This window comes from Perognathus longimembris, chromosome 13 (genome assembly GCF_023159225.1).
Source record: "Perognathus longimembris pacificus isolate PPM17 chromosome 13, ASM2315922v1, whole genome shotgun sequence".
Taxonomy (NCBI): Eukaryota; Metazoa; Chordata; class Mammalia; order Rodentia; family Heteromyidae; genus Perognathus; species Perognathus longimembris.
In genome coordinates, this window is record NC_063173.1 from 13,521,674 (window position 1) to 13,593,762 (window position 72,089).

Genomic DNA, 72,089 nt, shown 5'->3' on the forward strand with positions numbered 1-72,089 from the left:
CATCTCCTATGTGCAGATCCTCCGTGCTGTCTTTCGCCTTCCTTCCAGGGATGCCCGACTCAAGTCTCTCAGCACCTGTGGCTCCCACGTCTGTGTCATACTGGCCTTCTACACACCTGCATTCTTCTCCTTCATGACCCACCGGTTTGGCAGAAATGTTCCTCAATACATCCATATTCTTCTTGCCAACTTTTATGTTGTTATCCCACCTGCTCTCAACCCAGTAATTTATGGTGTCAGAACTAAGCAGATCAGAGAGAAGGTAGTTAGGGTTTTTAGAAATAATTAACGGAATTTGAATGTCAGAGATTACAAAGCTGGAGAATAAAAAAGACAAACCTTACTAACTACTTTCGTGGCAGCATTATATTATCTGTGAGTCCACTGTAAACTTGATTCAGATTTTTCTATTATATTAGTAAGTAAAATAAGCCCTCAAATCACAATTAGCAGTGCACACGAGCTCAGTTCCAAATGCATACCAAAAGTGGTCCAAAAGAACATGAAGTTGTTGAAATTGCGTAGCATAATAATAAGAGGCAGCAGTGTAAAAAACATGTCATCAACCATATATAGTTTGTGTTAACTCCCTCAATAATCCTGCCACTGTTAAGTAACTACTTTTATTGCAGAGACAACTGAGGCAGTGACGAAGTGCTGCATGTTGTAGAGAGTAGTTGGTCCCTTTAGGGCGATGAGTAGATAGATACAGGTAAGACTTTCAATCCGAAGAGATGTAAGTTTCACACATGTCCAGGTTAGCTGCCCAAACTGAACACATTTTTTTTCTTCAGATGAAATTGTGATTGCTTCAGCAACATGTGCAGAAACTCTGAAAATACATACGTTGTGTTCCATTTGTGTGTATTGTATTTCAGGCTAGTATCTCATTCTCATGACATGATACAGAGTGACAATATATGTGGAAGATTGGATGGGGGGAGAGAAGAGGAATAATTTCAGCAATCTTATTAAATTAATTTTTATAGTTGATGAAGTCTAGCAACAAGGAAAAGTGATAATGTTCAGTAAGTTTAAAAAAAAAACAACATTTACACACAGTACCAATTTGCTTCATATTCTCCTTGACAGTATTGTTTAGAAATACATCTGAATAATACTATGTAAATGTGTGAGTAAATATATAATATAGTATACACATACATTGGTAGAATTGGCCACTGGAGATGTATTTGGACAAATACAAATGTCCAAAAAGAAATGCACGTAACATAAGTATTACACATTAATGTTAACATTATCTTAGAATGGGGACAGATGGTTTTAATTTGGGACAACAGTGAGGATTGAGCTCAGAGCGCCACATAAGTGCTTTGCCACTTATGCCACATCAGTCCCTTTTGCCTCATCTTTTTAAAAAAAAATGTTTTTTTTTCCCAGATAAGTTCTTTTCTAACTTTATTTTGACAAGTTTTCTATTTTCACCTCTAGAGTAGCTCACATTACAGGCCTGAAGCAGAAATCTGGACAAGGGGCTGGGAATAGTGATAAAGTGTTTACCTCTCATACAAGAATCCCTGGGTTCAATTCTGCAGTACCACATATATAGAAAAAACAGAAGTAGCATTGTGGCTCAAGTGGTAGAGTGTTAGCCTTGAGCAAAAGAAGCTCAAGAGCAGTGCCCAGGCCCTGAGCTCAAGCCCCAGGACTGGCAGAAAACAAAAAAGAAATCCGGACAGGGATTTTAATATGATAATAGATATTGTTACTATTTATCACCCGATTAAATTAAAATATACTACCTAATTATGTTAAAAAACCATGGAATCAATTATATTGTAACTTATGCATATGAATTGTCAGTATAAATTACTTAATAATAGCATGAATAATTCTCTCCTCAAACAAGATAATGCTAAGAATTCTCAAATTCTATATGATTTATGAAGCATGTAAGCATCATGAATCAAGAAAGAATATTTTTAAATAGAACTCAATTCTTTTAGTGTACAAGCTTTAAAAAGTATGCTTGATTCTTTGTGTGTTTCACTCTTCATGATAAGGCAAATTTCAGAATTTAGGCAGTTATGTATATTCATAAAACTGGTCTATAACAGAATTGAAATAAATTATTTGGTTCCAGGGGGAAATTTCTGTCAGCTCTCTGCTATGGAGTAATATAAACACAGACTATCAAATCAATGATCAGATGTTAAGAATACTTCCAGAGGCAACATAATCTTCTATAACTCAAAGAAACGAACATAGTTATTAATCCAGAAAAGTGAATGAGACTAATATGTTTGGGTAAAAAAAAGGTCTATTCCAAGTAGAGGTGATAATGATTCAACTAATTAGAGTAAACTAATGGCTCCACATGGCTTGATTCAAGTTCTCAGAGTCCCTGAACAGCTGATGTAGGTGCCTTCTGGGGACGCACCTGCTATGCATAAAGTATCCCTCCAGTGAAGCACACATTAATCCCGGGCTGATGTCCACCTTAACACTTGGATGAGAAGCAGGATATTGTCCCTGTGAAGGTCATATTTTACATTTGTGGGTATGGCTCACCAAAGGACCAGTCAGGTGGAGAAGCCAGTAACACTGGACACTGAGGAAAGTTTCTGAAAGTCACATCAGGTAGTAGTAGCCACAGATGAATGGCAGATTAAAGGGCCAGTCTCATAGCATAGCAAGGGAGCACCCAGAGATGCATGGTGACTATGAAAGCTGTGTGTAATCTTTTATCATCATGTATACTTTCCTGATCTCTTGGGAAGAGTTACTGTAGCTGCTCTCTGGAAAGCCTCGGGAAAGACATTTGCACTTTGGGCTGCAAAATCAGGTTGCCACTACTGTCCTGTTCAACAATATAAATCAAATGATTTGTAAATTTCTCCCATAAAGGGAGGTTTTGCAGAGTGCATTTCAGTGAATAAATTCTAGAAGCTTTACCATTTTCTTCCAACTAAATATATAACTTGTATCTGGAATATTTTGCCATTATTTTAGATAGACTCTAAACTTATTTTGATAGGAAACTTGACTTAACTCCATGTTGGTATTCAGTTCACTTGGTTTCTTTCTTTGACAATGAAATTCTTATCTATAATAGTAGCATAATATGGCATTCATTTACAAATCAGGCATTAGTATCCCCAAACCATATCCATGGGTAAGAATAATGTCAAATTGTACAATGTAATGTGAATCAATAAATTTTGCTGGAAACTTCCTGCATACTATCTTCCAAAGGAGCCATGTGATATAGGTACTAACTGCCACTGATAAATGAAATAAGATTCAGGTAATGAGTTCTCTAAGGCCATTAGTAAGAGGGAGATTCAAAACAAAACGATGTTTTCAGGGCAATGTCCGTGAATATCAAGTGAACTGATTTCCAATCACGTATGGAAGAGAGATGAGTTTTGTTAATTTACAGCAAGAATCCATGGGTGAATTAGATATTACGAGGATATATTATTTCTTAAATAATGTAAATTAAGACCTCTTCCAGCAAATCCACATGTGTGAAAATTTTACAAAAAGCAGGATGGAGTAAAGAGATTGTTGGCTCACCTGTTAGGCCAATATCTCCCAGTGAATAATGAATGCCAAGAGAACTGTCTTGAGATCTTCTGGTTTCAAATCTATTCAGAGGCACTTAAAATGAATTATATTCTGTTCATTTGCACTTTAAATTTTAGGTGTAGGATGTTGTTATTTTTATCTATGCCAAATATGTCTTGTCCCAGAATTATTGTTATGGGAATACTGAAAAAGATGATTGTCCCTTTGTCATAGCAGAAGTACAAATAGATATGAAGGAGAGTAACAGAGAGTTCAGATAAAAGGAAAGGATCAGGAATGAAAAGGAGATTGTAGGACTGGGAATTTGGCTTAGTGGTAGAGTGCTTGCCTTGCATGCATGAATCCCTGGGTTTGATTCCTCAGCATCACATAAACAGAAAAATCCAGAAGTGGTGCTGTGGCTCAAGTGGTAGATGCAAAAAGAAGCCAGGGACAGTGCTCAGGCCCTGTGTCCAAGAGCCAGGACTGGCAAAAAAACAACAAAAAAAAGAAATTGTACCCAAACAGATACCAAAAATGACAGTTCATGTATATGGAAATCTCATAAAGGAAGGGATTGGGCTAATAAGGAGGGCAAAAAAAGGTTTAATACTGTCTAACTAGATTATTTGCAACTGTGAAAGTAGAACAATAAAATCTGTTGAAAATGTTTGGGGAAGAAAATAAGGGGCACAGGGACAAGGAAAGGAGTGAGTCATTGGAATACATCGTAAATACGTACGGAAAGGTAAAAATAAAATTTCCTTTATAATGTAAGATAACAAAAACTCCAGAAATTATTACAAAATATTTGCTCTTATAATTGTCTATTTACTTTATGCCTTTAAAATGTGATTTTGAAATGTGATAATAACTTAGTATTTTGATTTTTATTGAGATACATTATTCTCTTCAGCAAAAATTATCCATGTCTAAAGTAAACTCCCAAATTCAAAATTTTCTTATATCAAATTATATTCTGCCTTAAATTATAAATGGTAATGATGGAACTTATTTTGAGTAACATTGATATTTTACTTTAAAAATTTATATCTTATATCATTTTTATGGAGAGTTTGAAACATATCTGAGCAAAACAGAAAAACAATACAACTTACTACTCACTTTCAGTAAGCACAAATCTACACTTTTTCTTCAGGTATAAATTTTATTTTTTAAAGATAAGATTTGCATATACTTATGCACAAATCATACTTTTCATTTTTGACAAAGGTATACACTGATGTATTCTGTACCACTATAAAGATAAGGGCTATTTTTTATTGCCTTAAGCATCCATTTTTCCTTTATCCTGTTGTTCCCTGGCCCTTTTCATATCTGGCAGTAATTGTTGTTTTGTAACTAGTGGCAACATTGACTCAGATGAATGAATTTAGAGTCATTTATGCTTCGAATAATATATAATGGACCCACTTTTATTACTGATTGGAAATCCATCATGCAAGTATTCCAGGATTGATTTGTCTGTACATTTGTTGATGAGCATTTGTGTTGTTCCCTCTTGCTAGTAATTATAAATAAGGCTGGCATAAGCCTATTTGTGCAAGTTTTCATGTTCACGTATGCATTCATTTGTCTTGAGTAAGTATATCAGTGCTCATTTGTGTGTAATAATGGGTAGGTTACATTAATAAACTTTAACTCATAAGAAACAGCTACTCTCCTCCTCCAAACTGCTATTTTCATTTCACACTGTCTATAGGAGATGTTATTACTTTATCAAGAGCAGGCATTATCATGCCTTTTAATTTGAGTGATTTTAGCAGATATGCAGTAAAATGGCATTATGTGATTAATATACAATTCCTGACATTTCATGATTTTTGAGAATTTTAATGTCATATTTTCTTGGTCAAGTGTCAGTTTAAATTTTTTGTATTACTTAAAAATTTTTCTGTTGTAAAGGTGATATACAAAGAGGTTATAGTTAAATAAGTCAGGTATTCAGTACATTTTTAACAGTGTTTTTTATTTAATCATTTATGACATTGTGATTTTTTCTCAAATTTTAAAATAAATTGTTATTTATAGAGGTGTGTGTGTTGTGTGCGTGTGTGCGTGTGTGTGCGTGTGTGTGTGTACTGGGGCTTGAACTCAGGGCCTTTGAGCTCCCACTTGGCTGTTTTGCTCAAGGCTAGTGTTCTGTCACTTGAACCATACCTCAACTTTCAGTTTTTCTGGTGGTTAATGGAGATAAAACCCTCACAGACTTTCTCTCTGAGGCCAGCTCCAAACTGTGATCCTCAGATCTTAGACTCTCAAGTAGGATTACAAATGTGAATCACTGGCACTGGGCAAAAGTATGGATTCTTAGATCTGAAATTAAATGGTTAGCTCTAAATTTCACCTAAAAGTTTATGTAATATATGAACAAGAAAGTTTATTTCTTTGTTCTAGTATTGGTTTCTTCTTACTAATATTTCTTGATATTCTAGACTGAATAGAAATATCAGTGCAAACCAGATGGAATTGTTGTAGTCCCGGTCTTATGGGAAAATCTTGGAAATATATCAGTTCAGAATATTACCTTTTATGTTTGTCAAATTGATCATAGTTCATTTTTTTTCTGGTTCAATGTTTATGATTTTAATTTTTAAAGAAAGTCATGCCTAGCTGTGAAACAACTAGATATTTTACTACCTCTGTAAAATTATTGTTTTATATTAATTATGTAATAAATTCCAAAGTTATACTATAACGCCAGTAATGTGCTAATAATAGAGTTATCGAAGAAAGTATAAGACCAATCTTTTAAGAGATACATATGATCACATTGCTATCAAGACAACTAGAAATCAGGGACAATGAATAGCAGGTGGACTCTTGAGTGCATATCTTTATGACTATCACTTCCTAAAATCCATTCTGTCTCTAACTCCTCACTTCTTATTTATTTATTTTTCAGGAAAAAAAATTCAGGAGATTTTACTTGACTATCTACTCAACACAGGAACCAAGGTAACTTGAAGAGGTGCAAAACTGGTGGTTAAAGGAAGGATTCTCATGTGATTCATGACATTGCATACCCACCCGAAACTTCTACAATTCTCATGCAATATTAAGTAAGAGAGTCACTAATTTCAATATCTTGAAGTTATTTAGCCAATAATTACCTGCCAGTTTGCTCCTAAGAACTTATTTGGCATATCATTATGTCTAATTTTAGTCAATCACCATATCTTATTGTCTTCTGTCTCTCCAGAAATACTGAAGACGACAGTAAAGTGTCTTCCAAGAAGTCCTCCAAGTATGTCTTCTGCCAATATCACTGCTTCCTATCCCTCTGCCTTCCTTCTGCTGGGTGTTCCTGGTCTGGAAGCTTTCCATATCTGGATTGCTTTTCCTTTCTTCATTGTTTATCTGATAGCACTTGTGGGGAATTTCACCATCCTGTGTGTGATCAAGACAGAGCCGAGTCTTCATCAGCCTATGTTCTACTTTCTTGCACTTCTCTCTTTTATTGATCTAGGCCTCTCTACTTCTACCATTCCCAAGATGCTGGGTATCTTCTGGCTCAACCTTAGGGAGATAAGCTTTGAAGGCTGCCTCATCCAGATGTTCTTTATCCACACCTACACTGGTATGGAATCTGTTGTACTCTTGGCCATGGCAATTGACCGCTTTGTGGCCATCTGTTACCCACTGAGATATACCACCATCCTCACCAACAGAGTGGTGGCCATCATGGCCTCTGTTGTAGTAGGGAGACCAGTGCTTCTTGTCATCCCCTTCTGCCCTCTTCTCAAAAGATTGCCCTTCTGTGGACACTATATAATCCCTCATACCTACTGTGAGCACATGGGAATTGCTCGTCTGGCCTGTGCCAGCATAAGAATCAATATCATCTATGGCTTGTTTACCATTGCTGCCCTGATCTTTGATTTGATTCTCATTGCACTCTCTTACGTTCAGATCCTACAAGCTGTCTTCCGCCTTCCTTCCAGGGACGCCCGGCTCAAGGCCCTCAGCACCTGTGGTTCCCATGTCTGCGTCATCTTAGCTTTTTACACACCAGCATTTTTCTCCTTCATGACTCACCGGTTTGGTAGAAATATTCCTCGCTATATCCACATCCTTCTGGCTAATCTGTATGTGGTTGTTCCTCCCTGTTTAAATCCAGTCATTTATGGGGTCAGGACAAAACAAATTCGAGAAGGAGTTATGAGAGTATTTGTAAAGAAAAGGTAATTCAAATATATTCAGAAGTTTATAAACATTTTCCAGGCATTCTCCAGTTTGTTTTTCAGGGTTTCCATAACTTGAGTAAGGTAGAGGGTCACTTAGATGTTACTCTGGCCACTAATAGCATCTACCAACTCTCATTAGTCTCTCCTTTATATAATCTGCTTTGAATCTCAAGATTCTTCAGTGAGGGGGGCAACGATGTTTATCACATTATTTAGTACAAATATAAAGGAAGATTTGAATGGTTTTTGTTCCTTCAGGCCTTGACCCATGAAGTGATATTTTCTTACTCAACTTCCAACTATTTGTCTGTTAGTACCACTATCATTTAAGTGTTATTCCTCACTTTCACAGTCATGGCAATCTGCAAGCTAACTGTATACCCCCACATCTGTTTCTGAAACAAACTCATGATCTATGTCTAGTTCTAGAATGGTAACTAAACAAGAGGAAAGCATTATGTGAAAATAAAAGGTTTCTATACTTAGCTATAAAATGGTTATTGAATTTTAGGTAGATTGAATTCAATATTTATGAAACATGACCATCTATCATGACCAAATAGTATTTATCTCACAAGTTCAAGGGTAGTCATTGCCTCATAGTATGAATGTATTTTACCACATTATAAGATTATGTTAGTAAATGTGGGAAAAAATTCATGTAGTCTCATTAAAATAGTGAAACCAGAAAGAGATGGGAGGACAAAAACTGAAGGAAGACAGGAGAACTATCTAAACCAGATATAATGCATGTATCAAAACTAGACAGCTTTCTTTATACTTAATGTTTGTACAAAGTTTAATAGCTATGGTCCAAATTTAATATCAGAACATGTTTCATCACATCAATGAAAATTTTATTGGCTTTCTTCCCTTTCTGTTCCATTTCCAACTTTTTATAATGCTACCTGGGATTGTCTTTCAAATACATCTATCTTATGCATATACTTGCCTCTAAAATTAAGGTTATTATGTCCAAAGTGTACTGTCTTTTTCTACTAGGTATTTCAGGATATCTGGCAAAGGAAAAAAACAACCTGTCACGTGGATATAGATGATTGAATGATAGGAGGAACAGTCATGAGAAAAATTTTTAAAAAATTAGAATTTTATAGTTTAAGTAACCATCTGTGTTATAGAAGATACTTTGTCTTCTACAATATCTTTTTTGGCGATTTCTATAAAATAAGAAACTGAATTATCCATTAATTAGTAATAGAACTAGTTATTATTTCTGGTACGTGTGCGTGCACGCCTACACACACACACACACATACATAATAAATATCACATGGCGTAGAGAGAAGAAGTCAGAAAATTAACTGAAACTGGCTTGAGGGGATGTTCTTGGATTCTGAAAGTTATTAATATATTCTTTTGAATGATGGTTATCCAGTAGTAGTTTCATGTCAAATCTTATCATACTTAATAGGTTGTTACACTTTTATGGGAATTTGAGTTGTTTTCATTTTATGCTAGTATGCAAAGATCTGTTGTAAATATTAATGTAAAATCCCTATTATAGAATCATATGCTTGTTTCTCTCAAGTAAATACCAAATAGTAGAATTGCTTGGAAATAAAGTAGGCACTCATTTCTTTGCATGGCAGCTTTCAATATAGTACAAACATGAAACTATATTAATATGACTTGTGAGAAAAACAAACTTTACTCTCAAGACCTAAATTCTCCATTAAGTGCAATAGAAAAAATTCTATGGGAAAAGGAGATAAAACTATCTTAATGATGACACTTGAATTATGCATGTAGGGAATGAGAGAGCAGGAGTTACCTCACAGATCTTGAGGAACTGAGAAACTCTCAAATACTAATACATTTCTGAAGAAAATGAAAAAAAAATTAAAAGACGATCATTGATAGTACCTGAAAATATTCTCTTTATTACATGTCAAGCCAATTCAGTATAGATCATGAGCCTGGACCTATGGTTATGAAGCTAGACAGAGCTCAGAATAAAGAGAAACTAAATACAGACCAATCAATGATGGTCTTTCACAAGGCAGTTCAACCACATTTTGTGAAAAAATGAAGTTTCTGTGAAAATTATGTTTTCTTTTTGTGGATTTTTGTATAGATAAAATTTTTCATGTGTAATTTTGATCCAAAATGCTACTGTCACCTGGGAGAGGGAGGAAGTATGGTAGCTGCATATTGCAGTCAGTGAATTGCTGGTCTTTGCTGGTAATAATAAAATGAAGAGCTTTTTAAAAATACCCTCCCATTGCTGGAATGGAAAGCATATAGTGGATCACAAATTATAATCCTTGTTATCTGAGGGTTGAATGTAGGTCATTTATGGATCTGTTCACACAGTTTCACTGAAGTCCTCTGCCACCTCCATCACAAGACAAATGAGGTTATGCTGAACTATGGGATGCCTCCCAATTCACAGTTAACCAGGAACACATTGTCTCTGGGAAAAAATGTGTTGAAATTTAATCCAAAGTAAACATTAGTGCTTGCAGGTTTAGCTCAGGGGTAGAATGCTTGCTTAGCAATGCAAAGCCCTGATTTTGACCCCCAGTACCACAAAGAAAATAAAAAACTTAAAAATACTGCGCTGTAGGGAGTCTTAAACTTGGTAACAGTGTTAATTGCTAAATTAAATTGGAAGAAATTACTGACTACCTAAAATACATACAAAAAAAATCCCTATATGCAGCTTTCAGAAAATTTCTCATCCTGTATTTAAGATTCAAGTGATCATTCTTGGCTCAAAAACAGTATTTCTGATTTGCATTTTTCTAATCCTCACTTTTTTCGTAAAATAACATTTGGTCAAACAGGTAGCTTTATACCTTACAATGTAATTTTATTATGAATTGTGCCAAAATAAAAATTCATCAATGGCCTAAGTATACTCAACTCTGTTTGGATGTAGACTCTCAGTTTTCTGGCTTAGTCAATTTGTAATGGTGCTCATCTTAGATTTTATTTTGTGTGGGGAGATGATATTGCATTTCAAGCAAAATGGTTCATGAAAATAAACATGTATTCACTGTATTGCCAAGATCAACAAAAATGTAAATTCAGGCATATTTACATGATTATTAAAAAACTCATACCAGGTGAATAATATCAAAATGTATTACATCTATGGATGAAGATGACACAATAAAATCTACTGAAAACAGGAATAATAGAGGGCAAGGAGCACAAGGAAGAGAGAGCAATAGAATGGTTGATCTGATTAACATACAAAAAATGGAAGCATGAACTACCACAATGCAATTCTTTTGCACAATTAACATATATGTTTGGAGACGGGTGCCAGCAAGATGAGAGAGGTCAAATGGAGTGGCTGAATGCGTATGCATAAGTCCAATTACTCCATATACATGCATAAAAACAGAACAATAGAGCCTGGTGGAATTGTTTAATTGTTTTAAGCAGAGAGGAAGGGGGAACACATAGGACAAATCACTCTATGTACATATACTCTAAATACAAGGGGTAGGCATATGTTGAAGTACTGGATATACATGCATGAAAACAGAACAATAAGCCTGTTGAAATTGTTGTGACAAGAGAGTAATGGGCAGGGAGTTAAAAGGAGGGTGTTGTTGGAGTGAGGTTGGTCAATTTATACTGTATGTATATATGGAAATGTCACAATGAAACCCTTCTTGTACAATTAATATATACTAATGAAATCATAAAATGCTAATAAAATAATAAAAAATCAAACCCTAAAGTCATAATGCAACTTAAAAGTGCATTGGCCTGTAGGAATGACATATATTAAATAATTTTAGTAACAAGGGTAGCAACAGTGAATTCATAAGAACAAGTCTCTTCTACTTCAGTTAGACAGTATTGACAGATGAGAGAGTGTAAAAAATAAAATCTACTCTCTATTTCTATAGCTTAGGAAATCTCCAGTTCTTGATGTTTCTCCTACACAGCTCACCTTGTTCTGAATGTGACTCAACAGCAGTTTGTTTGCTAGTTTTCATTCCTGGGAGATTCTTTTTTTCCTAGAAATCAGAGATTTTTCTGCCCCTGGATACCAGGCAAGTCCTGCCTACTCTTGGTGAAGAAGCCTGGGGCGGGGCAGCTTAATGGCAGTCTCTAGGGGTAGCAAGAGGATAATGATGCTGATATTAGCTCAAGCTTTAAGGCATGCATGGTGGTGACTGTCTCAGTAGTGTCCCTCCAAGCAAGTTGGTACACCAAGCATACTTACATGCAGGACCTGCCCTCAGTTCCCACGGTAAGTTTCTTGTACAAATTTACAGCTAGAAATGATGACTTTATTTTCAGAGGAAAATAAAGATATTATTTGTCTATAATGTATCATTGTCCATGGTTTTGGTTTATTTTTATAAAAAGAATGAATTGTAATTTGTCTGTGGTTCTTTATTTCTCCCTCTCACCATATCTCACAATATGTTATATGAATGATCAGAAAAAGATCTATTCTGTAAATTATGACAATTACACCACACTAAATGAGAGTGCTGGTTCTCAGTTTACAGTGGAATGAATCATGGGTAAAATCTATAAATGGTACGTAGGTATCAAATATAATAGCAAATGGATCTTTCTGAAGTTTGCATTTTAGCCATTTGCTGAAAACTGCATAAATGTGTGACCTTGTTAAAGATATTATCATCAAATGGGCTAGGGTGAATGCAACAAATATTTATTCCTCTCAGCTATTACAGAATATTGAATGATTAAATTAATTAAAATTACAAAAGTACTGTTATTAAAAAAACTTTATTTTATTGTAAAGATGATGTATGGAGGGGTTACACTTGCATAAGTAAGGTAACGATTACGCTTCTTTTCAGTGTTAATCCCCACCTCATTTTCTCTGCTTTTCCACTCTTTTACTTTCCTCCCTTAGTTGTATAGTTCATTCCCAACATAATAACTAGTGAGCATTGCTGTTACATTGTTTCACACTTTATCCCAACATTTCTAAAATTCCCTTTCCCTTTCTCAAATCTGATAAACTTATATACCAGACATTGGGTACTGAAATCAGAAGCAGTGACCCCAGGGAATAAACCAGAGAAGAAAAAACAAGAAAGATGAAAGAAATAATGGCAAACAGTACACTAAAAAAGAAGAAGAAGAAAACAACAAGAATAACAACAAAGCTTTTGTTTCCATGTTGTGGAGATAATTTCTATCAGCATCATTTTATATGGTCATATGTACGTAGCTGTTGTGTTATTGAGAATCACTGCTAGGACTAAGCTAAGCATATATTAATTATTACAAATGAGGGAAACTATGGAGCCTATATTTCTGTGGGTCTGACTTCACCTAAAATGGTATTTTCCAGCTTATAATGTCTCTTTCACTTTCAGCCACAATAATCTCTGAAAAACTCCCACTCATAATTAATTTAAAACTTGCACATCTATACTATCATGTCTCTCTTCCTCTGTCCCAAAGATACCATGTTGATAACAAAGGAAATTATTTTTTCAAAAATAATGTTCATTGCTTTAATCAATATTTATGATTCTTTTCCTCACATGTGGTTCATTAGTATTGTTGAAGAGTAATAAGCAAAAAGATTTCAATGTTCTTGTTTTGTTACAAGCAAGTATTAGTGAAAAAATTATTTTGTACTACTACAAATGTGTACTTTAAGAAGAAGAATCATAAAACTGGCATTTTTCACAAAACTGTCATTCAGAGAAAATGAAACAGAGATTTCTATTATTATTCACAAAACATGTCCCTATGCCAGGTATATAGATATGGCCAAATCAGAGGACACATCTCTTAATGGAAGAGACTGGGGTCTGCTTTTAGGTAAGGAGTACTGGAAAAGCACAAAATGGCTCTGAAAAATCACAGAATGATGAATAAAATTGACTACTGGAATCTCAATGAACTGAGATCCCTTGGAAAGGGACATGAGCATTATGTTGAAAGGATCTACAAAACTCAATCCTCAGCTAATAGTATATTCTCTAAAGTTATTGAGAGGAAACAATTAGAGTGTTAATCATAGAAATTAGCGTCTACAAGTTTCCCTGAATCTCAAGGAATCTGGTGTACCCACTGCCTTACATATGAAACTGTAACCCCTCTGTACCTCACTTTGACAATAAAGAAGAAAACATTATTTCTTAATTTTTCATTATTTTCTTTGAGTAGTTGTTCAGAGGACTTGACATTTAACAAAGCAGTTTATAAGTGCAATATATCTTGATCAATGTCATTCCTTTCAACATTTGTACCTCTCTCTCCCAACCCACATTTCCCATCACTCTTTAAATTTGTAGGCTATCCACTGGATTCTTCTCTGCATTTTCCCTTGATTTTTAACATCTGGGAACTGGGAAAACTCTCTCTCTCTCTCTCTCTCTCTCTCTCTTTAAAATAAGTCTAAGCCTAACCAGGTTTTGCTTTTGATATTTATCATGTTATATTTGCTTAAACAATAAACATTATTTTGAAAAATAATTTCCTTTATTAAAATCTTGGGGTGTTTGGGGGTAGAGAATGAGAGAAATGACGACATAGATCTACAAGATTTTAATACCTCGATAATGTTTCTTGATTTTGATAACTCTATGGGTTTTTTTTTTCCTTTTGGCCAATCCTGGGGCTTGAATTCAGGGCTAGAGCACTGTCCCTGGCTTCTTTTTGCTCAAGGCTGGCACTCTACCACTTGAGCCACAGCTCCACTTCTGGCTTTTTTTTTTTTTCTATATATGTGGTGCAAGGAATCAAACCCAGGGCTTCATGTATATGAGGAAAGCATTCTACCACCAGGCCATATTCCCAGCAGATCTTTATGATTCTTTTTACAGCCTTTCTTTTCCACTCAGCAAATCTCCTCTGATTCATATTCACTTAGACAACCAACTTCTCCTGGCTGCGTGTAACAGAACACTGGTCTGTCCTATTTGGAATATTCTGGCCACACTCCCGTACAACACATTAAACTTTGAATGATAGACAATATGTTTCGCTGACAGTGACTGCAAGATTCACAATGGAATGACATTAATGACTGAGAACTTTTCAGTTACCACCCGACTTCTCTTCCACAGGCATCACATTGTGTGGGAAGGAGACAGAACAAAAAGTGCAATGAAACCCAACAACGTGTCCTATTTGAACCCCAGCACTGTTCTTTTGATTGGCATTCCCGGGCTAGAACATGTTCAGTTTTGGATTGGGTTTCCCTTTTTTGCCATGTGCCTTGTGGCTGTTTTGGGAAATACCATTTTACTGATCATCATCCCCGCAGAACGGAGTTTGCACCAGCCCATGTACCTCTTCCTGGCTGTGTTGGCAGCCACTGACATAGGCCTTTGTGCGGCCATCACTCCCAAGATGTTGGCCATCTTTTGGTTCAGATCTTACTACATGGAGTTCGATGCCTGCCTCGCCCAGCTGTTTTTCATTCACACATTGCAATGCATGGAGTCTGGCATTTTATTAGCAATGGCCTATGACCGTTACATTGCCATTTGCAATCCTCTGAGGCACAGTTCCATCCTCACACCTTCCATCCTGGGTCACATGATAGTGGTGGTGGCAATCCGAGCCGTTGTGCTGGTTGGTCTGCTACCCATTCTGATTAAAAGACTGCATGCTTTCCATTCTGTTCTTATTGCCCACTCTTACTGTGAGCACATGGCTGTGGTTAAGTTGGCTGCAGAAGATGTCCAAGTCAATAAAATATGTGGTCTTTTTGTGGGTTTTAGCATACTTGGATTTGATATGATTTGTATCCTTATATCCTACGTCCTAATTTTTCAGGCTGTCTTTCGACTACAGCAAAAAGAGGCACGGCTCAAAGCATTCAACACGTGCACAGCTCATATTTTTGTTTTCCTTGAGTTTTATATTCTTGCTTTTTTCTCCTTCTTCAGCCACCGTTTTGGACATGTTCCCCCCTCAACACACATTCTCCTGTCTACCATTTACCTCCTTCTTCCACCTGCACTCAATCCTATTGTCTACGGTGTAAAAAACATGGTGATTCGTAAGCGTGTGGCACAGATTTTCCTTATGAATCATGGATCCTAGCATTTGTCTAGCAAATGCTTATGGCTATGAAAATGATTGTTGTTTCTTTTTTCCTCGAGAAAATTAATACACTCTATGTTTACACTCTATGTACTCATTATGTTTGACATGATCACTCTGTAGCATAAAATTATTTAAGTAAAGATTACATGGCTAAGAGTATAACTCAGTGGTGTAGCACATACTTAGTACATAATGAAGCCTTCTTGGTTTGATGCCATCAAAAACAACAGCAGTGAAAAATTACATTGAAATACAAAGTATTCAAGTAAAACCTGACATTTCTACTTTTGGTGAATTGATCATTAATCTAATTTTTATCATTGTTAAAATTCTCTTTGCAATTTGTTTCTAATTGTTTTTGACTCCTTAAACTTTGTTTTAGGCTAATTGTTCAGAATAGGTATATTTTCTTCAGTTGATTTATTGTAATGATGGAATCTACCATAAAACATGTGTTTTATAATTTTACATTATCTCTCACTCAAAGTATAAGATGCATTTTAATTATGATTTTTTTTTTTGGCCAGTCCTGGGCCTTGGACTCAGGGCCTGAGCACTGTCCCTGGCTTCTTCCCGCTCAATGCTAGCACTCTCCCACTTGAGCCACAGCGCCGCTTCTGGCCGTTTTCTGTATATGTGGTGCTGGGGAATCGAACCTAGGGCCTCGGGTATCCAAGGCAGGCACTCTTGCCACTAGGCTATATCCCCAGCCCTAATTATGAGTTTTGTGTCGACTCATAACACCCAGACATACATTGCTAGATATCAACATATTTAAGAATTTTAATGTACTTTTTAGTTAATTCTAAATTAATTTTATTACTCCTGGAGAATGTTTCTCCTTTCAGAAGTTGAAAATTTGTTATTGTTTTTAGCTCTATATGCATATGTGCTTTGTACCTTTGAAATTAAGGCAAGTTCATTATTGGACTCTTGTGTTACTCTTTCTATTTCCACGTGTATGTGTATTTATCTATAAATATTTGTGTATATACATATGTATGTGCTCATATAAATTTATTTTCTAGTTGTATCTAAAAGAATAAGGAAAGGAGAAGAAATTAATATATTGAAACATGAAACTGAAAATTAAATAACTGGAGTTATTTAAAAATAAACAAATTATAGAGGATAAAGTGTAAACCATTATTGAGAGAAGCATTAAAAGAAAGAAGAAATTTTGATGATACAAAGGATTAATATTTTTCAATTTCTGCCACAAATGTTATTGAAATTTTATTGTAGAATATGTTTAACTTGTAACCACTTTTAATAATACCATGTTCACAGTATTAACTCTGCTTCTCCATGAATATTAGAGAGCTTTCTATCCTTCTAATGCCTCTTATGTCTACTTTCTTCAGTATTTTAGTTGTCATTGTATTGATTTTACATGTTGTCTGTTAGATTTATTCCTAGGTTAATAAAGTTTTTTGGTGCCACCGTCCTTGGGAACATTTATTTTTTCTGATCTCTTTTTTAGTGTGTTTATTTGATATAGAGAAAGGTTACTCATTTTGTTTACCTTTTATCTTGATTCTTGAATGAAAGAATTTATTTCACATCTTAGATTTTTCTGGAAGAGATTTTATGATTTTTTTAAAGTAGAAAGTCAGAGCTTTTTCATATAGAGATAATGTCTTTGATTTCTGTTTGTATCACTTTTCTGACTTTCCTTTTCTCTAAGATTTCAAGTTTATATGAATAAGAGTGTAGAAAGTAGACAGCCTGCTTTCTACTTTCTGATTTTAAGGGAATGTTTTCAATTTATTCGTTAGTTGCTACAATGTTATCTATTGATTCATCATATGCACCTCCCATTTGCAATGTGAGGTGACAGCTCTTGTTCTGAAGATGTTAAAATTGGTGGCCTCTTCTCCCGAGCTTCTGAATCCATCATGTTGCTTAAGATCTTTCTTCTTCATGAAGGATTCTTTTTAACCTGAGATGCCAGCTGAGTCTGGTGTTGTAGGGGGTGACAGCTTTTTGGTGACTTTCCCAATGTCTTTCATCGTTACTGGTCTGCCAGGTTTTCTCTTCTGGAGTCACTTCCGATAACTTCTATTTCCCTTGACCATGGACGCCAGCCTTATGCCTGGGGCCGTCTGCCCGCAAGCCAGCCCTCCCCCACTCAGGTGCGGAGCAGTATAATTCTAGAGAAAGACTAAGTCAAAGCCTAACAAAATGAGCACTAGCAAACGGGTACTTGCAATGAGGTGGTCAAGAGGAGAGAGATAGTGGAATGAAAAGGGAATATGAGTGGAATGCAGGGAAGAATGCATGGTATATGCTACAGAACTGAGAAACCTAAGGGAAGAGGTGGGTGAAAGGGTGAAGATGTTGAAGGGATGACACAGATCAAGATGCATTGTATACATAAACTGCTTTTTAAAATATAATTTATTGTCAAGGTGATGTACAGAGGGGTTACTGTTACATACGTAAGGTAGTGAGTACGGGCATGAAACTGTTAAAAGAGGTAACATTGATCAAGAAGCTCTGAATTCAGAAACTGTTGCGTTGAATAGCAACTCACCTTTGTACAACTTTGTAAAACTACCTAAAGAAAATAAAAATATATTTTAAAAAACCCAAACTCAAAATCATCCCACCAAAAATAAAGAATAATTATTTGAGAAAAGATAGCCTCTTCAACCAATAGTGATGGAAAATGGATATGAAAATCTTGTCAAAGATTCAAATTAGAGATCAGTTTCCATCTTGTATAAAAATCAATTGAAAATGGACCAGAGACCCTTAATTATTTGGTGAAAATTTGAAACTATTATGGTGGACACATGGCAAAAACACCTGACACATAGGTAAAACATTTCAGAGCATAATCATAGGCAAATAGTCTCTAAATATATCTCCAATGCCTCAGGCAATACAGCAAGAATAGCATAGTAATATGCTTAAAAACTTCCTCACAACAAATAAATCACTAATCACTGTGAAGAGACAGGGTATCCAAGGGGAGAGAAATCTTGACTAGCTATTATTCTGACAAGGTATTAACACTCAGAATATATGAAGAACTGAAAAAAATAAATACCCAATGAACAAATGATTCAATTAATAAATTGGGAAATGAGTTGGACAGCCATTTCACAAAAAAGTACACATTTCCAGTAAACATATGAAAATTATCCGACATTTATGGCCATAGGGAAAATGAAAATCAAAACTTCATTGATATTCCATCTCATCCCAGTCAAAATGGTTATCATCCAGAAAATAAATAATCACAGATGCTGCTGGTAAAGATGCAGTGAAAAAGAAACCTAGGTATACAATGAGAGCAAACGGAAATCTATCCAGCCACTCCAGAAAATAGTGTTGAGGTTTTTCCTAAGGCTGAAGTATAAGCACTATAGTGTTCTGGGCAGTAGAGTGAAAGGCATTGAATAGAAAAGACTGCACATCCATGTTTGTAGCTGCAGTATTCATAGTACTATGTTAGGAAATGAGCCTAGGTGTACACTAGCAGATTCTCGGACAAAGAAATTGTCATACAGACATTATTCTGCCATAAAGAAGAACAAGTGATGTAAATCATGGTAGCATGAATATAATAGAGGTGATAATGCTAAGTGAAGGAACAGTCTTATGAAAACCGATATTATTTACTTCCTCTCATGTGGAGAATTTGGATTTCTAAAAATCAAATGAAAGCAGAATGGACTTCCAGGGGAAGGAGGGAACAGTAGGTAGACATGAGGAAGGACAAGAGGGAAGGAGACACGAGAAGGTGAATGGGGTTGCATATAACAGATGTACATGGTATGTGTGCAAATGTCATTGGGACCATATACATATATGGTATATGTAAAATTAAAAAAAAGAAATCATGGGGCCTGGGAATATGGCCTAGTGGTAAAGTGCTCGTCTCGTGTACATGAAGCCCTGAGTTCGATTCCTCAGCACAACATATGTAGAAAAAAGCCGGAAGTGACGCTGTGGCTCAAGGGGTAGAGTGCTAGCCTTGAGCAAAAAGAAGCCAGGGACAGTGCTCAGGCCCTGAGTTCAAGCCCCAGGATTGGCAAAAAACCAAAACCAAACAACAAAAAAAGAAATCATATCACTAAATACAAAGAGAGTAGAATCTTGTGAACAAGTCTGTGCCGATAAAAATCAACAATGTACACAAAATGACCCCAACTCATTAACGACATTACTTTCCAAGTGTGGAAAAGATCTATAAAATCAATCAATATGAAGCAAGTTTCTCACAAATCCAACATACTTTGACTTCAGAATTGTATCCAATATTTAGGCAAATTTGAGTATTGATTTCGAACTATTTTAGATAATTTGAGATGAATAAAAACTTCCAAAAAGAAGTGAATAATAAACCATCTTCAAGTATATGTTACATAGGAAAGAATGTATATCATAATTAATAATGTTAAACTTACTGTTTTTAAAACATATAAGATCTGGGTGCTGGTGGCTAATGTCTATAATCTTAGTTACTCAGGAGGCTGAAATCTGAGTATTGCAGTTTGAGGCCAGCCTGGGCAAGAAAGTCAATGAGACTCTCATTTCCAGTTACCTACCAGAAAACCAAAAGTGGAGCTGTGGCTCAATGTGACAAAGCACTAGCCTTGAGCAAAAGGCTCAGGGGCAGAACTTAGGCCCTGAATTCAAGCCCTGGGACAGACACAAGAAAAACATACATCTATTACTTACAACTAGTAACAAGTTGAAAGGAATCTGGATGAAATTCAAGACAGATTCCTGGAAAAATCATTGACTAATTTCACAGTTAATAGTGAATTTTTTTCCTAAGTTCAGGAGCAATTTAAGAAGTTTGTCAGCCAATTATTTCCACCCATACTTCTTTTACGAATTGAAAGGATGAAATAAGACAAATAGGTAGAAAGAAGAAATATAACCATTTGTATTGCACTTCACATTACTCCTAATTTAGAGTTTATACAAAAAGAAAAGAAAAGTAAAAAGCAAATGGGGCTTGTGGCTCACATCTGTAATCCTCAAGACTCAGGAGATAGATATCAGTAGGTCTGTGGTTCAAGACCAGCCAGTGAAAAGAAGGTAGCAAGATGCCCTCTCAGTTAACATGCCAGGTTAGGTAGGAAGATACTGGTCTGAAAAGAGTGCCAGACAAAAATCAAAACAATACTCAAAAAGTAACAGGCAGGGAGAATGGAGTCATAATATTCAAGGCATAGCATATCCTATGAAACTAAGAAAATCAAGAGGACAGGTAGCTGGGAATATGGCCTAGTGGCAAGAGTGCTTGCCTCTTATACCTCAAGCCCTGGGTTCGGTTCCTCAGCACCACATATACAGAAAATGGCCAGAAGTGGCGCTGTGGCTCAAGAGGTAGAGTGCTAGCCTTGAGCAAAAAGAAGCCAGGGACAGTGCTCAGGCCCTGAGTCCAAGGCCCAGGACTGTCAAAAAAAAAAAAAAAAAAAAAGAGAGAGAGAGGAGAGGTAGTGGAGAATCACAAAGATGACAACCTCAAGATACCTCATGCTAACAGCCTGATTTGCTCCTTTGTACAACTACCAAAAGATAGTAAAAATATTACAATTTAAAATTAATTATAGGGCTGGGGATATGGCCTAGTGGCAAGAGTGCCTGCCTCGGATACACGAGGCCCTAGGTTCAATTCCCCAGCACCACATATACAGAAAACGGCCAGAAGTGGTGCTGTGGCTCAAGTGGCAGAGTGCTAGCCTTGAGCGGGAAGAAGCCAGGGACAGTGCTCAGGCCCTGAGTCCAAGGCCCAAGACTGCCAAAAGAAAAAAAGTAATTATAGCAAAAGAGTTAGACCTGAGGTGGGGGGGGGGGGACTGTCACACAAGAGGCCCTGACTAGTAAGCAAGAGGTCCAGAGTTCAAATCCAGTACTTCTGAAAATAAAGAAGTAAAACAGCAAAGGAGACAATGGTGCATTCTCAACAAGCCTGAGCAACAGGGAAGGTCTGTAGTATCTTGCTAGTGAAGAGGAAAAACAAAACACAAAATATCATTGTTCCTTCTAAAACTGGAAAGTGCTGTAAGATTTTCAAAGAATTTTAGCAATAGTAATGTAGTATTTTGTAGAGCATGTTAAAGTTTAACATTTAGAAATGATTTTCCGGGCTGGGGATATGGCCTAGTGGCAAGAGAGCTTGCCTCATATACATGAGGCCCTGGGTTCGATTCCCCAGCACCACATATACAGAAAACGGCCAGAAGTGGCGCTGTGGCTCAAGTGGCAGAGTGCTATCCTTGAGCAAAAGGAAGCCAGGGACAGTGCTCAGGCCCTGAGTCCAAGGCCCAGGACTGGCCAAAAAAAAAAAAAAAAAAAAAAAGAAATGATTTTCCATTCCATGACTTCTCCTTATTGCAGATTTTCTTTTCCTAAATTAAGTTTCCTTGTTTGCAGGCACATCATGCTCTGGAAGTGACCTGTGATTTGATATTTCCTTGTTCTCAGTACTTGGAAACATAGGTGGTAGGAGGTAAAGTGTGTTTTCTAGCAATAGACCTGCAAGGGAAGGATTTTTTTTTCTACAAATAGAAATAATCCTCAGAGCTGTAACAACCTCTCTAGAGATCAGTCATTACCTGGGATAACTCACATCCTAAAATTTAAATAAAAAGGGGGTAAAGGAAGATGATGAAAGGCACTTAGCTATTAATACCTTCCCAATTTCAAAATCAGTCAGAAAAGCTCTGTTCCAGACAGCTATTTACCTGGGTGAGTTTCTTATTCATGTGTCGATACCAATAAATACCCTAGGATTTTTTTAATATTATAACAAGTTTTTAAGAGGATGAATAAAGACTAGAAAAATCTGAGAAACTCATTAAGAAAGTTTACATTGCCACAACTTTATTCTCTATCAGGATCCCATGTTTTATTTATTTCTTTGTTTGTTTGTTTTTATGAACAGTATGTGAAATGGAGTTGGAAGAAATGTAAAGGTGATTTTGTGCCATCAGATTAATTGACACAGTCTCATTAGTAATAGGAGCAAATGAGGATCAAGTTTTCAGAATCTTTACCTAGTATTGCTTTTTAAAAAGAAATTAAAACAGTAAAAATCAATCTGGGAATACAATGACTACAGTTCAGATCCTAATTCCTGATATCAGGTGCTTTTCTCTGTCAGCTAAATCAGAGACTTAACCATTATTTTTTCCTCCTCTTTGCCCATCTTTATTAATGACATCTTCCTATTCCTTTCTCATTTTCTTCTATTCAGGGACCAATGATTGAAAATTTTCTTCTGATATGATTGTAATAGAAAGCTAAGTTGCCCTTCCTTCCACAAATATAACTTCAAATGCTTTTTGAGAAAACTAGCACTCTTTTGCATGCTTTCCCCATTTAACTAGAAAGACATTAAAGGAAGAAATGCTTTGTTCTCAGATATTGATAGGTTATATAGATATACACACTTTGTCTGCGTTAAACTACTTTAAAGAGGTGGGATTTACTTACTTGTCCAAAGTCTGCACCAGTTTGGACATGGAGTGATGATTTACTTACACCAATGTCCAGTTCTACAAATCTGGCTGAGAAAAGTTTCTCAACTACAGAAATTCTATCCTTGAAGAGAATTTTGAGGCAATTACTTTATTTTGATATTTTCATTTTTGAATGTTTTTATTTTTTTAATGAAAATATATTTTTTTTACCAAAAAAGTTGCATTTTGAAAAGTTTTTAATCAGTTACACACATGCACACACACAATAGCAGGATAAAATTACATTTTTTTACATCCTAAAAAGCTACACACTTAAAAAAAAAAGCAGGCATTTGTATGTTCAAGACAACCAGAATGTTTTGAAGTAATTGTATAATGGAGTTGCCATTCGACAGAGCAGTTAATGAATTCAATACCACCCCTCTTAACATTCTCACCCACCCCTCCTGCCCCACTCCTCTCACTTTTCTGAATTTTTAGCCTATGTATTGATTTCTTTTGCAGTTTAAGAATTTATGTATACAATGCATCTTGATCTGTGTCATCCCTTCAACCTCTTCACCCCCCTTCAGCCCACAGGAAATGGATATATACAAAGGGAGGTAAGGGAAGAGGGGCAGAAGGGTAAACAGAAAGGACTAAAAGGCGGGCAAGAATGCATTGTATATGCGCCCAAATTTGGAAAACAAGGGAAGGATTATTTTTATCTGAAATATAATCAAGAGTAATTTACATGAATATGGTCAAAGAGATATGAAAAGTGAAGTGTCTTCAGTGCATTTTTTGTTGTACATCTCTCAAGAAGGCAGTAATGCTTCTTGACTTCAGAGTTCTTCACCAACTCTGACAAACATCACCTACCAGACATTGCAAACTCACACTTTTCTATAGTGTATGCTGAGCATTTCCTATCAAATTATATTTAGTCTTCTCAAGTATCCAGTGAATTCAGTGATACTTTCTCTTCATTTAGAGTGAAACAAGTAGTAAGTGCAGCTTTAGATAACAATCCTATATTTCTAAATTCATATTCCATGCTTTTATATACTATAATATGAACAACAAAATAATATGATTATTATGCTATTATCATGGTGAGCTGGGAATTATTGTTTCCTTTTATCCTTAAATTTATTAGGCATCTTACAAATAACAATCTTGGATAGGATTTATTTTCTTTGTTTTCAGCTCCTTTAAGGTTTTACTTTTAACAATTTGTATCACTTATCAGTCACCACTTTTAGGGATTCTCTACTTCCTCCATCAAGCCTCATTTGATATGAGTATCAAAAGCAATTTTTGACATTAAAATTCTTAAAAATCTTTTGATATGGGGAGAAGGGGGAATGAGGGACGAGGTAACAAACAGTACAAGAAATGTATCCAATGCTTAATGTATGACACTGTAACCTCTCTGTAATTCAGTTTGATAATAAAAATATATATATATATAAAATTATTTTAAAAATATTTAAAATAATATAACTCTTTATTTCACTGGCTAGGGACCCCTGGTTTTTGTGGCCTCTAATGTTCATATAAAATGATCCGTTACAAAAGTATTTAATACATTATTACCTAAGTAGTTTACCCTTTTGCCCACATATACATTCATCTTGATTATGAGATAATATAGTCTTTTTCATAAATTTACCAAAACAACCCTTTTATTTTTATTTCAAGGAAAAATACATAAATGTGATAATTAGGAAGTATGCTGTTCAGTCAATGTATTTGGCTTTGACACAGTTATGAAAAGATAGAAAAAGTTTTATATAATTTAGGCTTATAAACTGGTTAGTAAAATACTTTAAAAGATGGGAGAGTAAATAAATTTGTAGGCTTTACTTGCTGATTTGACAAAGAAAGGGAACTAGAAAAAATTTAAAAACAGGTTAAAAAATGAAGGGAAGGATATAATGTGTGGTAACAGTAGCATGTCAAAATTTTATCCACTAGTAATTGACAGAAATAAATCAAATATAAAATAAGTTGTGTTAAACTCTATCATAAACATCAAAGCATTCCTGCTGTTTTGAAATCTGAGGCACATAAAACATAACAAAAATATTTAAGTTATACAAGTTATTCATTAAACTAGGACTCGTGGCATGCATTATGTGCTATTTATGTTCTCTCTTAATTGACTTTTCTGTTTCCCTTAAGATCCAATAATACTTTTATAACTGTCCACTGGCTTTTCTTACAATAAGGAACCAGAACTGACTCAGTCAAATATGCTCTGGTACTACTGATATAAAATCAACACAGATACCACAACAAAATCCACTGAACACTATTTGTTAAAAGAAGAGGAGGAAGGAAGTGGACTAAGGAAATACAATGTAGGATGTGAAGTTCTTTAAAATACACTCCACACCTATGGAAATATCGCCACAAAAGTCCTTCTATATTAGTGAAAGAACAAAGGATCCTCACTGCCCCATCTGAAAGACAATTTCTAGGAAGTAGAGAAAAGTATTTTACACATTAAAGCTGAGAATCCAGGACACCCAGTGTAAGGCTTTTCATACCTGAATAACCTGAGACTTGAGTCAGCTGTACAAGGGTATGTGATTTTGACTTGGTCACAGGAATATTTAACTTAATTTGAAATGTATGTGGAGTTTTGGCACAGATTTGAGCTAAGACTTAAAGCTGCAATCTACGACACAAGCAGAGAAAACTCCAGAGATGAGCAAAATCGATGCTTCTCAAAATAAAATTTTCATTTATGTAATTTCTCGGGATCATATTCCTCATCCACAAAGACCCACAAGAGGGCATATGATTCCATTCCATTCCTATTTCTCAGGTTCTGAGAAGAACGGTGAGGAGAGCGTCCCTTCTTCCAAGCCATGATTTTCTCTGAATAGGCAATACAATCATTAATGACTTCAGGATTTTCCAGCTCCATGGGCTCCACCAACATGTCCTATCTGACCCCGACAACGGTGATCCTGATTGGTATACCTGGACTAGAGCATGTGCAATTTTGGATTGGATTTCCCTTCTTTGGCTTGTGCCTGGTGGCCCTTCTAGGCAACATCTTGTTGCTTATCATTATCCCAACAGAACGCAGTCTACACCAACCCATGTACATCTTCCTGGCTGTCTTGGCAGCTACTGACCTAGGTCTCTGTGTGGCCATTGCTCCTAAGATGTTGGCCATTTTCTGGTTTGGCTCATGCTCCATGGCTTTTGATGCTTGCCTCACCCAGCTCTTCTTCATCCATGCCTTACAAGGCATGGAATCTGGCATTCTCTTGGCCATGGCCTTCGACCGCTACGTTGCGATTTGTAATCCTTTGAGACACTCATCTATCCTCACCCCTCGTTTTCTCTTTCGAGTGATGCTGATGGTGGTAATCCGGGCAACAATCCTAGTTGGGGTTTTGCCTATTCTACTCAAACAACTGCGACGTTTCCATTCTGTGGTCATTGTTCATTCTTACTGTGAGCACATGGCTGTAGTCAAGCTGGCTGCAGAAGATGTCCATGTTAATAAATCATACGGGCTCTTCGTGGCTTTTGCAATTTTAGGTTTTGACATGATCTTTGTTTTCATCTCCTACGTGCTGATTTTTCGAGCTGTGTTCCGCCTGCCTCAGAAAGAGGCGCGAATCAAAGCATTCAACACGTGCACAGCTCACATCGTTGTCTTCCTGGAATTTTATATCCTTGCTTTCTTTTCATTTCTCAGCCATCGTTTTGGCCATGTCTCTCCCTATACCCATATCCTCTTGTCTACCATCTATCTGCTTGTACCCCCTGCCCTGAATCCCATTGTCTATGGTGTGAAGACCAAAGAGATTCGCAGACGCGTTGCTCAAATTTTCACTCTGAAGCAAGACATTCAGAAATGATCCAACGAGTCTGCTGAAATATCCATTTGCCTATTTAAAGTGAAAAGCTTGTACTCTGTGGCTATTGTGGTGATATCTATCTCTGTTTTCTCCCTTCATTATTTCTTCTTTTTCATACATATATCTACTGTGAAATCTTTCTGCAGTTCAGCATTCTGTAGTGAGAATATAACGATACTGGGTACATTTAATTCAGTGTTGGTTCCATTTTGAAAAGGTAAAAACAGTAGCTATAGTTTCACAATTAAGAAGCAATCAATTGGGCTGGGAATATGGCCTAGTGGCAAGAGTGCTAGCCTCGAATACATAAAGCCCTGGGTTCAATTCCCCAGCACCACATATATAGAAAACGGCCAGAAGTGGCAATGTGGCTCAAGTGGCAGAGTGCTAGCCTAGAGCAAAAGGAAGCCAGGGACAGGCTCAGGCCCTGAGTCCAAGCCCCAGGATTGGCAGGAAAAAAACACAAAACAACAACAACAACAAAAAAGAAGCAATCAATCTAAGTTTTCAGAAAGAGTCATAGAAGACCTTATGGAGAAAGTCATGGCAGGTATGAGATTCATATAGGAAACTATACTTTATCAGATAAAATATTATTTACCGTATCTTCAATTCAGTTTAAACATCATTAATGCTAGAACTCATGGAAATGGCCAGATTTGTGTGGATCTGACTTATTTAAGCCTGCAAATCATGGAAAGCAGGCCCATCCCCGCCTTTATCAGTTAACAAACGATACAAAGAATCCTGCAGATCACCGGATCTTACTTTTTCTGATTTTATTTAACTTAAAAATACTCATTTATATAACGACAGGCAAAACTTCCCTCAACTTCCAATTACCAACTTTTGTGGTTTTTGAAAGGAGTCCATGATCTGTTTGCATAGCATTGGAACTCAATAAATTTTGTCAAAAGGTAATTAGGAGATATTTTGGAGAGTGTTGACAGCTAATCTGTCAGACTGATCAAGCACTGTGGTTAGTAACTTTTAACATTGTCTTTTCTCCTATTCTTATCATAGTGAAGCTGAAGGACTTATTTACAAGCTAGTAAAGGAAAATTAGTCTTTAGCCTCACTCCCTTTGCCTCTTCGTCTGATGTTTCTTCTCAGGGCCTCTGTGTATTGAGAGCATCACGCTATCATGACATCCACCACATGAGCACCGATAATATTTACCTCATGATTCCATTAGTCTCTCATCTTGATGGTCAAGTTAATGTCGATGTTACTATTTAGGGATGGGGAGGAAAATACATGTTTGCCTTGGGATATCTTCAATGAAGAAACAATAACAGGATATCAATAACATAAGGCATCCTATCAAGAGTTTTCACAAAAGAAAACCAAATCAGAAAGGTTAGTATACATGATATATTTGAAATCTGATCAGAGAAAAATTAGTGGGAGGAGAAAGTAAAATAGTGAAGGGAAGGAAATCAATAAGCCTTTATTATTACTGAGAAAATTACCAGTGTGGATCAGCAGAGATATCTTTTTGTTAGGGATACTTGGATAAAGTACAAATTGCCTTAGTGTTGGGCTACAAATGTGCAGTATTTACCCAGTAATTTTGATTTCTAACTGCTTGATAATGTCTCCTGGATAGTCATATTTCCAGTACTTCTCTCTCATTGCTTTCATGGATGGACCTTAACTCCCCAAGTCTGAAAAAGTTCTTGCACAAAGATTTGTCAGAAACCATTGGTATGAACAGGAACTGTTTACAGGCAACTTCTTTATCAGCCTGAGGGTATATGATCTATCTTTTAAAATACAACTAAAGCTGGGTGCCCATGGCTCAGGCCTATAATCCTAGCTACTTGGGAGGCCGAGATCTGAGGATTACTGTTTTGAAGCCAGTCCAGGCATGAAAGTATGTGAGACTTTAACTACCAAAAAACAAAAAGAAAGACAGAAGTGGAAGGTGATGTTCTGTGGCTTAAGTGGTAGAAAGCTAGCCTTGAGTAGAACAGCTTAGGGACAGCACCCAGTCCCTGAGTTCAAGCCCCAGGACCAGCACATAAACACACACACACACACACACACACACACACACACACACACACACACACACACACCTAAAGAGCTGGCCACTAGTGTGTGACACAATATTAGCTACTCAGTTTGCTGAGATCTGATGATTTCAGTTTAGATGCAGACTGGAAAGCCAAAACCTCATATTCATATTTCCAATTAACTTACAAAAAGCCAGAAGTAGTGATGAGTGGTCGCATATCAGCTGTGATTGAGGGAAGGTGTGAGACACAGAGTTCAAGTCTTAGGGTACACACATGCACACGCACATGTACACACACAGTTATTAATTTGGGAAATATGTGAAAACAAACAGGTAAAGTGAAGGTTATTTATCCAAATTCCTTTGTGAGCTGACAGAGAGTATGACAAGGGTATAGAAGTCTCAGATATATGAATGTTTTGGGGAAAAACACCCTCATTTCCTGTAAGATCATCTTTTAATAGAAGCATTATTCTTTTAGTATGAGGCATAAAATATCTAAAACTTGTTGGAAGCAAACCAAAGGTAAGTGCCAACTGCTTAGAATAGTAATGGTAAAATCTGCTTTCCAATGTGCATAGCTTTGCAGGTCACCTGGCTCAGAAGAAAGTTGTTTTACAGGAAGACTGAGGGCATCCTGTTTCCCAGGGAGACGGAATAGTACTCACAGGAACACCTTTTTTTTTTATTTATTTTTTTGTCAGTTGTGGGGCTTGAACTCAGGGCCTACAAATTGTCCCTTAACCTTATTTATCTCAAAGGTAGGGCTCTATCAATTAAGCCACAGTGCCCCTTCTGGTTTTCTGGTGGTTAATTGGAGATAAGAGTCTCATGGGGACTTTTCTGCCCAGGCTGGCTTTGAACCACAATGCTCAGATCTCAGCCTCCTGAGTAGCTAGGTTTACAGGCAGGAGCCACCAACACCTGACCACTCTTTTTTATATCTCACTTGTCTTCAATGAAATATAAAGTAATATTGGTATGACTTCTTATCCTGTATTAGAACATTTTATTAAAATGATTTTGGGTATTTTGGGGAAATACTATTCCATTGATGGCATTTTACTAGACAGCTATACTAAAAATAGACCAAAAGAGTTAGATATATTTCCAAACAATGTAAAATAACCCTTTTCAAACTATGGTAGTAGAGGATTATTTTCAATCCTTTTGCCAACATATGATGTATGAATTCTAGTCATCTATTTATCATTTATCTACTATTCATTTTGTTCTATTTTCTTTTTTTCTAAAATATAATTTTGTTGTTATTATTAAGATGTACAGTGCAGCTTATTCTATTTAATGTGTTAACACACCAATTATATTTAGGAGTTGAAAAGGCTATGAATTGTTTTACCCAGAGAGAAGAATCTGAGGGTTTGGATTTTCAAACATGTCCATAACTGCATCTTGTAAACTACATATTCTTCAGGCATTATAGCATTGAGAAATTGAGCTTATTTCCCAACTCCTGAATGTTCTTGATTGATTGATGTCATGTAGTATGCATATCCAACACATGTGTTAACATATACATCCTATGCCTATGTCACATTAGCTGCCAGAATGTGAATAGATATAAATATGACAGCATGACAGAGTTAATGAGAAATAGAAAAAAATAGTTGAAGGAAATGATTAGAATCATGTTCATGACAGAAGTGTGTATTGGTATGTGTTTGAACAGGTAAGTATCATTCATGTTTAGATAAGCCATAGATTGTCTACAGTATGATCAGATAGAGAAAGGAAAATGAATATGATATCGTCACTAATATGAGCATTTGTTTGGTAACATTCTAAAAACACTTTTTAAATCTTTCAATAGTTATGCAAGGGGTTTCAATTCAATATGTTAATATATGAGTACAATGCATCTTTTTTTTCAAATTTTTATTATCAAACTGATGTACAGAGAGGTTACAGTTTCATACGTTAGGCATTGGATACATTACTTGTACTGTTTGTTACCTCGTCCCTCATACCCCCCTCCCCCCACCCCCTGAGTACAATGCATCTTGATCAGTGCTACCCCTTCCACCATTCTCGCCATTTCATCTAGCCTAACCTCATTCATCTCTTCTTTCTAGTTCTAGTTGCACATGTGTTCCCAGAGTATTATGACAGCATTCACTCACTTTTACTCTATCTGTACACTTCCCTTTCTTTTACCCCTATCCCTCTCAGACAAGATATGTTTCAGTTTCCCGATATTCACGTTGTTAGACTGTCTGTTGTTTCAAGGTGTTACATGATGGGAATTGTCAAAAAGATATGGATATTTAGAAACAAAGCAAGTTGTATTAACTGGATTGGATTGATGGTTATTTGGGGGTTAAAAAATAGAATAGAGCATCTGGTAAAGCTGACGGAAACCCAGTTATACAATAACTTGAATACTATAGACTGTAGCCTTTATCTTGACAAGTGAGTTAGAAAAGGTTTCAAGTGAAAGGTGAAAGATTTATACGATCTGAAGGGAAACTACAGTATAAGCCTGGGGAAAATGGGGGAAAGAGGAAGACTTCAAAAAGAAATGTACTGAATATTTGACTTATGTAACTGTAACCCCTTTTTACATCACCTTGAAATAACAAAATGAAGATTTCAAGTGAATGAAATATTTGTTTGAGAAAGACAACTATAGTTGAAGTTTTAACAACTTGAAATAAAGCAGAAGTTAGACATAGGAAGTTGAATTAGGAGTTCATCTTTAAGACATACATACCGTGGAAACCAAGTGAAAGGTGTAGGGGATGAAAAACATCTGGGTGAGGCAGGCATCAAAGCTGATTTCCTGGGCATTCATCCAGAAGATAGCTAGCATGTGGGGCACAGTGACATTGACCAGGCACAAGTCAACAGTATGGCCAGGCGGAGAAACAGGGGCTCCTGAAGACTCTTCTCTATTTGAATGATACTTAAGATGGTTACATGACCAATGACTGCAACAACAAATATCAAGAAAAAGGGCACAGAAAACAAGCAATGGGAAGATTCTAGGCCAGGAATTCCAGCCAGGATCAATTTCAAAGGCTGAGGAATGGAGTTGTTGCAAGATGACAACTCTAAGGTGAGTTCCTTAAATTCTGATTCCTAGACAGAGAGAAAAAGGGACATTTTCAAATCACTGTATCCTTCACATATATACAAAGCTGGCCAGTATAATTGTTTATGATAATAATTCTGATTATATTATGTAAATGAATAGATGCATGAATACTTCACCTACTTGGCATAGGGATGAAGACAAGTCTGTGAATTCTCTGGAGTCAGGAACAAGTGTTCCCAACGATAAATTTTTAATAAAGCTGTATTATGTCCATAGATTGTCCTGTGTCTCTATGTTTAATATTCAATATTTCTGATGAGCTTACCAATCTTGAAATTGCTAATGAAAATGCTAGGTAAAGGAATGACTATATTAGAATGCCTTACAGATGGATCCAAAAATTATTGTGAATTATTTTCTTTTTTTGAGATATGCTATGTTACTAGTAATAAGACTTGTATTTTTTAATTTTCATGATAATGTTTTACTTTGTATAACAATGAAAAGAAATGAGAGAAAGATGGATCATAAAGTTACTTCAAAAATCAAAAAGAAAATATAGTAATGTTCACATTGCATCTTATTACTTTGATTTACTTATCGCCTTAGATGGTTATCCTTTTATTATATTCATATTAATACATCACTATAAGCTAAATTAGTATATTGTTATTTTGTTAGTGACACAGTGCCTTGATGCATATTAGTGTTTTTATTTCAGCCAGAGGAAAATTGTTAAAAAAGATACTGAGCCAGGCACCTGTGGCTCATGCCTTTAATCCTAACTATTCAGAAACCTGAGATCTGAGAATCACAGTTCAAAGCCAGCCCAGACAAGAAAGTCAATGAGACTCAATGAGGCTCTTATTTCCAATTAACCACACACTCATGTGGTAGAGCACTCAACCATGAGCAAAAATTGCTCAAGGCCAAAGCTAGGCCTTGAGCTCAACCACCCCCCCCATTTAAAAAAAAAACAAAAAAAATTGATTTAGGTTACATATAATATGAATTGAATTTTTGCAAATAAACCCACTGTAAGTATGTAAGCAGAAGAAATACAGGATATACATGATACATATGAATACATACATAAATATATGCAATAGCAGTATTTACCCTATTGCCTCTATAATCACTTTCTTTTTGTGACTATATGATTTATTTTAATTTTATATAGTTTGGGTATGTGGCATGATATTTTAATATATATTACAGAATAAATACTGTATTCAAAAATGACATAAACATCATCTCACATAGGCATCTTTTATTTTTATGGTTCTATTAGCTCAAAACTACTAAGTAATCAGATTTTCAATATACAAAACTGTAGCGTTATCTGTGGTCTTCAGTGTCTACATTTCCTCTCTAGACTCATTGTAAAGGACTGGAACTTTATGCATTTTGACCTAAATCTCTCTATCCTTCTCCTAACCCTAGAAACTGAACTATGTGGCTGATATTTATTTAGGGTCTATATCTTGTTATGCAAGTATTTGTCCTTCTGCATCTGGTTTATTTTCTTTAGCATACCGTACTGCAGGTGAATCTAATCACTGTAAAAGTTAGGATCTCACTCACTTTAAGGTTGAATAATAGGTTGTGAAAACACAGAGTTGATCGTATTACTCCTGGGCATAATATCTCTTACTTTTAGGATAAAATCAAGTAGTTACGATGCCCAGGTTACACATATCTTACAGAAATTCATTATTTATTTCTCTTTTTTGCAAATATTTGGCATATTTATGCATTTGTGCATCCCTTGATTATATTCACATTAGTAAATGGTCTTGAAGCCTAGATTTCTCTTCAGCTTACATCCATCAGAAACTAGCAAACTATAGCGCATAAAGTATTTGTTACATGAATGCGCAAATATTCCTGTTTTTCTGTACTGCTAGAGTCTCGAAGAATTTCATTTTGTTGTCACTTTTATTGAATAGCCACTTTGTTATCCTTTAGAGTAATCTGTAAATGCCAACTTTGTAGTTTATATTTCTGAACAGAATGCTCAAAAATCTTTTAACAGGAAATGTAATTCAATTTCATGATTTAGAAGCTCAAATAAACTTTATGATTTAACAGCTCAAAGAACAAAATAACAGCCAAGCAAAAAGAAATCATTAGAGAGCACAGTGGTAAATCATCAGGAGTGAGCTGGCATGAGGATAACATTCCCAGAGGCCTGCCCTTCCTCAGAGGATTCTCTTGTCTTCCACTTTAGAGTTTGGTTCCTCTGGCCAGTTCATTTTTCTTTACTATCTTACCAAATACTATTAAGAAATATAAAAAGGTTTTAAATTCAGATTCCAGAAGTGTACCTATCCTGCCAATAGTAATTGAAAAATATACAAAAGTGAGTCAAGCTTACAAAGAGACTTCTCTGATGAGGAAATGAGAATGGCCAAGAGACATATGAAAAAATGCTCAACATCACTGACCATAAAAGAAATGCAAATCAAAACAACATTGAGATTCCATCTCACCCCAGTAAGAATGTCATATATCAAGAAAACTAACAATAACAATTGTTGGAGGGGATGTGGCCAAAAGGGAACCCTACTTCATTGTTGGTGGGAATGTAAACTGGTTCAGCCACTCTGGCAAGCAGTATGGAGATTCCTCAGAAGGCTAAATATAGAACTCCCCTATAACCCAGCAGCCCCACTTTTGGGTATCTATCCAAAAGACCACAAACAAAATCACAGTAATTCCACCAGCACAACAATGTTCATCGCAGCACAATTTGTCATAGCGAGAATCTGGAACCAACCCAGATGCCCCTCAGTAGACGAATGGATCAGGAAAATGTGGTACATATACACAATGGAAGTTTATGCCTCTATCAGAAAGAATGACATTGTCCCATTTGTAAGGAAATGGAAGGACTTGGAAAAAATTATACTAAGTGAAGTGAGCCAGACCCAAGGAAACATGGACTCTATGGTCTCCCTTATTGGGAATAATTAGTACAGGTTTAGGCTAGTCATATAGCCGAGCATCACAAGGCCCAATAGCTATACCCTTGTGAACACATAAGATGATGCTAAGTGAAATGAACTCCATGTTATGGAGACAATTGTTATGTCACAGTTGTAACTACTTTCAATGTCCCAAGTGTATCTGTAGCTTCTATTATTGATGTTCTTGTATCACCTTCCTGTGGTTGTACCTACACTATCTCTGTAATCTTATCTGAGTATATTGGAAACCGAGTATACTGGTATTGGAAGTAAGAAATTGAAAGCGAATATCAAATTTGACAGACTCAGGGTAAAAAAGACAAACAACTACAAAAGCAATACTTGCAAAACTGTTTGGTGTAAGTGAACTGAACACCTGGGGGGGAGGGAAAGGGGGAGGAGGGAGGGGGATATGAGGGACAAGGTAACAAACAGTACAAGAAATGTATCCAATGCTTAATGTATGAAACTGTAACTTCTCTGTACATCAGTTTGATAATAAAAATTTGGAAAAAAAGTGAGTCAAGTATCTTTAGGTTTATTTGTTTCTTTGGAATCACTTGTTGAGGATGCAGGTTCATGGAAGCTTCCAGATGTCTACTTTTTAAATAAGCTCCAAGAATACACAGAAAAAAGGAAAAAGAAAAGAAAGCACCAATAATATTTTGTAGGACTGTAATGACTACAGCAAAGACAACACTACTCAATGCTATTCAGAATGTGTTTATTGAATGCTGCTGGAGTAATGTCCCACTTGTAGGAACAACAGTTTGCAGAAAGGGGTTACACTTGTTTAGTGAGAACTGCTCAGATCTTTCAAGTAAAAACACTTATCATGTTTAACTTTACTGTCATCTACAGCATAGTCAGCCAAACATTTAAATTTGGTAATTAATGATCTCTACCTAGTGGTCCAATGGCGATTTAGTTCAATGTGCTGCTTTATGAAAACACTCCATCTTGATCAGTGTCACCCATTCCATCATTTACTACTCTGTCTATTCCAACCTCAGCCATTTCCTTGGGTTACCTAGTTCCATTTTCACACATTTACATTTCTATAATATTCACCCAATGTTCCTAGGTAATTTATAATAATAGATTATTGCTTCATCAGAAGGCAATGCCATACAATACTTGAAGATTAGCATCTGAATGAAGCCCAGCATATCTGAATAAGCTCTGGGCATACGGCAAATTTAAATTTATCCAAGCATAAATTTAGTTTAGTTTTGAGGGAATAGTAATATAGCTTAAAAGAGAGTATATATTGGTCAGGTAAAAACAAATACAATAGTAGACACAAGTTTCTTTTAGTGGAAAAAGTCTTCCATGAAAAATTGAGATTAGCTGACTACATTATTGCAATGCTGAACTACTTCCCATTGACTAAGAATATGTCATTTAAGTCTTGTGGATAGATGCCAAATTCTTGATGTATTCCTATGCTACAAAGTAAGTCAGTTGTACTATTTCTTGAATAGGTTTATTAAGAGTGTTTGTTGATTTATCAAGGAATATTCCTTGGTAGGGATTCTTTTTTAGATTTTCATAGGGTTCTTTGGCTCACTCCTTGTTTGTAAGTAAACTACAGTCCTCTTGGATCATGGGTTGAGAGCAGCAAGGAGAAGAGATTCATTTATTATTCATCAGGTTCGAAAACAAGTCATTCTAACTCTCAATGCTCAGAAAAATGTTACACCTACTTAGTTCCATTAGAATTTGAGAATTTCAATTATGACAAAGGAGGACTGCCCAATTTAAAAAAAAATCATAAAACATCTCATTTCCATGGGTGGTGTCTTCCTATCAGGGCTAAGCAAAGGATCAGGTGTTTGCCATCTTTCCTTTCTAATGTTGTCATTTTCAGCAGACTCAGGCAAGTTTTACCCTTAAACAACGAATTACATAGTCGCGGATTTTCTTGGTCCTGATTCCATACACGATGGGGTTGAGAAAGGGTGGTACGAGAAGGTACATGTTGGCGATGAAGATATGAATACGAGGAACCACGTTGTGGCCAAAGCGGTGGGTCAGGAAGGTAAAGACAGCTGTGGAGTAGAAGACTGCGATGACACAGACATGAGAGCCACAGGTGCCTAGAGCCTTAAGGCTTGCCTCTCGGGAGGGAAGACGGAAGACAGCACGGAGGATGAGCACGTAGGAGAGCGCAATGAAAAAGCCATCGCAGGAACCAATGACAGAGGCTACACTGAGGCTGTACCGCTTGGTGGCGCCCGTGTCCACACACGCCAGCTTCACCACGGCCATGAACTCGCAGTAGGTGTGGGCAAGGATCCGTCTTCCGCAGTAGGGCAGCTGCTTGAGCAGGATGGGGTGTGGGGAAAAGAAGGCTACTCCCCGGAACACCACCGCAGCCCCCATTTTGGCAATGCGACTGTGGGGGAGGATGGTGGCATGGCGCAGGGGATCGCAGATGGCCACGTACCGGTCAATGGCCATGGCCAAGAAGAAGCCCGATTCCATGGCGGTGAAGCTGTGGATGAAGAACATCTGAGCCAGGCAAGCGTCCAAGGCGATGGCGTGGGCGCCCAGCCAGAAGAGGCAGAGCATGCGCGGCAGGGTGGACGTGGAGAGGACCAGGTCTGTGATGGAGAGCATGCAGAGGAAGAGGAACATGGGCTCGTGGAGGCTGCGCTCGGCCCTCACCACAGCCAGGATGGTCACGTTCCCCACCACAGCCACCAGGTACATGGAGCAGAAAGGAATCCCAATCCAGACGTGCATGTGCTCCAGTCCCGGGATGCCCAGGAGATGGAAGGTGTTGGGAGAGAACTGAGATTCATTGGCGTCCCCCATGGTGTTACCGCTGTTGGTCCTCTGTGGATGGATCCCTCCTCTTGGATGCTGAAGTTTTCTGCCCAAACCATTACACACCAATCTGAAAACGAATGAACAATGAATCTGGAAGATCCCAAAACATCACATTAGAAAACTTTCAAGGTTACAAGGTACATTGAAGACGCTATAGTGACACAAAGGAAAATCCAGGCACTGTGCCACAACGTACCAAGTCTCGATGAACTAATAAATCTCCTTTCTGTTATTGTAAAGGTGATGAACAGAGGGGTTACAGTAACAAGTCAGGTAATGCATACATTCATTTTTGAACAGTGTCACCCCTCCCTCATTTTCTCCCAATCTTTCCCCTACGGACCTTCCTTAATCCCAAATTATATAGGTTCCCCCCCCCCAACAGTGTGTAGTGAGTATCACTGCTGAATTGGTTCACCCTTTGTCCCACCATTTCTGTGCTTCCCCATCCCTTCCCTAAATCAGATAAACTTATATACAAGACAAATGGTACAGAGATCAAAAACAGCCATAAAAGGGGAAATAAATAAATAAATTGCAAATAGTACAATAAAAAACCTCTTGTTTCCATTTCTTGGAGGTGAGTTACGTTCAAAATATTATTTTTAACGTTTTCTGCAGTCAACCAAAATTGCAAAACATCTTGGCACTCTGAATCTATCTTAGTATAGATCATCTGCTAGAAACATGAGAAACATAAATGGAAGTACCTTTAAATTCTTTTACACCAATTTCCTTTAAAATATCATCCTGAAAGAGTTTTCTATCTATGTCTGTGTACTCTGGAGTGAAGTTATTCATTTGGTATGGTTCACTGCACCTTCAGTTTCCTCTTCCTGTGACATTCTTCATTCCTGGATCCTTGAGTTTGTTCTCTCCTATTCTCAGAGCTCTAAGGTTTAATGAGGTTTTCTGTATATGTGTGGGTAAAGTTATTTTTCTATCAAGTTGTCTTTTCTCAAGTGAAAGTTTCCTAACTTCTGTGCATACTTAGTTTTAAGCCCTTTTCATAGTCTTATTTTCCTGTTTCAAGTATCTTTACATTTGTCAGTATATCCTGTTCTTCTTAACTTGTATAATTCATGTCTGAATGTATTGTTGAAGACAGACATCAGTGTGCCTAGTAGTATTTGGTATTTTCATCATTAGTGTGATATCTATCCATATCATTTTTAATGTAAGGTAGGGAAGATGGTAGTATTGGTTCTTAAATTCAGAAACTTATCGTCATAGGATTCTTTGTGTATATTAATTTTAGGGCAAATATCTATGCAAGCTAAATGCCATTTTTCTAATTTTACCAAATTGATAATGGTGTCTTAGAATGGTACAGGTTAGCTAACAGCATCACAGAAAGCGTGGCCGAGACAAAAGAACTCTTCTGTGACTCCTCATGGCTTCAGAACTCAAGTAATTCTCAAAATCCCAAACACGACTTCCTATCATAGATATTAAAAGTTTGGTCAAGTATGATTTTCCAGTATTGTGGATCACTTTAAACGTCAGGTTCCACAAGGTGATTTCAGAAAGGCTTAAAAACTACAGTTTGCACTTTATTAGGCAAATTGTGTTGCACAGAAATATTCACAAGACAATCAGTTGGAATTGAACTGTACAACTTGGAGGTGGGGGAGGAGGGAGAGAGGGGAAGTGGGGAAAAAATGAGGGAGGAGGTAACAAGTCTGACAAGGAATGTACTCACTACCTTACAACTGTAACCCCTCTGTACATCACCTTGACAATATAATTAAATTTTAAAAATTGTGTTCCACTTGTTTGTATAATGCTTTAAAATTGCATGTTCACTGTTTGCATCCTGAATTCATTATGGTCTCTAGATCAAATAATATTTTACATACAATTCCTTAGTTGGTGACCTCAAATGGAAATTCACAATTTTCTGTGCCTTATTTGTACATTTTGATAGGTTCATCAATGTAAAGACCGTTGCATTTAATATATTGTCATTAAGATATGTGACTTCTTATGTGATTAAATTGCCCTCAGTAAAGACTCTAGCATATAGGTATTTCTATGATTTAGCACCAAGATTGTATTTAGAAATGAAAACAAAACTATTGACATACTTTAGGTGTCATTAGACTCTCTGTACTTTAGACCAGAAATCAGAGTGCAGAAGTGACTGACACGGAGTTAGGAGAACTCTCCTTTTCAAATATTCATTCAGGAAAAATCGTTTTATCTTGAAATGTTCAATCTGGAATTCCTTCCATATGTTTTACTTTCTTGTATCTACACATTTACTAGATTGAAGATTGATGCATTAGAAATAGTAATGTGTTCAACTTTATTAATTTAGTCTAATTTGGTCCTATGTGATATTTAATATATGTGTACAAAGCAAAATATTTAGTATCAGGATACATCAATATTTCACTATCCCCAAAACATTTGAAATCCTTTCATATTTTCAGAATAATAGTTAACCAAAAGAGTTGAGGTTATTCTGAAGAGGGAAGAAATAGATGAAAAATATTGGCTATGATTTGTTCCTGCCTAACAATAAACAAAAATGGCAACAAATAAGCACTGTTCTACCATACTCCTAAATAGTCTTCCTCCTAGAGAAGTTACTGTGATTGATTACCCTCTAATGCTCAGTGGGAGTCCAATGCATATTCTTTGTTCACAGTTGTTTCTGATCATATGGCATGTCCCAATCTAACAACTTCAATACTACTTGAATTCAACATTGGAATGTCAGTCATGGTGTGTGTTAGCTAATCACTATCAGTTAGCAGAAATTATAGTTCTTAGTCCATATTTTATGGTCTTTACCCTCGATTGTAATACAATTATTCAAAGAGTTGGACTTTACCTTTTGATGATCTCATAATTCTGTAAGTGTGACTGCTGTAGGGTGACCCTCTTTTGGTTCTTTCTGCCCTGTATTTCTTGCCTCCATTCCCCTCTTTACGTACTTCAAAGCTGCCAGGCCTCCAGAGACCCTAAGAGAGTCCTAAGGAGCAAGCACATGGAATGGATCCTTAGCCAACAGGAGCAGGAGCTGCAGCTAACTCACTTGACTAGAGGTTAAAGGTGGTGGAGAAATCTGTTTCCCTTTGGGATAAAGAATCTTTTCCCAGACTACAAGATGTAGAGGACTTTTCAGTTAGCAAATAATTTTATGGAGTATCTCTCAAGGTAAATAAATACAATGCTATTTCCCCAAGGTCTGCTTGCTTCTGTTTTATTCAATATATCTGATGAATATTTCAGAAAAAATATTAAGTATTAGTATAAAAGAAAATTTATACACAGAGAAATTATCATTTGGGTTTTAGAAGCAATCATTAAGATGACTTATCCCTCTTGATTTTTATTCAGTCTTTGGAAATTGAAAATTACAACTGACTAGATGAGAAAACAGAATGACCAAACAGACATCAATACACTTGTTCCATAGATTCATAGTTAATGATGCACAGCATTCAGACTTGAATCTAAGTATCTCAGTTTTCATTTGTTCAATCACTACATCACTTAGATTCTAAAAATGATGTTTAATTTCTTCTTGTAAAAGTCTTGTATAAAGATTATAACTGTCAATACACAAGCTGATCATAGCTGCCATATAGCTCGACATTTTACTTGGAGTTTCTACAGGTCTCAGCACTCTTCATTTTTGTACTGCAGTCTTCACTTAAGATCATGTATTGCTTCTACTTCTGGTGTTCTTCCTTCCAACCTTGTTCTTGCTTTCTCAGTTTTTGACTCACTTTGGAGCTATCAGTAGAACACCACTACTCAAAAGAAGATTCATAATGAAATGATTTCCATAATTTCACACACCTGAAGGTCTAGACCAAAGTAATTAGACATTGTATGTTCTGTGTTGATTTTAATTGCTGGATAATTTTATTCTCCTCCAGATATATGAGATAGTTTTTTTTAATATCTCAGTCCCTCATGGTAGATACAAACTCACTTAGTATGTATTCACTATAAATCTTAGTTTAGTTAATGTAAATAAGATAATGCATGATCTGTTTGTTTTTTTAACAGGAAAATAGACAACTTTGGCTATTGTTTATTGCTACCAAACAAGAAACAAAGACATTAATAAGATACTTTTATACCTTATTCCTAAATGTTGTATTGCTTATCTCCCATCCTGCACTCTAGACATTATCTCTAATAAATAACAACTCTTTCATAAACAAATTGTACATTCTTCACCCTCTATTTTAAAGTTTTCAAGCTACTTCTCTTCAGTATTTCATCTTCAACAATCTATTAGCATCCCTTATCTTCTTCAAGTCATCAGTTTCTGCTTTATCCAGCAAAAATTACAAAATCAGGCTTGACCTTTGTAATTACATCTTCAGGAGGCCAAAAGTCACTTAAGGTTTAACTTTTAGGATCTAGAATGACTCTTCATTCATAGATCTTATTCCTTGGTGGAATGTAAATATATATGAAAAATTGAGCTTAATCTTAATATAGTGACATTTGCTTGGTTATAACTTTTCCATATTTGTGCTGATAATAAATAAATTCTATTAAAGTGTCTTACAAGAACAAAATAAAAATACACTTAATTCTCCAGGTATTTGAAATTGCAGCTTTTGAAAAATGTACAGATGGGTATGTAGAGATCTATCTATCTATCCATCTATCTATCCAAATGGTGGTGGTGTCAACCACAAGCTTTATTTGAGTGATTCAGACTAAAGCAGGATAGATAAGGTAAGGTAAAAAGAAAATGTTAGAAAATATATGAAAATTTAGGCTTTGTTCAGGAGGTGAGACTGAACCAGGTAATAGATGAAAAAAAAATCACCAAAGCAGAGAAAAATATCATTTATTGAAGAATGAACAGACTTGCATTCTTTTTCATATTCTTCCCTTCTCTTTTAGATGTTAAATAAGATATAAGCCTCCTAAATGAGTAATTAGGTCTAGTGTCCTCTTCTTTTTTCAGTCATGGATCTTGAACTTAGAGCCTGAGCACTGTCCCTGAGCTCTTTTGCTCAAGATTAAAGTTCTACCACTTTGAGCCACAACTCTATTACCTCTTTTCTTTAGTTTATTTGAGATTAGAGTCTTAGGGACTTTCCTGCCCAGGCTGGCTTTGAATTGTGATCCCCAGACTCAGATCTCAGTCTACTCAGTAGCTAGGATTACAGGTGGTGTTTTTATGTTGTTGTTTTTTAAAATTGTTTGTTTTTTCTTTTGGCAAATCTGTGACTCACGGCTGGTGTTCTAACCACTTAAGCCATGCTCCCAGCCCAGTGTTTTTGTGACTTAATTGGAGATAGAGTTTGTAGGATTTTTCTGCTCTGGCTGGCTTTAAACCTCACTCCTGGAGCCTCTTCTGTCGCTAGGGTAAGAGGATAAGCTGCATTACAAGCCTGTGTTCAGCTGGCAAGGCCATTTAGAAGCAATTCCAAACTTCTACCTACAAACGAGGAAGATAACTCAAAGGAGGAAACCTGACATGTGTGGGAGTCATCACTCAGCTGCAACCTGGAACAATCTCCAATCAGAAAACTTTGAAAAGCAGAAGAGGGGTTATCACAGATCTGGATTTATTTTGTGTAGAGCTGCAGTTGTTGGATTCAGTTTGGGTGAATATGTACGAAATCCAGCTCTAAAGTGTGTGAAATCTGCTTGCTTTGGCTAGGTTTAAAGCTGTTTATGTAACACAAAGTTCTTCGGGAGGCCATATTGCCAGTAAAGTTTCCATCTACAGCCCATCCACTTTCTCCTGTAAATAAAATCTTACATACACATGTTTGTGATAATGAAGGAACTGACCAAGCATATTTCTGTTAACTGAACTCCATACTTTATTTGAATTAATTCACTTCCTAACATCCTGTCTCTTTTACAAGATCTCCTCTAAGATTAAACATTTCGTACAGTTGGCATGTCTCCTTAACACCCATTGACCTATAGAAATTTCTCAAAAATGCCTCATTGTTGTAACTTGAGAGTTTTAGAATTTCTAGTCAGGTCACTTTATGATGTCTGTCAAACTTTGTCTGTAAGATCACATTATTTTCATGGCCAGTATTGTGTTGTAGAATATTTTAGGGGTGGTAATGGAAAATGATACTCAATATCTATGAATAAAGACTACTTGAATCACATTGCATTAAAGTGACCTTTGTGAAGGCACTTCCATGAGCACATTTAGTACTATATCCCCCTTTGTCATTTTACCATTTGGATGTAAGATTAAAAGGTGGTACATAGCAAGGAAATATGCAATCTTCATGTACAAAAACATCAAGCCTAACTCACCTTTTTATGAGTAGCCTACTTCCAAGAGAACTAACCATCTTCACAATAACAGCTTTTTAATGTGATAAACAGGCCATTTCCTCAAGATAAAAACCCTTGTCAATGCTGTAACATTGGCAATTAAATTTCAATGTTAGCTTTAGAAGGGAAATTCCATAACCCTCCTGAGTTTAGACATCTGGTCTCTGTAAAGAGACTGAAATATATTCCTAAATATATGTGGAACATTGCTTGCCTATTTTTCTTCTTAAAGGCATAGCTTTTTCCTTAGTCGATGGATTGTGAATCTATACATTGTTTCATGTTAGAAACTGAACACAGTCTTGTGGCATTTCTGCTGAGGCAGCCTTCCGTGCTCTATCTTGGATTTACTTGTAGAGATGGAGAAAGAATCCTTTTGGTTGGAGAACGTTTATCTGGATCCTATGAATAGCATATTATTCAAAACAGGACATGACAAAAAAAAGTTTATATGATAAGAAATAGGAACAGGAAAAGGTGTGAAATCATACGGCATTCAGTAGAAAGGAATTGTGCTCCCTGACACTGAAGCCCATATAGGTCTTCACATATCCTGAAAGTCAAAACAAAAAGATTCAACATATATAAAACGCATGGTGCTCTATACTACATTTTGAAAGAAATAGTCTAACTGAAGTAGAGATTGACTGTCGCCTACAGATAAAATGATTTCAATTGTCATTAGGACTATTATCATCATTGTATTTCCATTTATAAAGACTTGCAACAATATTGCCTACATAAATATTAGTTGTTACACTTATAAAAGGAGAATAGGACAAGGTCATCACAATGAGCAGCTAGAATAATGAGTTACAAGGGAATGTTGGAAACATAATGTTTATTTTATCAGCTACATTAGAAATAGAGCCAACTGTAACCACATTGAGGAAACACAAGGGGAGAAGGTGACAGCACAATTTTGGATGTCATTAAGTTTCTTGTGGGAAATATTTGTGGGAGAAAAATGTTATCCAGAAACTTTTACTTGGGTTGCACAGAGTAAAACAACGTGTTTCAAAACTCCAGGGGGATTTAGAGGCATATTGTGAGGGATTATTCCTCTGCCTATTCACATGATATTTATTTTCCTTCACACTACTAATTTCAAAGTTTAACAACTTAAGTATTTGTCATATTCTACAGAACATATACAAAATTCTGCTATTTGAAACACAAATGGAAGGTAATTTAATGAAAGGCATAGAGACATAATCAGTCTATTACAATATCTTTAGTAAAGCTTATTCGATTGAACCAAGGAAAGTCCTGTAGAAGCAAATATATTAGGAAATAAGATCCTACAATGGTGCAGAAATTCCTAGGCAAACACATTAAAAACAAATAGTCTAAGTTATGTATCTCTAAGCACATTAACTGAGAACACAATCCAATCAAGCCTAATACTTTTTAAACACAAACAAAAGATGCAGAGATTCATGCTTCTATAACAAGAGATTCATGCTGTTGTTTTGATTTCGTGCTGTTGTTTAGATTTGATTTGGTTGCTTTAGAGTTTGGGTGACATAAAAACTTGGAGAAAACGCTCTCTGATTCTTTTTGTTCTTATGCCGTAGATCATTGGATTCACCATAGGTGGGACAAGGAGGTAGATATTAGCCACAAAGATGTGAAGATGGGGAGCGACATTGCGCCCAAACCGATGAGTGAGGAAGGAGAAAAAGGCTGGAGTGTAGGCTACTAAGATCACACACACATGGGATCCGCAGGTGCCCAAGGTCTTGAGCCTCGCAGCCTTGGATGGAAGACGGAAGACAGTGTAAAGGATAACTACGTAGGAATATATGATTAATAGGAAATCTAACCCCCCTGTTAGGAAGGCAGCAGTTAGGCTGTATATTCGCCAGATCCTCGTCTCTGCACAAGCGAGCTTGATCAGAGCCATGAATTCACAGTAAGTATGAGGGATAATATTAGTTCGGCAGTAAGGAAGCCATCGAAGCATGAATGGCTGTGGACTGAAAAGCACAATCCCTCGGAAAACAATGGTCAGCCCCAAATTCCGGACGACTCTATGTGTCAGGATAGTGGAATGTCTCAGAGGATTGCAGATGGCCACATAGCGGTCAAAAGCCATGGCCAAGATAAACCCAGAAGCCATGCTGCATAGTGAATGAATGAGAAATACTTGTAGAAGGCAGGCTTCAAAATTGATCTTCTTGTCATGGAACCAAAAAATGCTGAGGATTTTAGGCATGGCAGTGGTTGAGATGATCAGGTCGGCCACAGACAACATACAGAGGAAGAAATACATGGGCTCATGGAGGCTGGAATCCATTCTGATAATAGACAGAATGGAGACATTTCCCAGGAGAGCACCCAGGTAAACAAGGCAGAAGGGGATTGACAGCCAGATGTGAATGGCTTCCATTCCTGGAATACCAAGGAGAAGAAAGGTACTGGGATGCAATCTAGTGCTGTTTGACAATGACATGATAAAAACTACCGGCTGTGTTCAGCTGTAGAAAAGTGTTGACTTTTGTCCATGCATTTGTCCATTTGTGTGCTGAAGTACTTATTAATTTAGGTGGAATATCTGACAATTCTTGTTTAGTTGAAGCATAAATACAAAACAGAGCTCAATCCCAAATCTAGATAATCCATATTCAAATAGTGAAGAAGCCACTGATGATACTGTCATAAGAAGCGATATAAAAGTCATAGTAAGAAATCATTCATGTGACTGAATATCTGGAGATGTATTTTGCTTGTATGAGTCAAAGTGTTCAAAGCTAAGATGTATAATCTTTGTTCCAAATCATTCTGCACCCTTAAAATAAAGGGGAAAATGTATAATAAATTAAAAACAATTCACAATTGGAAAACTTCACTGGCTCCATTTAAAAGATCAAAGAATTGTTCCTGTTTATATATGAGAGAGGCAAGTTCATTTTTTAATTTCTTTATATTTTAAATTTCAAATACAAATTTACAGGTTCACAAAGAATTTTACTTTTAGATATGTATACACTGAGGAATAGCTAACTGGAAATATTATGTGAGTTACCTCAAATGCTTATAGTTTTGGTGAGATCATATAAAATCTTCTCTCCTAACAGTTTTCAAGTACAGAATAATTTGTAGCAACTATTGTCACTATTCGGTACAATATATCTCTTGAATTTATTTTAAAGTATTTGCCAACATTTCCCAACTTTCCCAGCCCTCATTATCCATTATTCTTCTCTAAGTTTTTATGAGTTCAATTTTTCCCTATTTCAGATATGTGAGACTGTGTAGTCTCATTGTTATGACTGCCTTGTTGTGATACAAAGACTATAGATTAGAAAATAAACACATGTGTTAATTGATAATAGAAATTCCCGTGAATTATACTTACCTTAATAATTTAAAAATGGCCCTTAGTAGTTGAACACTGGTGGCTCACACCTGTAATCCTAGCTACTCAGGAGGCTGATTTCTGCAGACCACAATTCAAAGCCAGCCTGGAAAGGAAAGTTCATGAGACTCTCTAATTGAAAAGGGAAAAAGTAAAGTGGATCTCTATCTCAGCTAGTAGAGCCTTAGCCTTAGGCAAGAAAGCTCAGGGACAGTACCAGGCCCTGGGTTGGAGCCCTAGAAGGACACACACAGACGCAGACACACCTACACATGAATACACAGGCATCCCCCCCACACACACACAAATGGTCCTTTGTACATATTTCGGTAAAATAAAAAAATCTGAGGCATTACAAATCAATATATTAGCAGAGATTGGGAATTACACATTAAGAGGAATTAATATAACTCAATTATAAAAAATTGTTTGAAAAAATATATGATAAACACTCTTTATTTTTCCTTCAAGTAATGTTCTAGTGATGCACTCATTATTTTGTCACTTGAAACAATTTAAAATGTTCTCCTCAATTTTCTTCATGCTTTATCTATTTAGAAATATGTTATAGTACTTCTTTAAATTCTAGTAATTTTTAATATTCGGAGGATCTTCAAAAATTGTAATTTTATTTGAATCACCACAGCAAACTCTTAACTCCTAATAAATTATTCAATTTATTATTTGAAGTAACAGTTAACAGTAAACATTTGTTATCCAGGATACTCTCTTCAATTTTCTACCTAAAGGAACTCTTCACTTAGAGTAGGTAATTATTTCATAGCAAATGATAATCATTTTTCTTAATATTCAATGGCTTTTCTTAAAAGCTCCTCTTTTTCCATCTTTCCCAATAAACAAAAGGATTACACTTTGATATTCAGTAGGTGCAGCAGACACTGAAGAATTTGTCAATGTAAATCTATTTCTGACATTAGAAGACTCACCAAAACCTCTTGAAACAGCTTAGACAATGGAACCTGAAGGGGTGGCCGGGGGTTGGGGGGGCTTAAAGTAGGAATAAACACTAAACACTTGTAGATATAGCTAGTGGAAAGCTTACAAAAAAATCACTTTTTCAATCACTGTTATTGTAAGAGCAGAAGTGTCCATATTTACCAGGAAATAGATGGAAGTTTCTTTACTTTGGAAAGGTGTATCTTTATCACCCACTTTAGGGATAAGTAAAAGAATTTAAGTGTTATCAGCAGCCTGGCCTAGAAGCTCAGGACTGTAATCTCTGAAATGAGGAGGCAAAAGCAAGAGGATCACCAGTTTGAATAAAGTTCAGGCTACATAGTGAGACCTTTTCCCCAAAATATAAACATACATGGTAACATATATACTATATGTGCCTATATACACAAAATGACTAAAGGACGGTATACTTAGGGAAGGAGTCCAATGGTGTAACTCTTTTGAACAACTGTTTGACAAAATGAGTACCAGGAATCAGAAAAGTATTCTGTGGCAGAGGGCAAAGTGGGGGACATGAATGAATGGATAATGGATGAGCAAATACAGTCTTTCTATTCAATGTACATTTTATGTAAAATGTAACTTGTGGGTAGGGATGGGAAGGGGGAAATGAACAATGGGAGGGATGACATTGATCAAGATGCATTGTACTCACAACCTGACTTTTGTAATTGCAACCTCTCTGTACAACTACTTAATAATAATTCTTTAAAGTGTTAATGGGTCCACAATCCAAAGGAAGACAAGGGAGAAGTGAACATATTGCTAAGCTTTAGTCAATAATCTCTGCACATAGCAAATTTCTCACTTGGCAATGAATATGAACACAAATAAAAAATTCTAAAAGTGATTTTGTAATGAAAGTAGATAGTTGTTTGGTTCAAGATTTATTTGGGTACATCAGCAAATGAAAGAAATTGTCCGATATAAACAATGGTTAAACCATATTCAGAGTTGTCCAATTAAATTTATTCTCCAGAATAGATCTTCAGTTAAAACCAAATGAGGTTTGATGAATATAAACTATTTAAACAGTACTAGAATGTATACCTTCCATATATATATACATATATATATATAATTCCAGTCCTGAATTTCAGAAAAAGTGTACAGTCTAAATTACTATGATTATATAATTTTTAAAGACAAAAACCCCTTTTAATTATAGCTTTAAAAATAAAAGAGGAGAAAGAGATCATGTAGGGGCGGGGCACAGTGACTCACTACTGGAAACTCAGTTACTCAGAGGTAGAGCTAGAAAGATTGTTGGCCCAGGCGGGCCTGAGAGATAGTGTGAGATCCTATCTGTAAAACTAAACTACTTCAAAAAGTTAGACTGTCAAGTGGAAGTATGTTTGCCTACTGAGCATGTAGTCTTGAGTTCAAGCTTCAATTCTGTTATGAGTGGGGAGAGAGAGAGATAGAGAGAGAGAGAGAGAGAAAGAGGAGGGAGAAAGTTAGATGGAGAGAGAGAGAGAGGGAGATGGAGAGAGAGAGAATACAGGGGGAAGAGAGATAGTATGTAGTAATCACAACAAGAGTTTGAAAATACCATACATTTTAATGAGAGCCAAGCCAGCCACCAGTGGTTCATGCATATAATCCTAGCTATTGAAGAAGCTGAGATCTGAGGTTTGGGGTCTGAAGCCAGCCAAGGCAGAAAAGTCTGCAAGATTTCATTTCCAATTAACCAGCAACATGCCAGCCTGGAGGCAAAGTGGTAGTATGCCAGCCATGAGCAAGCAAACTGAGCAACAGTGTAAGGTCCTGAGTTTAAGTAAAACAAAGAAAAAGGGAGCAAAAGGAATGGAAAGGAAAGGAAAAGAAAGGAGAGAAAAAGGAAAAGAGAAAGGAAAAAGAAAAGGAAAAGAAAGAAAAGAGCTAAACTTCACATACTATCAAGTTTTATTTATTGATTGATTGATTGTAGGTTGGTTGTGGGGTGGGGCTTGAACTCTAGGCCTGGGCACTGTCCCTGAGCTCTTCAGCTCAAGGCTAGCCCTCTACCACTTGAGCCACAGCTCCACTTTGGGTTTTCTGGTGGGTAATTGGAGACAAGAGTAGTATTGCCTTTCCTGCCTGGGCTGGCTTTGAACTGCAGTCTCAGATCTCAGCCTTCTGAGTAGGTATGGTTACAGGCATGAGCCACCGGCACCTGGCTCCTACCAAATTTGAGAAAAAGAATAAAAGTAAATGAAGCACATTCAGAAATGTACAACAAGCAATTCATTGTAAAATTCCACATTAGAATATTATTTCAGCTCCTTGTTGAACATTGTAAATATCCTGCCTTAATCTTAAGTCTTTACTGTATACCAAATGACAATCTGTGCTGCTTTCCCTCAGGTCTAATGGAAGAAACGATGAGGAATAAATGCTTTTAGGTTACATACTTTTACTACTATTGTTTATGCTACAGAAATCTCACCTGGATGACACCTTTTTTGTGTGGAAGGAACTTCTGATGGGAAAACTGTAATGCCACCAGGAATTAAGAAAATCTAAACATAAATTCTAACTGTGTGGTTCCAAAATATGATGGTTGAGGGAGACCCTGATTTCACTTTAAAAACAAAAAACAAAAGTGGGCTCTAAAAACAAAACAAAACAAAACAAAACAATGTATCCTGCCAATTGTAATGGAAAAAAAGTTTCTTTATGGATGACGCTGATCTTCACCTCATCGTATCCTCCTTACCTGCTCCGCTGGAACATTCATTTTCATTCCCCAGTCTTATTCCATTCTCTGGTAATTCTGGCCTTGATAGGAGATCCAGGACTTCTTGCTGTGTCTTGGGTGAATGGAGATGCTGAGATGGTTGCCTGTCTTTATCACCAGCAGCTACAGCTGTCTTTGTTGTAACTGGTCGTTTGTTTTGGTGGGGATTTTTGTTGTTGTTGTTTTTTGTTTTTGATAGCACATGAGAAGTTACAGCCTCTCTGGGACCAGGAAAGTGACCAGGTGTATACACAGACTCCCAGAGGAGCCCCCGTTATTATAGAGAAGCAACTTTTTGAGTTGAAAATTAGCATCAACTTCTCAGAAATGTCCTCCCATCATTTTTTTTAAAAATTGAATACCTCAGAAAAAGAAGAAATGAATAATTTCTTCAATGGAATTTGTATCCCTACAAAAACTCTTTCCTTGATGATTTCTGAGTTGATCAAAAACATTTAACATACAGGAATCCAAGGAACAGAGCAAATCCTATTAAATTAATAGAACCTTCCTTTTTTAAGAAGTGCTTGTGTTCTTCCTCCTTTCTAGTTAGCTTGCTTTCTGTCTAGTCTAGACTTCTACTAGTCTCAGCTCTTTCTCATGAGTGCTGAAATGTAAATATTCAAACATATTGGAAGTTTTCTTTTAGATTAGCACATGATGATGATGATGATGATGATGTTTATGATGATTGATTGATTGAAGTATCTTACTCCATTGTGGAGAAAAGAGATGTTCAATCCTCTCCCCCAAAATAAAAGGAGCTCAGACTTCTTATAAAGAACCAATGAAAGCAAAAGTTACATAGCTTTCATTTTTAACAGTGCTCACGATAAACAGAACTAGATGGGAAAAAAGTGCCATAGAGGTAGATGTCTGTATGTGAAGTAAACATTTTTAGGAAAAAGATTGCATGCTCAAAAAAGGCAAACTTGAAAGAGTTTGCTAATGGGCCATTATAAACATAGTAAGAGTGATGAAAATGTACACAGTGTTCCTGGTAGGCACTTTCTTACCATCCCTAGATTTGATGTGACAAGGGAGAGAGTTTATCAGAACTCAGAAAAGGATCATGTAAAGGAGCAACTGGCCTGAACTTTCCCTTTGCATAGGGAAATGAAGCCACCAAGCAGAGCCCAAGTGAGGGTTCAGGAGAATAAATAATCTAGCTGCATGGTCTTCTGTATCACGATTTCCTTTCGGTTCCCATCTTGACTGATTCAAATCAGAAACCAGAGAACACGAGAACCTGCATATGTAGTCCCTGGTGGTAAGATATAAAGTACTATGAAAAATTCCTCAAGCATGCTGCTTTCCTCCACACTTAGCCTGGCCTTCCCATCTCTGTGTGGGTGGTCTCGTCAGTGAGCAGCTCTATCAGGGTGACTGCCATCACATTCTAACCACCTGTAGTGGATTCAGGATTGAGTTTATGACAAATAATTACCAGAAAATTTTACAGTGTGTGGGGGGATTGTAATTGATTAGTTTCCCCTTATATTGTATATTTGAGAAATATATAAGCCCAATGGAAAAGACTAATACATTTTCATTAACCAATGGTAATCTAAGTTTGAATTCTTCCATCATATTAAATTAAGATGATGGCAATGGATTTAAATTAATACTGAGATACTGGGAAGATAATTCTAAAGGCATCAAAAAGACATTCTTTTTTTTTTTTTTTGGCCAGTCGTGGGCCTTGGACTCAGGGCCTGAGCACTGTCCCTGGCTTCTTCCCGCTCAAGGCTAGCACTCTGCCACTTGAGACACAGCGCTGCTTCTGGCCGTTTTCTGTATATGTGGTGCTGGGGAATCGAACCTAGGGCCTCGTGTATCCGAGGCAGGCACTCTTGCCACTAGGCTATATCCCCAGCCCCAAAAAGACATTCTTCACCAATGAGGGAAATAAAGAAAATTTATTTTTGGTGCTTTTACAAAAGGGGGGTGGGTGTAAAAGTGGAGATATAAAGTTTATTTTTGTGATAAGGTATAAATGAGTTCTAGTTTTCATAGATATTTTTGTGAGTGATGGATTTCTCTAGAGAATAAACTGAATTTTATGTGCAATTACTGTTACTTCTTCTGAAGTCATTAATTGCTAACAAAAACCAAGAGAGATTTAGAAAGTCAGTATTGCTGACAAATATATAGAGGGTTTTATTTGTTGAAAAAAGGTGTCTATTATAATCAGATAAAATTCTTCAAATCATTTTTGAACACTTATTTTTAAATAGTACAAAGTAGTTGACATTCATCAAATCAGTTTATAAATAGAGTGCATCTTGATCAATGCAACCCCTTGCAACGTTCTTTCACCTCTCAACCCACTCATCCTGCCCTTTCTTAATTATTAAGTTATATATTGATTTTTTGCCGTTTAGCAAGGCAGTTTATGTACACAATGCATTTTGATTTGTGTCATTCTTCCTTTTTTTCACTTCGAAGATCTCTGTGGTACAATTTAAACATCATAATGGAGAAGCAAAAGATCTGAGTGACAACTATGGATTTACTGCTTATTTTGTGATATTGTGGCAAGTAACTGAAGAACTAGATCTCATTTTATATTGTAATATATAGAACTTAGCTCAGACATTTCCAGATATTAGAATATAAATTCTATGCTCCTTTTAAATTTAAGTTCCTAAGTCCCTCTTAGGTACAGCTGTCCAAAATTCTTTTTTTTCTCAAATTTTTATTATCAAACTGATGTACAGAGAGGTTACAGTTTCATACGTTAGGCATTGGATACATTTCTTGTACTGTTTGTTACCTTGTCCCTCATGCCACCCTCCCTCCCCCCTTCCCTCCCCCCCCCCAGGTGTTCAGTTCACTTACACCAAACAGTTTTGCAAGTATTGCTTTTGTAGTTATTTCTCTTTTTTTTACCCTGTGTCTCTCAAATTTGGTATTCCCTTTGAATTTCCTACTTCCAATACCAGTAAATACGGTTTCCAATATACTCAGATAAGATTACAGAGATAGTGTAGGTACAACCATAGGAAGGTGATACAAGAACATCCTCAATAATAGAAACTACACATACACATAGGACGCCAAAATTCTTTTTTATCCTCTTGTATTCCAGTTATAAACTATTATCTCATCTCAGGCTGAATTATGTCACTTGTTTTGGAATTTGATGTAAAAAATGTGAGAATGTTAAAAAGTATTATTTCCCACCTATTCCTAAATTGTAGCAACACTCTGCAAGCTGAAAGTAGTGGAGAGAAAGACTTTTTCAAGCCATAAACTGAACTGTTGGCACTAACAGGGTTACAGCTTCTGTCTTCTGTTTAACCTGGGCTTCAGGTCTCTAAGGACTAGAATAAGCCTTATTAATCCTTCTTGACTCTACTCCCCAGAAATGAAAAGAATGGCTACCTATGGTAAGAAAAGCTCTTCTATCAAGTATGTGAGACCTGGAAGTAATAAAAGTAAGAAGAAATAAGAAAACAGAGAGAGGAATATGAGAAAGCAGAAGAGAGGAAATGAGATAGCAAATGTTTGTGGAAACCCAGAGGAAAGGTGAAATGCTCAATTCATTTAATGACATTATGTTAATCAAAATATTATTGTTGTTCATGTTCATAGCTTGCAAGTTAGACTCATTTTTTCAAGTAGATAGGCTTATTTAAGATGTTCTAGATTCTATGGGAGATTCTCTGTCAATGTAAATATTATTTACGTGGAGACAAGAGCTATATTCAGACATAATTGACAAGTTTCAGAATGTGATTGGCATTTCAGTAGATGATTTAGAAGATTCCTCCCAGTCTCACTTATTGAGTCCTTTAGACTGTCAACTTTGTACACTAACCTGATAAATTCCATCCTCCACTTTAGAGGAATGGTGAACAATATCATATGGCCCCGATGATGAATGTGAGCCTGTATAGGAGCTGGGTGATCCAAACCAAGCAGTGCTTCCATGGAAAATGTTGAATAATAAGGATTCAATCAGTGTTGGATGAATATGTTTTAAAGTGCATGTCTCTGTTGTGAGAACTTCAGGACACTAAGGCAGCTGATGTGATTCACAGCCCACTGAAAGGCCCAAAGATCTCAATCCTTATCTAGAAAGAACTTCTTGTATTAACTTGAAAATGTTTTCTTTGAAAATGATTACTGCATAGACCGAAAATCAGTTAGGGAGCCTTATGGTAATCATCAGTGGAAGTTGAAGATAGAGAAGGAAATTATTTCTCTGGCTCTTCTGAATCTTCCCTGAATGAAATTGATTCAAAACTGACTATTCTCACTAAAACTTAACTTAGATTACTTTGTGAAAGGCCAATTCATGCTGTTTTTCTCTGTAAGAGGACAATGAAGAGTCCTTCCTTTCTTCTATAGCTTATCATATACTAGATTGTGGTTGTCTTCTGTTATCATTGTCATCAGTAGTAGCAGATGCAGATATTGACAGTGGATAGAAAATGGTAGTATTTGGTCACTACATATAAGGATCTATTTATCTTCATATGATAATATTCCTGATTTGGTCATTATACAAAATCTGCTTTAATTTTTAAATCCTGTTATTTGTTTTCAGTTGTCACAAGAAGCATCTTTCATGCACATAGAAAGAAATCACTTTTTTCATAAGAAAAAAGGGTGTATGCCATATGTTGGTGGCTCATGCCTAGAATCCCAGCTACTCAGGAAGTCAGATCTGAGGATTGTGGGTCGAAGCCAGCCTAGTCAGGAAAGTCAGTGAGACTCTCATCTCCAATTAACTACCAAAACACCAGAAATGGAGCCGTGGCTCAAGTAGTAGAATGCTAGCCTTCAATGAAAAAATCTAAAGGGCAAGAACACAGATCCTGAGTTCAACCTCCAACACTGGCACCAAAAGTAATAATTTTAAAAAAAGTGTGCATCACTGGAATCAGCATATAATGTAGAATATATATAATAATATATATATAATATATAATGTAGCATATAATGTAATGACTGAAGAGCCAGAGAAACACCGTTAAGGAGATAGTGAGCAATTTTTCCTTAAACTTTGAAATAAATTTGTTGGTATAATTATGTTTCACACCAGCTATGGGGTCATATGATTCAATTAGACCTCATGTTTATACCTCTTTAGACATGAAGTACCAAGGATATAAAATCAGAGAAATGTTCAGAGCTAACTAGGCAGTGAGGTGGAAAAAAAGCAGATTTCTGAATTCTGATCATGCATGACACTGTAAATGAACCCACATTAACAAAAAGGGAAGGGAAGAAGAACATCAAAATGGAGAGACAAAAGGTGAAAGGCAAACCAATGCGACAGCAATAGTTACAAAACTATACGCTGTAAACCAACTGTACAACTCATGGAGTGGATTGGGGAGGGGGAAAAAGGAAGGAAAACGATGGAGGAGGTAACAGTTTGAAAAAATGTATTCACTACCTTACATATGAAGCTGTAAGCCCTTTGTACATTACTTCCACAGTAAAGTTTTGAAAAGGGATGAGAAATGATAAGAGATAGCTAGAGTAAACACAGAAAGAAGGATAAGGCAGAAAAGCTCAGGGCAGCGGGATTGTTATGATGTTGACAGAGGGAGGAAGACAGCAGGGAAAGGGGATATTAACTTATACAATATATGGATAGAACTTAATACTATAAGGAACCACAAGGACTGTATTTACTTTGGAATTTACATGTTCAAATTCTGGTTTGTGGATCTTTCATTTCCTAGAGAGTTATAACTATAAAAAATACCTAGGGTTTACTTCCTTGAAACTAGGAGACTGAAAGGGAATTGACATCCTCCAACAAAGCAATTCTTACAAGAAGATGCCAATGTATTTCCTTATTGTCCCATGGGTTTTAATTCTTCTCTCAGCAGTTCCTTAGCAAATGCTGTACAAGTGGGATAGTAAAGAAAAGATCATGTTTCTTAATACAAGATGTTTCTATTGATCAAAGTAGAATGAATTTGAATCAAGGAATCAAAAATAATGATGCTGGTTACAGAGATACTTGACCAAATGGATGAAAACCAGCAATGAAAGGGAGAAGATGAAGCAGGAATGAGGGGCTGGCTTGTGGAGTGAGGTGAGGTAAGCCAATAAAGCTGTTTCTTTCTCTTACTCCCCCCTCCCCACCTTGAAGCAGAGAGTTTCTCACTAAAGTGTGACTGTGGAGCTGGACTGTGGTCAAAGCGCCCACCCTATGGCGGCCTGGAACTCTAGCAGTGCTCCCTCCTCCACCTTCTATCTCACCGGAATCCCTGGCTATGAAGAATATCACCACTGGATTTCCATCCCATTCTGCTTCCTCTACCTGGTTGGGATAACAGGAAATTGCTCCATCCTACATATTGTCCGGACAGACCCCAGGCTCCATGAACCCATGTACTACTTCCTTGCCATGCTCTCTCTCACAGACATGGCCATGTCTCTGACCCCAATGATAACACTTTTTAGGGTGTTGTGGTCCATTTCCAGGGAGATCCCCTTCAGTGTCTGTGTGGTCCAAATGTTTCTAATTCACACTTTCTCCTTCACGGAATCATCTGTGCTGTTGGCCATGGCCCTTGACAGGTATGTGGCTATCTGCCACCCCCTGCGGTATGCTACCATTCTCACCCCAAAACTGATTGCCAAGATTGGAATTGCAGCCCTGCTTCGAAGTGCTGTTCCACTCATTCCACTTCTTGTTCGTCTGGCCTTCTTTCCCTTCTGTCACTCCCATGTCCTGTCTCATTCCTACTGTCTGCACCAGGACATGATTCGCCTTGCCTGTGCTGACATCAGGTTTAATGTTATTTATGGGATGATTGTGATTACTATGCTGTGGGGTATGGACTCTCTGGGTATTTTAGTATCTTACATTTTCATCCTCCACTCAGTGCTAAGAATTGCATCCCAGGAAGGGAGGCTTAAGGCACTTAACACATGCGCATCCCACATCTGCGCTGTGCTCATTCTTTATGTGCCCATGATCGGGTTATCTATTGTCCATCGCTTTGCCAAACATTCCTCTCCATTTGTTCACATCTTTATGGCTCATAGCTACTTAATGGTTTCACCAGTGCTCAACCCAATTATTTACAGTGTGAAGAATAAGCAGATCCGTCAAGGAGTCCTCCATCTGATTTCCTCCAGGAAAATAGATTCCACTTTTTAGTAGGCATGTCTCCAGAAAGCAATGGGCGGGCACCATTGTCCACTCAAACTATCCTACAAATGGTGTCATCAACAAAAGACTAGTCAAGAAGTAGAAATCCAGCCCACCAAGCATCATAAAGAGGCTGTGAATAATAGTGCTGGTTTGATTGGCACAAAAGACCTTGATGCAATGTAAGCTTCATAAATTGCAGAGGAGTATTTTTTTTTGTACATCATTTGGGCAATTTAATCAGTCATATTCCTACTCTATAAATTAAACCCAACTTACTTAAAAAAATCACTTGTGATAAAGCAAGCAGACAAAACCCTTCCTCCTCCCTCCCACCTGCAGAGGAGTATTTTAGTTCTTTTTTTTTTTTTTTTTTTTTGGCCAGTCCTGGGCCTTGGACTCAGGGCCTGGGCACTGTCCCTGGCTTCTTCCCGCTCAAGGCTAGCACTCTGCCACTTGAGCCACAGAGCCACTTCTGGCCGTCTTCTGTATATGTGGTGCTGGGGAATTGAACCCAGGGCCTCGTGTATCTGAGGCAGGCACTCTTGCCACTAGGCCATATCCCCAGCCCGCAGAGGAGTATTTTAAAAATCACTCCTTCTGTTGTTTTCTATTTCTAATTTGAACCTTTATTCACAGTGCTATCCATCAAGTTTTGAAATTACAACTTTGATTTTTTATATTCTGTGATAGTTATAGGATCATATACTATCATTTATTATATTATGAGTGATATTTAATATTTTAATACTTTCAACTTTATAGACACTTGAGACTGAAAATTTTGGAAACTTTCAGATACTATATAGAGCCACTAATGGTAAACTACTGTCTTAACTTTTGTTTTAATAATGACTTAGGGCAAACTGTGGTGTAACTGAGGTGTAAGTGCTTACAAGTTAATGGTAGTAGGAAATATGAAATTCTAGATAATTTGGTCTGCGACTTTTATCAATATATACAGATATAAAAATATATCTTCAATTTTTCTATTGTGTGATTGTTTTCAATTTATACTTTGACACCATGTTAAATTGAAAAATAGATCAAGGAAAAAAGTTTAGGAATGATTTGTGGTCCTAGTTATTGTACAAGGCAAGCACTCTTGCCACTAGGCCATATCCCCAGCCCCTGGTCCTAGTTATTGTAAAGGACTTAATATCAGGTACTATTTTGCAGGATATAAAAGAATTGTAATTATTTTACTATAAAAAGTAGCTCTCTAGAATTACAGATTATACAAATAATAAATAACCCAGTCACATAATAATGAAAAATTTGGACATACTTTAAAAAAAATCCTGGATTGATCATCAAGTCACATTTGACACATAAAATAAACCACACAAACAAATAAGTAGAATTATAAATTTCAGGCAGCTAAGATGAAAGTAAGACAAGAAATATGAACATCAAGATAAGACATTACTCTTCATTTAATACATATTTAGAATAAAATTGAATTAGAACCTGCTTCTTGTTAATATGAACATCACCATCAATTATATGCTGCGTAAATATCAATTATATATGATAATCTTTCAAATATGACCTTTAAACTCAGAATGTATTTTAAATCTATAGATTTTTAACATACTTTAATGGCTGTGATCTGAAAGTCAGTTTTGTTCTTTTTTTTTTTTTTTTTTTTTGGCCAGTCCTGGGCCATGGACTCAGGGCCTGAGCACTGTCCCTGGCTTCTTCCCGCTCAAGGCTAGCACTCTGCCACTTGAGCCACAGCGCCGCTTCTGGCCGTTTTCTGTATATGTGGTGCTGGGGAATCGAACCTAGGGCCTCGTATATCCGAGGCAGGCATTCTTGCCACTAGGCTAAATCCCCAGCCCCCAGTTTTGTTCTTAATAAAAGTACATTAACTATGAGATTCTAGATTTAAAGTTTTTATGTGCCAGTAAAACCATTTTAAATGGTTATATAGGCTTTGATTATCAAACTTTTGAGCTGTTATCAGGCTCTTATAAAGCATAGAGTTCTATAATTACTTTATATTCTTAAATGTATCTCAACAAAGACACTTAGAAAACGTTATTCTTCATAAATATGGAGGGACAAAAGGTGAACAAATATAGCAGTGGCTCTCACTAGATACTGTGTTGAAAATTAACTATATTACTTGTGGGTGGGGAAGGGAGGGGAAAAACTGGAAGAGAGCAAAGGAAGGGGTGACATTGTCTAAAAAGAAATGTACTCTTTACCTGACATATGTAATTGTAAACCTTCAGTCCATCACATCTTTAATAACAAATTAAAATTTGACAAGAAAAAAGAATCATTTATTAGGATACTTCTTCCCAGCAAAGTACATTTGCTGAAAAGATGAGCAGTTATATGATTGAATAGTAAGTTATTCTTCTCATCTTTAGGTGTTTGCTGTTTTCTTCCATACATACAGTTGTGGCAAAGCATCTCACAAATCCAATTAGATATTTAGTTATTCATTCTGATTAAACAACAGAAACATTTTTAATTACACACAGAATCTAGAAACATCCATATTCATTTACAAGCAAAAGGAGGCCAATAGATTTCATTCAAGACACTTAATCCAACTAATTCAGTTATCAGATTGTGTGTAGTTTTTTTTTCATTATGTTTATAATATAAATTATGCAGTCTTTGTAGAAGAGAAAAAATTGAGCTTTAAGCTGAAAGTAAATGTTTTATAGTGAGGAAAACTGGTTAGATTTCAAAATTATAGCAGATAGGTCTATGCAATTCAAAAGACTGCTGGATGTGGGAAGAGGAAGTGTAAGAAACTATATACAAAACAAAAATTATGGTGCACATCTGTATATCCTAGCACTTGAGATACTGAGGAGAGAGGATTATGAAATCAAGGCTATCTAGTATATTGTCTAAGATTTCCATTGAGCCTTTCTATATCAACATTTCCTATTATTCAGAATAATACAACTGTAATTGTATTCATATTAATTCAGAATTTTAAGGGACTGTACGGATCATGAATTGATCTAGGATTGTGATATTGTCTATTTTGAGAGAATTAGGTGTAATTTCCTGACATCAGTGCCTTTAAGATACAGCTGCAAACACCAATTCAGCAACGTTCTCCTGCAGTTGGGGTCCCTGTGGCAGCTTGTTTGTTTTCCTATTTGTCACTGTAGTTATTCTTATCCTTAGAGGTTAGATTGTAAATCAGATTAATTCCATAAAATAGTCTGTGTTTTGCAGAATCTTTGTTAACATTAAAGTATAGTAAATATGAGAAAGATATTTTCTGGAAAGAAAAGGAAACTTTTTTTTTTTTTTTTGGCCAGTCCTGGGGCTTGATTTCAGTGCCTGAGCACTGTCTCTGAGTTTCTTTTGCTCAAGGCTAGCACATTACCTTTTGAGCCACAGCACCACTTCCAGCTTTTTTTCTATGTATGTGGTACTGAAGAATCAAACCCAGGGCTTCATTCACGCTAAGCAAGCATTCTACCACTAAGCAACATTCCCAAGGGAAACAATTATGAGAAAAAAGCTAAAGAAAGTACCCTACAAATATATCCTAAACATAAGGAAAGTTCAAGAAAAATAATTACTGGCTGGGGATATGGCCTAGTGGCAAGAGTGCTTGCCTCCTATACATGAGGCCCTGGGTTCAGTTCCCCAGCACCACAAATACAGAAAACGGCCAGAAGTGGCGCTGTGGCTCAAGTGGCAGAGTTCTAGCCTTGAGCAAAAAGAAGCCAGGGACAGTGCTCAGGCCCTGAGTCCAAGGCCCAGGACTGGCCAAAAAAATAAAAAAAAAATTACTATTTAATATTTGATTAAGGAGTTCATCTATTCAGAAACTAATTATTAAATTCTTCATATATTCTGGACATTGTTGATATAATAGTGAACTAGACCTTAAAAGTAATCCATGATTTCAGTGAAATTTCATTTACTTTTGCCCATGGAAAACTGACATTGAAGTAGCATTTGTATTGTAAATTCTCTGTTGACTTCCCTTTCCCTTCCTTCCTTCCTTCCTTCCTTCCTTCCTTCCTTCCTTCCTTCCTTCCTTCCTTCTTTCCTTCCTTTCTTCATCCCTCCCTCCCTCCCTCCCTCCCTCCCACTCCCACCTCTCTATCTCTTCTTTTCTTTCCTACCTTCTTTCCTTCTTTTTTTTCTTCACCAATCCTGGTGCTTGAACTCAGGGTGTGTGGGCCCTGTCTCTGAGCCTATGAACTTGTCTGTGCGCACGGATAACACTCTACCATTTGAGCTTGAACCACAGCGCCATTTCCAGAGTTTTCTGATAATTTATTGGAGATAAGAATTTCATGGACTTTGCTGCCCAGGCTGGCTTCGAACCACCATCCTCAAATCTCAGCCTCCTAAGAAGCTAGGATTACAGATGTGAGCCACCTATACCTTCCTTGTTCATTCCATTTAAAGGAGTGGGCATTTAGGTCATCTTGGTTGACAATGGAGTCCTAGTACTCTTGCCCTTATCTCTTTGGTCTTTATTCCATAAACAATTGGGTTCAGGGTAGGTGGCACCAGTAAATAGAGGTTTGCCAGGAGGATAAGGGTATGTCTGGGCACACGGTGCCCAAAGCGATGGGTAAAAAATGAAAAGAAAGCTAGGGTATAGAATATCAAGATGACACATATGTGAGCTCCACAGGTCCCAAAGGCCTTTGTCCGGGCCTCCTTGGACGGCAATTGCAGGACTGTTCTCAAGATAAGCCAGTAGGAGAGAAAAATGAGCACAAAGTCCAGTCCCGTGGTGAGGAGGGCAGCACTGAGTCCATAAATGCTATTAAGGGCAATGCTATTGCAGGCCAGCTTGGCAATGCCCATGTTCTCACAGTAGGTGTGGTGGATGATGTTGCTTCGGCAGAAGTGCAGCCGGAGAATGAGAAGGACACCAGGGGTGACAACAATTATACTCCGGGCCACTAGGATGAGGCCCACTTTGCCAATGAGAGAACCCGTGAGCCAGGTCGCATAGTGCAGAGGTGTGCAGATAGCCACATAGCGATCAAAAGCCATGGCTAGCAGAACAGCGGATTCAGAGAGGAACAGAGCATGAACAAAAAACATCTGTGTGAGGCAGGCAGCAAACGGAGTGAGGGAAGGGCCCTTCCAGAAGATGACAAGCATTTGGGGCACCGTGACAGTACAGAGGAGGACATCGTTGAGGGCCAGCATGGCCAAGAAGAGATACATAGGTTGATGGAGATGTCTGTCACAGGCCACCACAGCTGTAACAAGGCCATTGCCGATCACAGCCAAGAGGTACATGAAGCTGAAAGGTATGGAGATCCAAATCTGGACATCTTCCAATCCTGGAACACCGGTTAGCAGAAAAAAGGTGAATTGAGTAGTTGTATAATTGAGTGCTGTAACAAAGAGATGATTAAATGTACTGTAGGCAAACAGATAGAAAATAAACATTAGTAGAAATTCTTTCACCCAAGCGATTCATGTCTTAATGATATGATGAAGTAAGATTGAGTCATGGATAACATGGTTTGAGGTAAGTGTTTATTTACATATTTTATTGTCCGCATTAAGTAGTTGTAGAGAGGAGTTTCATTGCATCCTGTCAGTTTAGGAATACAATGCATCTTGATCAATGACATTGATTTAAGTTTTCAAATAAAGGAGTGATTTGTTGTAAATCCCTTAAGTTCTGTGGGGTACTTTTATTTTTGTTTGGAAGCGTGTGCATCAGAAAAAAAAGGAGTTGGGTTCTTTATTACTATAAGAGTTCATCCATATGTATGTATTAGAAGACTGAAGGGAAATTCCATTTTTTCAGTAGACAAACGGATAAAGGTAGCTTTATGGTGTCATCTGACTTAGGTGGAAACAGCATGAAGATCTCCAGTCTTGTTTTCTACTCTAAATTTTCAGGCTTTTCTCTGTTGGCCTAAATTTTCTACCACAAAGAGAAAATATCTATCCACATATCATGCATCTAAGCCTTTGAAGACAATACTTGAATAGTTAAATTTACATGAAATTTAAAGTGCTAGGAGAAGATGTTCTATTTAACTTGCAGTTAAATAAAACTCTATTGCTTAACAACCATCTCACCACTATCTCTGAACTCATTAAACAGAGCCAAGCAGACAAACACTCAAAAGAAGATATATCACAACTCACAACAATGCCTATCCATAGTAAATAAACTATCCCTATTACTATCCACCCAATGCCTATTCAATATGAATGAACTCTTATAGTATAGCATGATGGCCATCTTCAGATTTAGCAAAAGAATGAAATCAAATTTTCACCAACTTTTTTTCATAGGGATGGTTCTTATTTTTAGGGCACCAAGCATTATTTTAAAATAAATGATTTTCAGCAACCCCACTTTTGGGTATTTACCCAACATATTACCAACAAAACCATACTAAAGCTACCAGCACAACCATTATCATTGCAGCTTTATTTACCATAGCTAAAATATGGAACCGGCCCAGATACCCCTCAGTAGATGAATGGATCAAGAAATTGTGGTATATATACACAATGGAATTCTATGCTTCTATCAGTAAGAATGACATTGCCCTATTCAGAAGGAAAGGGAAAGACTTGGAAAAATCATACTAAATGAAGTGAGACAGACCCAAAGAAACATTGACTCTATGGTTTCTCTCATTGGTAATAATTAGTATATATCTAGGATAGTCCTAGCAGAGGATCACAATAGCTCAATATATGATCACATAAGATGATGCTAAGTTAAAGGAACTCCAAATTATGGGAATAAACAGTTTATCATTGTTGTTTTTATTTTTAAGCTACTATGGGAAATGACTTTTTTTCTTTTGTTTATCTTCTCTGTGGTTTCCACTGTATTTGATTTTGGTGCCCTGGGTATTAGATATGTATGTTTGTCTGAATTAGGGAAGGGATGCTGAATATCAAAATGGCAATACAAAGGGTAATAGGCAAATCAATGCAGCATGACAATATGTTGTAAACTAAATATACTACTCAGGTGGGGGTGGGAGCTTGGGGTGTAAGGAAGGTGGGAGAAAAATGAGGGAGGAGGTAACAAGTTTGACAAGAAACATACTTACTACCGTATGTAACTATACTCCATTTGTGCATCGCCTTGAGAATAAACATAAATAAATAAAAGGCTAAAAATCAAATGGGTTTTCTAAAAAATGTCTCAAGTACAAATTATTCTCCTTTCAATTCTTTAAGTCATCATTTCAGTTCATTATGTTGGTAATCAAAAACAGCAATGTTAGCAAAGCAATGTATTTTTTTCTTCATATGTTTTGCTTACAACTCTTAGGAGTGTCAATCATGGATAACAAATGTTATTCAATGTAGAAATAACTGCCAAGATAAGATCTGCACCAGCTCTACTATCTGAAATGGGGCTGTCACACCACCACCTGGATGTGAAATTATGAGTAAAAGTATCACTCAGCCGCTGCATTACGTGAAATTCTTTTTAGATATTATCAGATTTTTAAAAAGAAGTAAGGTACATAATCTCATCATGAAAACATATTCTACATTTATCTTATTACCCTCACACTGTATTAATTCTATTCTACCACTTCTTTTCTCTCTTTCTATGCTCAGATGAGAGAGAAGATGTAAAATTTTCTGGTCCAAGAGCATACATAAAAACATATAAAGGAAATCTAATTATAAATATATATGGAAGTACATGCAGTATTATATGCAGACATCCACAAACATATTAACTAATATATAATATATGCAGTGGAGGATTGCAATGTATAACTTCTTTGAACTACACATTTACTGTTAAAAACAAATAGTAGGTAGGTGGAACATGTCAGAGTGAGGGAGGAAGGTCAAGGGAGAGAGGTAGATGAATGGAAAAAGAAAGGATGGGGAAATGCAGTCATAATATTCAATGCACACAAATGAAAATGGATCCAGTTAACTTGAGGGGATGGGTGAGGTTAGGAGAGATTTAGAGAATGATAAAAGTTGTGATTATTGATGAAGATACATTGTGTTCAAAACATGACAAGAATTGAAACCCCTTTTTTATAACTAAGGATAATAAGATATGGAACCAACCCAGATGATCAACCCTCAATAGATCATATATGTGTGTGTGTATGTGTCTGTGTGTCTGTGTGTGTCTGTGTATGTATGTATGTATATGCATACATATGTATGTATGTGCATACATACATATACATACATACATACAATGGAATTCTATGCTTCCATCAGAACAAATTTGTAAGAAAATGGAAAGTCATGGAAAATTTATATTAATGAGAGACAAAGGATAAAAAGAAAAACCATTGCAATAGTGCTACTTACAAAACCAGTTGGTGTAAACCAACTGTACAACTCATGGGGGGAGGGAACTGGGGAGAGGGGAGATGGGGGAAAATGAGGGAGGAGGTAACAAGTTGGATAAGAAATGTACTTGCCTTACATATGAAACTGTAACTAGTCTGTACTTCACTTTGACAATAATGAAGGAAAAAAAATATTAAGTGATGCAAGCCAGGCACAAAGAAATATAGGTTGCATGGTTTCCCTCATTTGTAATAACTAGAATATGTCTAAGATATTCTTAGCAGTGGATCACAATTGCCCAATTACTAAGTATATAGGACCATATATAATGAAGTGTATCAAAATGTATTCCAAGAACTGGAAACAAGGGGTTCTTATTATGTCCTGTATGCCATTATTTCTATGTTTTTCGGTTTTAGTTTTCTGTACCCTTTGTCTTGTATGTAAGTTTATCTGATCTGTGGAAGGGAAAGGGAATCACAGAAACAGCAGCTAATGCAACAATGGTACTCACTAGACAATATGCTGGAAATCTGGGGGAGGGGAGTGGAGAGGCGTAGTCAGGAGAAAATAAGAGAGGGAGTAACAGTGTTTAAAATAAAATGGACTCATTACCTTACTTATGGAACTGTATCATCTCCCCCACCCTTACAATCATTTTTAAATAAAAAGTAACAAGTTGGATAAGAAATGTACACACGGTCTTACGTATGAAACTAACACCTCTGTACATCACTTTGATAATAAAGAAATTAATAAAAATTTTAAAGAAGTCTATTTTTTAAAAGGAAAAAGTGAATATTATAAACAGCAAAAAAGAGGTATAATCCTAATTGTATTAGCCTCTTGACTAAAGTTTGCCTTGTTCATTTGGTTATCTCCTTGGCAGTACCTGGCTTTGCAGTGTAACGATGTCAGATAATTAAGTAACAGTATGTTTAAATACAAAATTCAGTATAGAAACTGGCAATGTAACCAACATATCAAATAGTAATAATTAAAAATATGTACCAAGTTGTTTACAATGTAGCAAATTTCCTCTTTAAAACTGTTTTTAGACCTTCACATGTTTAATGCTATGAAAGGAACAACTACAGCATGAAGAACATTGGTACATTTACTGTTCTTGTACTAATTTGCCACAGGCAGAGATTCAGCTTCTGAAGCATTATCTATCCCAATATCATCTCCCAGCATGTAAGATAAACCATTTTTTTTAATCCAGAAATGCTAACTACAGTGGTCACAGCTTCAATTACTTAAAAGTGCTAATTTACCTTGTGGATGCATGGCTTTTCTAAATCATAATTAACATAAAAAGGTAGATCTTAGGTTTTTCCTTAGCACCTTTTACTGTGATATTCCTAAGACTTAGTTGAACGAGTCATGTCTTACTCCAAAGCTCAGAGGAGTCAGGTCTATAGACTCATCTGTATCGTACATTGATATTTATCACAACAGCCAGGGAACTACCCCAGGGTGGGAGGTCTTTGGGGAATTTCATGTGCTCAGTGACTATTTTCACAGCATGATTTGGATCAGTTGACTCACATGTCTTTCAAGCTTTTCAATGCTATTTTCGAATTTTGAAGTGCAGCAGTTCCATCTGAGACAGACTCTTCAGCAAGGTATCTGCATGCATTTGCAAGCTCCAAATTTACTTCTTACAGAATGTAAAAACAAGGAGATTTCTTATGGCTTGCCTTTTCTGAGACATTAACATTTTCTATGACCACCATTTAGGCTTTACATTTATTTTTAACTCAAAAGCTGACATTTGCTGCAACATTTTGAGGTCTTGTAGAGAAAATCGTACAATGGAGAACTTACAGAGCTCTTCCATTTGAAATGCAGTTCTTACTTAAAAATTAATAGATTTTAGCATTATTGAACATTTGTAGATTTACAGAAAATTAAGTAAGCTATAAGGATAAGCTACATGGAAGAAAATGGGCAAATGTAGTCAGAAATTCACAAACAAAAGGTGTATTTCAATTCTACTCTGTCACCTCACACATACAATCATTCTCTTTATAACAGCATGAACATATTCTTAGACATGAATCACAATTATATTTAGATATTTCATATTGATTTTCATATTAATGTGCCCTGACTTAATAAAATAAGTTATTACTTATGGACATATTTATGAATACAAATGAGAATGATTTAATCTCATTGAGAAAATGATCTTTATCAACTTACACAAGTTTAAATTTGTTAATAAGCTTAATTTTGGGAGATAAGACTAGTCAACAATTATTTTTATTAAGTAATTTTACAAAGAGGTTTCAATTTTATGTCAGGTTATAAGTACAATGAGTTTTGATCAACATTACCCTTCTATTGAAGAAATACTTAGGCCTATATTTTATTTGGCTTGCATACTATGATGAATTAAAATAATTTTATTTTGGGGGCACAAATCTACTTTGTAATGTATATGTATGTATGTATAGGCATATATTATATATGTATTATATATGTTATATATAATATATATTACATACTAGATAGATCCACTTAATATGTATTATCCATATATATATATGCTCCTTTTTAAATTTAATTTCATTTTCAAGGTGACGTACACAGGGGTTACAATTACATATGTAAGGTAGTGAGTACATTCTTTGTTGAACATTGTTATACCCTCCCTTGTTTTTCTCTCACTTTTCCTATAACCCAATCACTCCCGCCAGTTCTAAAGTTTATTTCCAACATATTGTCTTGTGAGTATCACTGCATTGGTTTGCCCTTTGTCTCACCATTTTGTTATTCCCCTTTTCTTCCCCAATTCAGAGAAACGTATATACAATACACCGGGCACCAAAATTAAATACAGTGATAATAGATAATAAACCATAGGGGGAGGGGGAAAGATGAAAGGAAAAAGAAATAACTTTACAAAGTACATTAAAAACAACAACAAAGAAAAAACTCTTGTTTCCATATTTTGGAGTTCATTTCTCTTAGCATCATTTTATATGGTCAGATGTACATAGCTATTGAGCTATTGTGAAACTCTTCTAAGACAATCCTAAACATATACTAATTGTGAAACCATGGAGTCTATGTTTCTGTGGGTCTGACTAACTTAATTTAATATGACTTTTCCAAGTCTTTCCATTTCCATACAAATCAAGTGATGTCATTCTTTCTGATGGAGGCATAGAATTCTAGTGTGTATGTGTGTGTGTGTGCGTGCGAGTATGTGTATCTCACATTTTGCTCCTGTTAAAATACTTCTCTTATTTGAATACAAATAAATCAATTCTCCATATATAACTAGGCACAACCATACTATACTTGAAGAACCCAACATTGTAAAAGATCTCTAAATTCAACATCCTTACTAAGCACTGTATGCTTTCTTTTAGTTCTATTTTTACATTTAGAGTATTTTGTATGTAATTCCTATTAACATTCTTTGTTCTCCTAAAAATTCAACTCTTCATCTTTTTTCTCTGAAGGCATATTGCATTTCTACCAGTATCAGAATAAGAAAAGTATCAAATTACTAAAATCACATAATTTTTTCTTAAGTCTATTATTATTTTTATACATTATTTATTCCTCTATATTTTTCCATAGATACATGGCAATATTGATTCAAATTCCAGAATGTTCTTCTGAGAAGCTTAGGAGCTATTTCTAAATCTCTATCTAAAATCAAAGTAACTAGGAAAATAAACCATAGGAAAGGAAGTTGGGATGACTTACACAACAGGATTTTAGCACTTGTAAAACTTCACTAACTTTCTTGTAACACTTTTAAGTTTGTCCTAAACCTTCTTACATTATTTATCTGAATTTCTCAAAGCATAGTTTTCAATTATTTAGGATACCTGCTTTCAATATTCTTTTTCAAAATTAATTAAAATCTGGGCACTGGTGGCTCATGCTTGTAATCCTAGCTACTCAAGAGGCTGAAATCTGAGGATTGTGGTTGGAAGCTAGCCCAGGCTGGAAAGTCCATAAGACTTTATCTCCAATTAACTATTCAAAAGTTCCAGAAGCAGCACTGTGGCTCAAGTGGTAGAGCACTTGCCTAGAGCAAAAGAAAGAAGCTCTGGGACAGCTCCAAGACCCTCAAGCCCCAAGACCAGCAAATGAATGAGTGAATGAATGAATGAATGAATGGCAGTGAAAGTCCTAGTTGATGCATTCAGACAAGAAGTGAAACAACATACAAACAGCTTGGTAAGAAAGCAAACTGGCTGTGCTGAGGATTTTTAACCTCTCTAAGCCAGTTTAAGCTAGAAACTCCTGGTGATTTCCTTTACAGCCCTGCACAACCCACTGTATATATTAGACCATACATTCTCTATCATCCAAACTACATAAAAGACAGATTGGGACGATGATGTTGTAAGATGGAAAAATCCTGGGACCCAGTCTCCATAGAAGGGAAGCTGGACTTGGTGCTGAGGGTTTGGGAAACCAGTGTTGCTGGGCAGCATAAAAGTAGCTCACATTCCTAATCAGCAAGCATGACCATATCCAAAAATAAAGATGGAAAAGCAAGGCAAGAGGCATGGCTCCGTGGTATCACATCAGCTTAGCAAGTGTGAGGTCCTGAGCTCAAAGCCCTACTACTACCAAAAAAACAAACAAACAAACAAAAAAGAACTTTGGAACCTAGAAGAAAAGAGAGAGAAAAGTCCATGACATGACAGATTTGAGTATATTAAAAAATAACATTGGCTCCATTTTTTCATGTACAAGAATTCGATTTCATGAGGATTATTCCAAAACTCTGCACGAGGGCCCAAAGCTTTCTCTGCTAAGATTTCATCAGATTTCCCAGAATGCGAGTACGTATTTCCTGGGTTTTAATGCAGTATACGACAGGGTTGAGGACAGGAGGGACCAGCAGGTATACAAAGCCCATGATAATGTGCACGACCGAGGGAACATGTTTCCCAAAGCGATGGATAATTGACACACCCAGCATAGGAACATAGACCAGCAGCACCGCACAGATGTGGGAGACACAAGTGTTGAGTGCCTTGAACTGTTCTATGCGGGAGGCAATGCCTAGGACTGTGATCAAGATCTTCAAATAAGACAGCAGGATAAGCGCAGAATCCATTCCAAAGGTGATGAGAATGATGATGAGGCCGTAAATGCTATTGATACGATGGTCAGAACAGGAGAGCTTGATGATGTCTGGATGGAGGCAGTAGGAGTGGGAGAGCACATTGGCCTCACAAAACCTCAGTCTCTTAATGAGGAAAGGGCCTGGCAATATAACAGCCACAGCCCTAAGCAAAAGCCCAACCCCTATCTTGGCAATCGTGGCATTGGTCAAAATAGCACTGTATCTGAGTGGGTTGGAGATGGCCACATAACGATCAAAAGCCATGGT

At 36.5% G+C, this 72,089-nt stretch overlaps 9 protein-coding genes across 9 annotated transcripts in view; 5 read left to right on the forward strand and 4 right to left on the reverse strand.

Annotated features, from left to right (window-relative positions):
• LOC125362003 (olfactory receptor 52E1-like) overlaps positions 1-289 on the forward strand; it is a 936-nt gene extending 647 nt beyond the window's left edge. The window contains exon 1 of the mRNA XM_048360652.1: positions 1-289. This exon is cut by the window's left edge and continues 647 nt beyond it. Coding sequence (XP_048216609.1) covers positions 1-289 — 289 coding nt within the window.
• A 6,512-nt stretch (positions 290-6,801) lies between these two features.
• Positions 6,802-7,740, forward strand: LOC125362002 (olfactory receptor 52E4-like). The gene has a single exon (XM_048360651.1). The coding sequence runs from the start codon at positions 6,802-6,804 to the stop codon at positions 7,738-7,740; it is 939 nt and encodes a 312-aa protein (XP_048216608.1).
• A 7,085-nt stretch (positions 7,741-14,825) lies between these two features.
• On the forward strand, positions 14,826-15,770 carry LOC125362376 (olfactory receptor 52A1-like). The gene has a single exon (XM_048361230.1). The coding sequence runs from the start codon at positions 14,826-14,828 to the stop codon at positions 15,768-15,770; it is 945 nt and encodes a 314-aa protein (XP_048217187.1).
• Positions 15,771-26,136: 10,366 nt separating this feature from the next.
• On the forward strand, positions 26,137-27,087 carry LOC125362377 (olfactory receptor 52A1-like). The gene has a single exon (XM_048361231.1). The coding sequence runs from the start codon at positions 26,137-26,139 to the stop codon at positions 27,085-27,087; it is 951 nt and encodes a 316-aa protein (XP_048217188.1).
• A 9,919-nt stretch (positions 27,088-37,006) lies between these two features.
• On the reverse strand, positions 37,007-37,951 carry LOC125362180 (olfactory receptor 52D1-like). The gene has a single exon (XM_048360881.1). The coding sequence runs from the start codon at positions 37,949-37,951 to the stop codon at positions 37,007-37,009; it is 945 nt and encodes a 314-aa protein (XP_048216838.1).
• Positions 37,952-45,767: 7,816 nt separating this feature from the next.
• Positions 45,768-46,712, reverse strand: LOC125362248 (olfactory receptor 52K2-like). The gene has a single exon (XM_048361005.1). It carries the CDS (start codon positions 46,710-46,712, stop codon positions 45,768-45,770), a length of 945 nt encoding a protein of 314 aa, XP_048216962.1.
• Positions 46,713-57,493: 10,781 nt separating this feature from the next.
• Positions 57,494-58,450, forward strand: LOC125362378 (olfactory receptor 51G2-like). Its single transcript, XM_048361232.1, has one exon. It carries the CDS (start codon positions 57,494-57,496, stop codon positions 58,448-58,450), a length of 957 nt encoding a protein of 318 aa, XP_048217189.1.
• A 4,410-nt stretch (positions 58,451-62,860) lies between these two features.
• LOC125362379 (olfactory receptor 52Z1-like) lies at positions 62,861-63,850 on the reverse strand. Its single transcript, XM_048361233.1, has one exon. The coding sequence runs from the start codon at positions 63,848-63,850 to the stop codon at positions 62,861-62,863; it is 990 nt and encodes a 329-aa protein (XP_048217190.1).
• A 7,654-nt stretch (positions 63,851-71,504) lies between these two features.
• LOC125362381 (olfactory receptor 51L1-like) overlaps positions 71,505-72,089 on the reverse strand; it is a 933-nt gene continuing 348 nt past the window's right edge. The window contains exon 1 of the mRNA XM_048361234.1: positions 71,505-72,089. This exon is cut by the window's right edge and continues 348 nt beyond it. Coding sequence (XP_048217191.1) covers positions 71,505-72,089 — 585 coding nt within the window.

Bases quoted from the DNA above. Each gene is read 5' to 3' on its own strand.
- LOC125362377 (XM_048361231.1), top strand. From the start codon at position 26,137: ATGGGCTCCACCAACATGTCCTATCTGACCCCGACAACGGTGATCCTG.
- LOC125362378 (XM_048361232.1), top strand. From the start codon at position 57,494: ATGGCGGCCTGGAACTCTAGCAGTGCTCCCTCCTCCACCTTCTATCTC.
- LOC125362379 (XM_048361233.1), bottom strand. From the start codon at position 63,850: ATGTTTATTTTCTATCTGTTTGCCTACAGTACATTTAATCATCTCTTT.
- LOC125362376 (XM_048361230.1), top strand. From the start codon at position 14,826: ATGAAACCCAACAACGTGTCCTATTTGAACCCCAGCACTGTTCTTTTG.
- LOC125362248 (XM_048361005.1), bottom strand. From the start codon at position 46,712: ATGTCATTGTCAAACAGCACTAGATTGCATCCCAGTACCTTTCTTCTC.
- LOC125362002 (XM_048360651.1), top strand. From the start codon at position 6,802: ATGTCTTCTGCCAATATCACTGCTTCCTATCCCTCTGCCTTCCTTCTG.
- LOC125362180 (XM_048360881.1), bottom strand. From the start codon at position 37,951: ATGGGGGACGCCAATGAATCTCAGTTCTCTCCCAACACCTTCCATCTC.